The following is a 70,221-nucleotide window of genomic DNA, read 5'->3' as shown; positions in this document are numbered from 1 at the left end:
CTCAGCTTCTGTGCCTGAACTGCAACCCTCAGCTTCTGTGCCTGAACTGCAACCCTCAGCTTCTGTGCCTGAACTGCAACCCTCAGCTTCTGTGCCTGAACTGCAACCCTCAGCTTCTGTGCCTGAACTGCAACCCTCAGCTTCTGTGCCTGAACTGCAACCCTCCGCTTCTGTGCCTGAACTGCAACCCTCCGCTTCTGTGCCTGAACTGCAACCCTCCGCTCCTATGCCGGCTCCCCGAAAGCTGTCTGCTCCTGTGCCGGCTCCCCGAAAGCTGCTGCTGCCTGCTCTAGCACCTGCTATTAGCCTACCGGTTCCTGTACCCGCAGTCCAGTCTCCGGTTCCTGTACCCGCAGTCCAGTCTCCGGTTCCTGTACCCGCAGTCCAGTCTCCGGTTCCTGTACCCGCAGTCCAGTCTCCGGTTCCTGTACCCGCAGTCCAGTCTCCGGTTCCTGTACCCGCTCCGGTGTCTGCTACCCAGCCAGTGCCTGCTCCGGTGCCAGTTCTCCAGCCATCAGTTCCTGCCTCGGTGCCAGTTCTCCAGCCATCAGTTCCTGCCTCGGTGCCAGCGGTTGTGCCTGCTCCTGCCTCGGAGCCAGCGGTTGTGCCTGCTCCTGCCTCGGTGCCAGCGGTTGTGCCTGCTCCTGCCTCGGTGCCAGCGGTTGTGCCTGCTCCTGCCTCGGTGCCAGCGGTTGTGCCTGCTCCTGCCTCGGTGCCAGCGGTCGTGCCTGCTCCTGCCTCGGTGCCAGCGGTCGTGCCTGCTCCTGCCTCGGTGCCAATACTTCTGCCACCAGCCTCTGAGGACAAAAATGCTTCCGGACCTGCCATCCCTGCTACTGGATCTGGTAGTTCTGGTGTCCCAGACTCTGCCAGTTCTGTTGTAGTGTTTGGTGGTCTTGTTGCTTCCCTGGGCGTCTCTCTTACACCTGTAGTGGGTGTCTATAATGGTCCTCCACCTGTAGTGGGTGTTTTGTGTGGCGATGACTCCGCTGTGGCCCCTGACCCTGGCGACGACTCCGCTGTGGCCCCTGACCCTGGCGACGACTCCGCTGTGGCCCCTGACCCTGGCGACGACTCCGCTGTGGCTCCTGACCCTGGCGACGACTCCGCTGTGGCTCCTGACCCTGGTGACGACTCCGCTGTGGCTCCTGACCCTGGTGACGACTCCGCTGTGGCTCCTGACCCTGGCGACGACTCCGCTGTGGCTCCTGACCCTGGCGACGACTCCACTCTGGCTCCTGACCCTGGTGACACTTCTATTCTGGCTTCCCGCTCTGGCAACTTGTTGCTCTGGCTCCCAACCCTAGGCACTCCTATGTTCTGGCTCCAGTCCCTGGCGTCTCCTTTGCTGTGGTTCCTGGACTTGGTTACTCTCCTGTTCTGGCCGCTGTTTCCAATGAACCACCTATTCTGGCATCCACCTTGTTTGGGACTTTTTCTAAGTTTTTTCCTTTGGTTTAATTTATGTTTTTCTCTGTGTTTTTATGTAATTTTCCAAAGTAGTTTTGGGCCAGTATTTTCTATTTTTGCAGGTTTTCTGTTTTTGGTTTCTGTGGACTTGAAAGTTTTGGACATTTTTTGGACTGAAAACCTTAAGAACATTTTTGTAAAGAAGATGTTTGAAAGATGTCCACCCGATCCTGGGATCGCCCGGAGGTCGATCCTCAAGGGGGGGGTAATGTCAGGACCTGCCTGTACCAGAACTCAGGACTCTATGTTAGGCAGGTTCAGCATTACCGCACTGAGCCACTGGAGACCTTGGGCATCCAGCCCTGTACATTCTGTTAACCCCTCTTCTTTGCTTCTGTGTTTATATTCTCCTTCTCCTCCCTTAATTAGCCCAGGTGGTTCCAATCGGTCAATTAACGGACTTTATAAGCCTGTCACAAGCAACCCCTGGTTGCTTGATCATTGAGCCTTTTATGTTCCAGTGACCTTACCTGCTTGTTCCAGTCCCTGTTCCTGCCTGACTCCTGCCCGCATACCTGCCTGACTCCGTTACCTTTCCCTGTTCTACGACTCCTGTTCCCGACCTCTGTTTATCTCCCGGTTTTGACCTCGGCCTGATTATTGGACTCTCCCTGCCTTCAGCCTGCCTTTGACCACTGCCCGTTATTCCGGACCCTCCTTGTTTGCTGCCAGTCCTGACCCTCTGCCTGTTTTACGGATTTGTTTCGTCTTCTGCCTGCCTCTGACCACTGGCCTGTTGTAAGGACTTCCATATTGTTATTACTCTATTTTCATTAATAAATCATGTTTCAGCAACATAACTTGTTTCCTTTCTATCCACAAGTGAAGTACCCCCTGTACCCATATTACACGGCATATAAGCTCCTACCTGCCAGCCACCCACCTGTGGCTGCGCCTGACACTTATGCTCTAACTCTGCCCAAGTTCTAGCTGCTACTTCCATACGAGAGTTACCTTCCCCTTACTCTCCATTTGCAGATGTCTTCTCTAAAAAGGCAGCTGAAACCCTTCCTCCGCACAGACCTTATGATTGTGCCATAAATTTAATTCCTGGCTCCTCTCCCCCTAGGGGTAGAACTTACCCATTATCTCTCCCTGAATCTCTTGCTATGGAGGAGTATATTAAGGAAAACTTGGAAAGAGGGTTTATTAGGCCCTCCTCTTCTCCTGCAGGAGCTGGCTTCTTCTTTGTAGAGAAGAAGGATGGGGGTCTTAGGCCTTGTATTGACTATCGAGGTCTGAACAAAATCACAGTCAAGAATCGATATCCCCTTCCCTTGACTTCTGAACTCTTTGATAGAGTGAAGGGTGCCACTATTTTTTCTAAACTTGATCTAAGAGGCGCGTATAATCTTATACGAATTCGGGAAGGGGATGAGTGGAAAACAGCGTTTAATACCCGAGATGGTCATCATGAATATTTAGTAATGCCCTTTGGGTTATGTAATGCCCCTGCTGTTTTCCAGGAGTTGGTAAACGACATTTTCCGCGATCTCCTGGGTCGTTGTGTGGTAGTATACCTAGATGACATTTTGATCTATTCTAACAATCTGTCTGACCATCGTGTCCATGTTCAGGAAGTCCTACTAAGGTTAAGGCAAAATCAGTTGTATGCTAAGATTGAAAAATGCATATTTGAAGTCCCATCGGTTCACTTCCTCGGCTATATTATTTCTCATAAGGGCCTGGAAATGGACCCAGCCAAGGTTCAGGCCATCTTAGATTGGGTACAACCTTTATCCTTACGAGCCATACAAAGGTTTTTGGGTTTTGCTAATTATTATAGACAATTTATCAAGAACTTTTCAACACTTATGGCTCCAATCACTGCTCTCACTAAGAAGGGTGCTGACCCAAGCATGTGGTCAGAAGAGGCCTTAACTGCCTTCAAGCTTCTAAAAGAAACCTTTATTTCTGCTCCCGTACTCCTACACCCTGACTCTGCTCTTTACATTTACAGACCATAAGAATCTCTTGTATATTGAATCTGCTAAGCGCTTAAATCCCAGACAGGCCAGGTGGGCATTATTCTTTTCTTGTTTTAATTTCACCATAACCTATAGACCTGGTGAAAAAAATGTCAAAGCAGATGCCCTATCCAGAAGTTTTGACTCCAAACCTCTATAGAGAAGTCAACCTGACCCTATTATCCCTAAAGATATGATTGTAGCAGCCCTTAGTCCGGATTTGCTTTCCTCTTTAACTGAAGCCCAGGTAAATGCTCCTCCCAGTGTACCCCCAGGGAAATTATTTGTTCCAGAGAACCTTCGAATTGCAGTTTTATCGGAATCCCATGACTCAAAGGTAGCTGGGCATCCAGGTCATAATAAGACTTGTTCCCTCCTGTCTCGCACTCTCTGGTGGCCAACTTTAAAGCAGGATACAGGGAACTATATTAATTCTTGTTCTGTTTGCCAATGCTCTAAACCCTCTAGATCCTTACCTCAGGGGCTGCTACACCCACTGCCCATCCCAGCGAGACCATGGACTCATATTTCTATGGATTTTATTGTGGATTTACCTCCTTCCAAGGGGAATACGGTTATCTGGGTGGTGGTAGTCCGCTTTAGCAAGATGTCTCATTTTATTCCCCTTCCCGCCCTCCCATCTGCAAAGTTCCTTGCCGAACTTTTTGTAACTAATATCTTTAAGCTCCATGGCGCCCCTCTAAACATTGTCTCTGATAGGGGGGTTCAGTTTGTCAGTTTTGGCGGGCGTTTTGTGCATTGATGGGTACAGCCTTGTCCTTTTCCTCTGCTTACCATCCTCAGACGAATGGCCAGACAGAAAGAACAAATCAGTCTTTAGAACAGTACCTCAGGTGTTATGTTTCTAATAATCAATCCCTGTGGGTGGATTTTCTTCCTTGGGCCGAATTTGCTTTCAAAAATTCTTCTCATTCGTCTACTGGGGTATCTCCATTTTTTACTGTTTTTGGTTATAATCCTAGAGCTTTTTCCTTCTCCACTACATCCTCTGCAGTTAATTCATTGGTGGATCATTTCGCTAAGATTTGGCAAGATGTTCAGAGCTCTCTATCTTCTGCAGTAGCTGTCCAAAAGAAAGCCTTTGACAAACATCATAAAGTGTCACCAGAGTATCAGGTCGGTGATAGAGTTTGGCTTTCTTCTAAAAATATCCCTTTGAAGGTTCCGTCTGCTAAATTGGGGCCTAAATTTATCGGGCCTTTTTCTGTATCTAAGATCATCAATTCTAATATGGTTCAGTTAGAACTTCCTCCTGAACTCAAGATTTCTAACTCGTTTCATGTTTCCCTATTAAAGCCTGCTAGAATTGTTCGACAGAGATCTCCTCCTCCTCTAATTTCTGTTGAAGGGCAACCTGAGTATGTGGTACACAGGTTGGTGGACTCTCGTCTCTCTAGGGAGTAAGCTACAATACCTTATACATTGGAAAGGTTATGGCCCCGAAGAGAGGTCTTGGGTCCCAGCTTCGGATGTTCGGGCCGATCGTCTTGTACGACAGTTCCATGCCAGGTTTCCTGATAGACCTGGGGGTCCGGTGGGGCGGCGGGGACGCCCGCCGCCTCTTCCGGTGCGGGGACGCCCGCCCTCTTCCTTAGGCGCGCGCGCGCTGACTGCAGGGCCCATTAATGCGCATGCGCCAAATTCGAATATTTAAAGCGATTTCTGGTTTGTCTCCTTTGCCCAACGTAGGTTTTCTTCCTGAAAGTTCCTGGGTGTTTTCTACTTAGTATTTCCTGGTTTTTGATCTGTGCCTGTACTGACTATTCTCCTGAGCTGCCTGAACCGACCTTTTGCCTGATTCTGACCATTCTCGTTTTCTGCCTGGACTGACCTTTGCCTGCTTGACCACTCTTTCGGATTCCGTTTTGGTTACCACGCTGTCCGACTGTTGCTGACCCCGGCCTGATCTCTGACTACGCTGATTTGTTCCCCACTCCCTGCAACTCGGTCCTGGGTCCCTTGCTCGCTCAGAACTCTCTCCTTGGGTCTCTCACTTTTAAGACCTGGCGGCATCTGAGTAGCGAAGGGCTCCTCCCGACGTGAAAGGCGGCTGTTAGAGGCAGAAGCGTGAGCCGTGACCAGACCCTTGGAGTCAGTTCTGAGTTTTGGGATACCGACCAATAATAAATTGGGCTGTAGCAAGCAATGCCAGGCAGCAGCTGCAAGGGCAAACAAGGTTTTGAGCTGTATTAAAAGGGGTATAGATTCACAGGAGGAGGGGGTTATTCTTCCCCTTTACAGAGCGCTGGTAAGGCCCCATCTAGAATATGCTGTTCAGTTCTGGTCTCCAGTGTTCAAACGGGACATTATTGAGTTAGAGAGGGTCCAGAGAAGGGCAACTAAGCTGGTAAAGGGTATGGAAAGTCTCAGTTATGAAGAAAGACTGGCCAAGTTGGGTCTGTTTACACTGGAGAAGAGGCGCTTAAGAGGTGACATCATAACTATGTATAAATATATAAGGGGATCATATAATAACCTTTCTAATGTTTTATTTACCAGAAGGTCCTTCCAACGGACACGAGGGCACCCACTCCGTTTAGAAGAAGGGAGGTTCCATTTAAATATTCGGAAAGGATTTTTTACAGTGAGAGCTGTGAAGTTGTGGAATTCCCTCCCCGAATCAGTTGTACTGGCTGATACATTATATAGCTTTAAGAAGGGGCTGGATGGATTCTTAGCAAGTGAGGGAATACAGGGTTATGGGAGATAGCTCTCAGTACAAGTGAGGGAATACAGGGTTATGGGAGATAGCTCTTAGTACAAGTTGATCCAGGGACTGGTCTGATTGCCATCTTGGAGTCAGGAAGGAATTTTTTCCCCTCTGCGGCAAATTAGAGAGGCTTCAGATGGGGTTTTTTGCCTTCCTCTGGATCAACTAGTAGTTAGGCAGGTTATATATAGGCATTATGGTGAACGTGATGGACGTATGTCTTTTTTCAACCCAACTTACTATTTTACTATGTTACTATGTCTTTGCCCATTTTGTAGGAAGAAATGGTTAAATGGCAACATTTTTGTACTTGAATTTGTTCCCCTAACATCCTCATGAGCTTTCAGGACGTATGAGCTATTATTTAATACTCTGTATTAATGTATACCTCTAATAAAGCTGTATGGTTAATATCCTTTGTGAATTTGAATGGTTCAAGTCAGGCCCAGGGGGAACTTCGGGGCCAGGCTCGATTTGAGTAAGTATTTATTTAAATCCAAGAGTGACTTACTCACTGAGGGCGAGAATTATATATCCCTAGTGGAGGATCATAGGAGTATAGCAATTATAGCCATTATAGAATTATGACATGCACAACTGTCATGCTGCCCCTACCCCACATACCTTTTTATATCCATAAATGTAATTTTGCCCCTACTCCACATACCAACCTTAACTCCACAAATGCCATGTTGCCCCTATCCCACATACTCCCCAACCCCACAAATGGGATTCTGCCCCCACTCCACATACCACCCATAACTCCACAAATGCCGTGCTGCCCCGTTCCCACATACTCCCCAACCCCACAAATGGCATTCTGCCCCCACCTCACAAATCCCATTCTACCCCTATCTGCATACTCTCAAACCCAACAAATTCCATTCTTCCCCCAAGCCCACATATATTCCCCAGTTATATCTCAAAGTCGACAGCTCTGCATTTCATTAAAAAACAATGTTGTGGCCCAAGCATTTCATTAAAGACTCATTTGTGGCACCCAAGTATATAATGACAGACACAGTAGGCTGCTGAGCATTTCATGCCAGACACAGTGGTGTGGTGCGTCCCTCCCTGTATTTTATGACACAAACAGTGGTGGCTTTCCAAACATTTCACCCTGCAGATAGTTGTGACCACCAAGCATTTTATGAAAGACACAGTGGGGACCCCAAAGTATGGCATGAATGACATAGTGGTGGCCCCCAAATATTTAATGACATACTAGTGGGGTCCCCCAAGTGCCAAAAATGCCAGAATCTTGGCCAAATCCTGGATTTAGTGCATCCCTAGTTTACCCCATGTATTTCATAACAGACAGTCATAGCCCCCAAACATTAAAGTAGAAGGAAAGTCATTTTGGCAAATAGATTTGCCACATTAGTTCCACCTAGAACACTTATTCTGCAGAAAGCAGAAAGAGGGAGTTCTTAGCATTCTTATGGGAGAGGGGAGCAGGAGAGGGGAGAGAGGAGAGAACTGCACAGACTCTGGCCCCCGGAATTAAGGATTTTTCTGAGAGAGGAAGTCAGACACCCAAACAACATGTTTACATAAAAGGAGACAAGAAATCCTGTGTTTCTTTTAATAGAGGACTCAGTGCAGCATTTCTGTGAGTGCTTATGGTTGTATTTACATAGACCTTTCTAATAAAGCTTACTTCGTTTTTACCTTTCCTTCTCCTTTAAATGACAGACATTTGTGCCCCAAGCACAATGAGAGTCACAGTGTTTTGACCCACATAAATTACATAACAGACACAGTGGTGTCCACCCTAGTGAAAGACCCAGTGGCCCCCAAGCATTACATGAATTTTGTGGCCTCCGAGCATTTTTCCAAGAATGTGGTTTCCTACACATTCGACCCTGCAGATAATTGTAGCTCCAAGCATTTTATAACAGACAGTTGTGAATCCCCCTCCCCAACCATTTCATGATGGACACAGTGGAGGCCCCCAAGTATTCAATGACAAACTTAGCGATAGCCTTGTACCCCCCAAGCATTTACTTACCGAAAAAGTGTTGACCCCAAGTAATTACTTACAGACAGCTGTGGCCCCCAAGCATTGAATGACAGACGCTTGTGCCCCCCAAGCATTTTTTATGACAGACATTTGTTTCCATGTATCTTTGCAAAGGGGAAGAAGCACTCCAGTGTGTCGGCAATGCCTTTAAATAATTTATTTGCTGAAATGTACAAACAGCACAAGCTTTTGGGGGTGACCCCTTTTTCAGGTGAAATACACACAAGTGAACAATTTACTCACTAAATACCTTAACAGACCATGGGCCTGATTCACTGCGATAAAATTTACCGCACGCTTTTTTGCATTAAATAAGTCGCGATAATTAGCGCGCGATTCACCATAGTATTATCGCGTGCGATAAGTCGCCATTTTCGCATGCGGTATTTCCGCACTGAAAAGAATACGATTGCATGATTCACTATAACTTAGGCGCGCTAAATATCGCATTCGGCTATGCGAAAATTAACTCCTACTACAGGCAGGCGAAAAATTATAGAAAAGTACAGTAAATGAGTTTTTGGCAATAAAATATGGACTTACAGTGTTATTTATTCAAGTATGTGTCTTTTTACTCAAAGTCTTGGCATGTATGGAATTTCGCTACTAATATACGGTACTATAGCGGTGAATATGTTGTGGCCAAAATATACAGTACTATAGCGGTGAATATTTTGTCACGATAATATACTGTACTGTAGCGGTGAATATTTTGTCGCGCAAAATACAAAGTACATTACTATGTATATTTTGGCGATTTTTTTGTCGCGATTTTGTAATCTCGTGACTTGCGGACATTTTGTGGCGATTTTGTAATCTCGTGACATGTGCGACTTGGGGCCATTTTGTGTCATTGAGCCTGCAGCCACACTACAGAGAGGACCATGCCTGGGGTTTCTGATCTGCTACCAGGGGAGAGGCGCTATATTATCAGCGTGCTCCTGCATTCAGGATATGATGACCCGCCGCTGGGGGACTTAGGGGTCCACGAGAGGAAGAGGGCAATCCTGGGCGAGCTAAGAGAGGGTTTGCTCGCCGGGTTTGCCCTTGACGTGGACCCCCACCAGCTCCAGCGTCTGTGGTCTGACCTGAAGCGCAGGAGTCCAGAACTGGTTGCTGAAATTGCGGAAGGTAATTATTGTACTTTATTATGCTTTTACAGTATACGTTCAGTAAAAGATTTAGCAAGTAATTTGAACTAAAGGTACAAATGTAAGAAATGTCAGTTATGATGAAAGTAACATAGTAACATAGTAAGTTGGGTTGAAAAAAGACATACGTCCATCACATTCAACCATAATGCCAGTGAGGAACTGAAACGTTGGTCACAATAAACCTCTGAATATTATTTCACATCTTTGTGACTCCTTGTGAAAATCCTGTGTGTGCTGTCACCCCATGCCTGTCTAGATTTTGTTTTGCCACAGGCACCCAGGTATTATTGTTCGTTATGGTGTGCAGCTTCCCAGCACTTTGTATTGCTCTTCCTCAAGGCATGTGGGCAGTAATTGCATATACAGATTCCCAAAGGAAGCTACTTATAGTCTACAGAGAGGAAATGACCACATAACATATTATACAAACATAGTACAGGGTTCCATCCTCATTTCAGTGATAACACCATTTATGAAATATACAGAGTACAGAGTTTCATCCCTGTTCGCATACATAACTCATTAGCAAAGTTATAGCATCCCATTATATTATACAGCAGCACTATGCGATCTCAATTATAACAAATCCTTAAACTTAAACAAACAAATACAGATTATAGTCCTTATTCAATCCATTTGGATGCAGGGAATTTAATCTCTTAATCCACCATACCTCCCTCTGTTTAAGTCTCAATTCCCGGTCTCCCCCCTTCTTCTGTGGGGGAACTCCCTCCAAAACGGTATACCTCAACTGTTCGGGGGTATGGCCATGTTCTTTAAAAGGTTTTGAAAGTGGTAAAATATTGTTCCCTACATTAATTGTGGATTTTTGTTGTGAAATCCGAGACTTCACCTTTTGAACTGTTTCTCCCACATATATCTTTTTACATGGACAGATAATGGCATAAACCACATATTGTGATAGACATGTAAAGTGTCTCCTCAATGCAAATTTTTCACCTGTCGTGGGATGTTGAAATACCCTCCCCCGCATCACATATTTACATTGTTTACAATCTAGACAAGGGTACATTCCACTCCGGGAGTATCCAAATACTCCCTTGGTTTCCATGCAGCCTCCCCTAGCAACAGAGGAGGTAACCAATTTAGAACCAATAGTCCTACCCTTTCTATAAGAAACAAGAGGGGGTAACCTAAACTCTCCTATTTGTGGATAGGCACCTCGTAGGATATGCCAATGTTTACGCAGACTCATTGCTATCTGTTTACTATGGGCACCATACTGGTTCACAAAGGTTACCCTGGGGGATCTATCCCTTGCCCCCCGTGGTTGAGAAATACAAGTCTCAGCTCTCTCAAGAACTCTAGCTGGATATCCTCTTTTGACAAATTTATGTTTCATCTGTTCAGTCTGTGCTTTCCTGACTTTTGGATCACTTACTAATCTCTGTACCCTCTTTAGCTGACTGATTGGTATAGAATCCCTTGTATGGATTGGATGATAACTAGAATAGTGTAAAATCTGGTTTCGGTCAGTAGGTTTAGAGTACAATTTAGTTTGCAATCTCCCCTGTCTGTAAACCTCCACATCTAAAAAGTGTATATTGTTATAATCCTTCACACAAGAAAATTTAATCACAGGATGAAAATTATTTAGCTGGGCGTGGAACCAAGATAGGGAATCAAGGTCACCCCGCCATAATACAAATATATCATCGATATACCTCCACCAGGCCCCACAGTGGGCCCGGTAGAGGTCATCACGATATACATGGTGATGTTCAAACCATGCCATGAAAATATTTGCATATGACGGCGTGACATTTGATCCCATCGCGGTTCCACACAATTGCAGATAAAAGACATCCTGAAATATAAAGTAATTCATCCTCAGGATGATGCCAAGCAATTCCAGAAAAAAACAAATTTGAATCTCACTATACAGTCCAGTATTCCGCAGCATCCACTCACAAGCTTTGATGCCATCATCATGTGGTATCGAAGTATATAAACTTGATACGTCAAATGTGGCTAGGAGGAACTCCTCCTCCTCTGTTACCATAAGGCCATCCAGCCTTTCCAAATAGTGACCACTGTCCCTTACATAAGAGGGAATCTCCTTAACCAACGGTCCAAGGGCCTTGTCCAACATGGTCGCCAGTGGGCAGAAGACTGAGTCAATGCCCGACACAATAGGGCGACCAGGTGGATGGACAGGGTCCTTATGGATTTTTGGCAGCGTGTATATAGTAGGGGTACGTGGAAAAGGAACTGTCAAAAAAGATTTCAATTCAGGAGAAATATATTCATTTTCAACTTTCTGTACCAATATTTCACCTATTCTTTGTTGTATCATGGGCAATGGGTCTCTATCAAGAACCTGGTATACCTCCCCATCTGATAGTTGTATCATCAGTTCTTGCACATAATATGATGTGTCCATAACCACAATCGCACCACCCTTGTCTGAGGGTTTGATTGTGATTCTGGAGTCATCCGCCAGCTGTCGCATTTTGTGTACAGTATGAATTTGATCTTTTAATATACCTTTTGCACTTTAAAGTGTGTGCTGTCCATTCTTGAATTTATTGTATATGCAAGGATATCGGAACCTGTTGGGGACGTGCACCACGTTTTGTTCTATTGCAGGGTGCTGTACTATTGCATAAAACAAGTATATATATATATATATATATATATACACATCTATTTTCAAATACATATGCATAAATAAGTTTAAAGCAGGGGGGAAGCAGCAGGGAGCGGCCCATAGTGTGAGTCATTTGGGGAAGGGCCACGAATGTTTTAGGGGGCCCTGGCTAACAATGTCTGTGTGTCCTTTGTATTGATGTGAGGGTTCACAGGGGGAGGGGCCATTGGGGGCGTGGGAGGAGGGGGGCCCAAAAAATGTTGTTGTGAGGGGCCCCGTTATTTATGATGGTGTATGAATGTATATATATACAGTGGAGGAAATAATTATTTGACCCCTCACTGATTTTGTAAGTTTGTCCAATGACAAAGAAATGAAAAGTCTCAGAACAGTATCATTTCAATGGTAGGTTTATTTTAACAGTGGCAGATAGCACATCAAAAGGAAAATCGAAAAAATAACTTTAAATAAAAGATAGCAACTGATTTGCATTTCATTGAGTGAAATAAGTTTTTGAACCCCTACCAACCATTAAGAGTTCTGGCTCCCACAGAGTGGTTAGACACTTCTACTCAATTAGTCAACCTCATTAAGGACACCTGTCTTAACTAGTCACCTGTATAAAAGACACCTGTCCACAGAATCAATCAATCAAGCAGACTCCAAACTCTCCAACATAGGAAAGACCAAAGAGCTGTCCAAGGATGTCAGAGACAAAATTGTAGACCTGCACAAGGCTGGAATGGGCTACAAAACCATTAGCAAGAAGCTGGGAGAGAAGGTGACAACTGTTGGTGCGATTGTTCGAAAATCGAAGGAGCACAAAATGACCATCAATCGACCTCGCTCTGGGGCTCCACGCAAGATCTCACCTCGTGGGGTGTCAATGATTCTGAGAAAGGTGAAAAAGCATCCTAGAACTACACGGGAGGAGTTAGTTAATGACCTCAAATTAGCAGGGACCACAGTCACCAAGAAAACCATTGGAAACACATTACACCGCAATGGACTCGCAAGGTCCCCCTGCTCAAGAAGGCACATGTGCAGGCCCGTCTGAAGTTTGCCAATGAACACCTGAATGATTCTGTGAGTGACTGGGAGAAGGTGCTGTGGTCTGATGAGACCAAAATAGAGCTCTTTGGCATTAACTCAACTCGCTGTGTTTGGAGGAAGAAAAATGCTGCCTATGACCCCCAAAACACCGTCCCCACCGTCAAGCATGGGGGTGGAAACATTTTGCTTTGGGGGTGTTTTTCTGCTAAGGGCACAGGACAACTTATTCGCATTAACGGGAAAATGGACGGAGCCATGTATCGTGAAATCCTGAACGACAACCTTCTTCCCTCTGCCAGGAAACTGAAAATGGGTCGTGGATGGGTGTTCCAGCACGACAATGACCCAAAACATACAGCAAAGGCAACAAAGGAGTGGCTCAAGAAGAAGCACATTAAGGTCATGGAGTGGCCTAGTCAGTCTCCGGACCTTAATCCAATAGAAAACCTATGGAGGGAGCTCAAGCTCAGAGTTGCACAGAGACAGCCTCGAAACCTTAGGGATTTAGAGATGATCTGCAAAGAGGAGTGGACCAACATTCCTCCTAAAATGTGCGCAAACTTGGTCATCAATTACAAGAAACGTTTGACCTCTGTGCTTGCAAACAAGGGTTTTTCCACTAAGTATTAAGTCTTTTTTTGTTAGAGGGTTCAAAAACTTATTTCACTCAATGAAATGCAAATCAGTTGCTATCTTTTATTTAAAGTTATTTTTTCGATTTTCCTTTTGATGTGCTATCTGCCACTGTTAAAATAAACCTACCATTGAAATGATACTGTTCTGAGACTTTTCATTTCTTTGTCATTGGACAAACTTACAAAATCAGTGAGGGGTCAAATAATTATTTCCTCCACTGTATATATATATATATATATATATATATATAAAATATATTACACAAAATAACATCTTGCAATACTTTCTCACAGAACTTCAGCTGGTGCCTCCTTCCCAGGCCCTCCAGGCTCATGTGGCACAGCAGGCTCTAACGGCCCCCGAGGCCCGACCTCTTCTGGCCCCAGAGGCCCGACTACCGGCCCCCGAGGCCCGACTACCGGCCCCAGAGGCCCAGGAATTGGCCCCAGAAGCCCTACAACTGGCCCCAGAGGCCCGACTACCGGCCCCAGAGGCCCAGGAATTGGCCCCAGAAGCCCTACAACTGGCCCCAGAGGCCCAGGAACTGGCCCCAGAGGCCCTACAACTGGCCCCAGAGGCCCAGGAACTGGCCCCAGAGGCACCAGGACCATCGGCCCAAGAGGCTGAAGAGGCCCCCGAGGCCCCAGGGTCCCCCGAGGCCCCAGACACCCCCCCCCTTCTTTCCTCCCCCAGTTTCCCCCCAGGCCAAGCGCTGACATGAAGGCCGAGCTGGCCCAGCTCCGGGGGGAAGTGGAACAACTCAAGAGGGACATTAGAGAACTCAAGGGCAGCAAGCCCTAAGTTTTTTTTCCCCCCCTTTTTTATTTTGTTTTATTAAGTAAAAGTTTTTAGTTTTCTACATTTGAACTGAGTAATGTCTCATTATTTTTCCTTCCTTGATATGGTATTCTATACTTTCATGTAGTTTCCCCTACACTCTTACATTTATCAGTAACAGCATCAATATGCTATATGGGTTCAATGTTTGCAAATATTCTGGCAACAATTTTGTTGAATAGTAAAACTTGCGTTAATTAGTACGTAGCATATGTTCTGGCGAGTGTGATAACTGCCAATCCAATGTTTTGTTGCCAGAATAATTGCAATATTATATTTGTCCCCGTTTAATAAAGTGCCCATAAAATATTTGCCATTTATTCTGTCTAAAATCTCCCACTTAATTTAAGCCACTTTAGCAAATGGACCCCTAAGTATTTGGCTAAATATTGTTAAATGCCCCCCCCCCCCATTTTATTATCTCTAGCACTTCTTTTTTTTCTTACTTATATTTTTATTGTTTTTTGGGGTTTTTTTTTTGCAAATAAACATTTATACAGCAACTCTCTAGCACTCTGTGCTCTCCCAGGGAAAAATTTTGCCAGTTTTATGCTGCCGATTGTTGCGTGCGTAATGTTGGGACAATTAGTGCATGCGTTAAATAGCGTGCATGCGGAAAATACCACGCACGCTATTAATCGCGACAAAAATATTGCATGAAATACCGTGCGTAAAAAATCGCGAGTATGCTTATAGTGAATTGTGCGAAAAGTCGCGAAAAATAAGACGCAATAAAATTTTTAGCGCACGTTAAATCGCACTTTAGTGAATCGGTCCCCATGTGACACTACCATGTGACCCATTAACCCCATCTCGGCTGCAATGCCAAACAGTCCCAAGCAGCCATTCAATTATGTCAGTGATCCCCAACCAGTGGCTCAGGGGCAACATGTTGCTCCCCAACTCCTTGGATGTTGCCCCCAAACCAGGGAGTTATTTTTGAATTCCTGGCTTGGGGGCAAGTTTTGGTTGAATAAAAACAAGATTTACTACCAAATAAAGCCCCTGTAAGCTGATAGTGTGCATAGAGGCTGCCTAATAGCCAATCACAGCCCTTATTTGGCACCTCCATGAACTTTTATGGTGCTTATGTTGCTCTCCAAGTCTTTTTACATTTGACTGTGGCTCACGAGTAAGAAAGGTTGGGGATCCCTGAATTATGTGAATCAACAATCCCCTTCATAGGAGTCCTTTACACTTCATAATCTGTAAAACATATAACCATAAATACAAAATATCACATTTAAAAACTATTTATACAAAGTATCCTACAATAAACAGTTACAAAGTCTATAAAAAACATTTCAAGCTGAAGCTTTCGTTTAAACCTTGAGGGGAAAGAGAATCCAGTTTTTTAATCCACACTGCCTCTCTTTTTAATAATTGTTTAGTCAAATTTCCACCTCTAAGTAAATGGACTTGTTCTAATACTGCCCATCTGACTTGTGCCACTGAATGCTTAGCTGCATAAAAATGTTTGGCCACAGATAATTCAGATACATATTTCTTTCCACTTTCTTGTTCAGATTTTTCTTTTTCTCTCTCTGGTGTATAGTTCCTTATATTGCTTTTATGTTCATTTAAACGGGTTCTTATTGCTCTAGCTGTCTGCCCCACATAAGGGACCCCACATGGGCATTTTATCATATAAATTACCCGAGAGCTGTTACACATAAAATGTCCTTGAATTGGAATTGGTGTGCCTTTAGTGGGATGAGCGATCGTATCCCCTCTAATAATACCTGTACAATGCGCACACTTGCCACAATTTGAGGGGTGCTAATAACCCACTTTTCTTTTCTTTTTGCAAAACTTTTTTTGGACAAAACCTGTCCTATTGATTGTGAAGTAGGCAAAATTGTTTAAAGAGACCCCACTATTTTCATATAGGAGGGGGACTCCTATATGAAAATAGTGGGGTCTCTTTAAACAATTTGCCTACTTCACGATCGTCTTGTAACATGCTCCAATGCTTTAAAATTATTTTGTTTATATTATGGGTGTGGCTACCAAAAGTTGACACAAAGGCCACTCTCTCAGATTTATTTTTCTTTGGTTGTATTTTCTTGATTATTAACTCCTCACGTTTAACTCCTTTTAAATCCTGCTTAATTTCATTAAGTTGTTTCTCATTTTTAACCATACCCTGTGCTTCTGCCTCATATAACTCCTCACTAGATGTAATCCGCTCTACTCAACTGGCTATATGGAAGGCCTTTAAATACACCCGGAGGGTGACAACTGTTAGGCAATAAAATGGTATTACAGTCAGTAGGTTTATAGTGCAAGGTAGTCATTATTTCATTATTTACAATTTTAACTTTAACGTCTAAAAACGCTAATTCCTGCTCGGATTGTTCCGATGTGAATTTAATTTTACCATGCACCTGATTTAGCTCTTGTACCATTAATACAAACTGTTCTGCTGTTCCATTTCAAAACAAGAACATGTCATCCATATAGCGCCAATAATACAGAATGCGCTCATTCCAATTTTTATTACTTAAAATGAACTTATTCTCAAACATATGCATGAACGCATTCGCATATATAGGTGCCATGTTCGCACCCATTGTACAGCCAATCAGCTGTACATAGTACTGTTCATAATATACAAAATAATTTTTAGTTAATATTAATTCCAACACATCACATGCAAAATTAATTTCATGCGTTGTAAGATTTAACGTAGTTAGATAATATCGAATGCATTCAATGCCTTCAGCATGTGGAATGGTGGAATACAGATCACAAACGTCAAGGGAACATATCAAAACTTTTGTTTCTGGTAATTTTACCTCAGTGAGTTTATTCAAAAAATCTGTGGTGTCAGACAGACACGTATGAAGTAATTTAAAGATTGGCTGACATATAACATCCAATGGCTAATGGTTGAAATATAGATCCGCACCCTGAGACTATCGGTCTCCCTGGTGGATTCTACAAAGTTTTGTGAATCTTAGGCAAAAAATATATGTATGGTATTTGTGGCCAATCAACCGTCAGAACTGTAAATAATTCTTGACTAATAAACCCATCACCATAATGCTCCTTCTAAAAAGTAGTCTACTTCCTTTTTAAACAATTCTGTGGAGTTAAAAGTACGTTTTTTGTACCGAGTTGTATTGTTCAGCTGCCGGTGGGCTTCATTTATATAAGCTTCACGATCCAAAATTACTACAGCACCACCTTTGTCTGCTGTTTGCACTATAACATCCTTGTATGATTTTAAATCCATCAATGCTCTCCGTTCCTTTTCAGACATGTTACCATTATGAACCTTTTTAGTTGAATTATTCATTAGTTTTGTTAAATCCTGTTAAACCATAAATTCAAACATCTCAATGCATTTGGGGGTATAGTTAGGGACAAAAGAGGATTTTAAACCTAATTTTCTTTTTATCACCTCCACATCCTTATTAGATTGTATTTCAATTCGTCTCAAACCACCTTTAGCCCCAAATGCATTGAAATGTACACGTAACTTGAGAGTCTAATGAACTTAAACAAATCAACTTCGACATTAAATAAATTATCCACATTAGAAGGTAAATATCCCAATCCTTTCCGCAAAATGTCTTTCTCAGTCTCTGTTAAAGTTCTATGTGACAGGTTAACTATAGATTTTACCTCCGATTGGATGTCCGCTGTGAGCTCCGCATTTTTGGCCGCACAACCCTTTCTTTGCCTTTTCCCCCTCTGGGTCTTCCGACGCTTTCATTTGGGGTAGGTGTGCTGGATAAAAAACATCCTTCCGCCCTTGATGCACCTTCACTAGAAGAACCTCCTGTGGATGAAACATCCGAAGCCGATCGCCCTGAAGTTACTGTACTCCTCTTTCCTCTCCAATCTCGTCGCTGCAGCCGCCATGTATAGACTTGCTCATTTGCTCCTGTGTGTCGCGTTTGAACTTCCGTATCTTTACCTGCATGAGCTCTCCTTCAAACTGTGCGACCTCTGTTCGAATCCCAGAGGTGGCTTCAGCATCAGCGCTTGTCCTTCGCAGCTCCTTTTCTATGGATGCAATCTACTGCTGTACCTGTTGGACGGCAGACTGCAAATGGCGAACGGTTAAAGTCATAAGATCCATTGAGTATCTATTAAGGATCATATACCAGTCTCTCTTATATACAGCATCATCCTTACACAATATAGGAACCATAGGGACATGTAACCCACGTGGAATTCTCTTCACTTTTAAATATTCCACCAGAGTAGCAGCATGGCATTTCAAATTAGTGTCTTTACGCATCAAGCCATTCAGCTGTCGGCTCAAATCACCTGAAAGTCAGGTAATGTAAGACTTTGCATATTATTAACAATACGACTTCGTTCCTGTTCACTAAAACTCAGACATTTGTTTCCCACATGCATTTCATAACATGCATTTTCATAACCAGGAGATTAAGTGACTTGGCTAGTGTCACAAGAAATTAAAGCAAGGTCCCTAGCATGAGATCCCACATCAAAGGATGATCATTTAACCTCTAGGCCAGTGATCCCCAACCAGTGGTTCGTGAGCAATATGTTGCTCCCCAACCCCTTGGATGTTGCTCCTAGTGGCCTCAAAGCAAGTGCTTATTTTTGAATTCCTAGATTGGCCCCATTTGGCCAATCAGATCATCGCTCCATTCTGCCCTGCCTGCCTATAGGCAGAAGCTGAAACAGGAAGCTCCAACCCTGAGGGCGGTGCACTGTTGGTCGGACCAATCAGAATCCATGTTACGGGACTGTTTTGATCACGCAGACTGGGAAATGTTTTGCATGGCTGCTGACGACATCAATGAATACACAGATTCAGTCTGTGGATTCATCAGGAAAGGCGTAAATGAAAAGTGAAAGTCTACCCGAATCAAAAACCATGGATAAACAGTAATGTTCGCATGGCACTGGCGGCACGAGACTCTGCCTTTGCCTCCGCGAACACATCGGACTACAAACATGCCAACTACCAACTCAGGAAGACAATTAAATCAACCAAACATGAGTACAGAGACAGAGTGGAGGAACAATTTGACAATCCTCGGAGAATGTGGCAAGGACTGAACACAATCACAGACTTCCGAGGGAAAATCGGCACACCACAGACAACAGCCTCTCTGTGTGAGGATCTAAACGTATTTTACGTTAAATTCGACACCACGTGAACACCACGAGACCGGATAGCCCATGCGCAATGATGTCAGTGCGCATACCATATCTGAAGAGGATGTGCTGAGGTGCTTTAGACAGGTGAACGCACGCAAAGCTGCTGGTCATGTCCCCGGCCGTGTTCTTAAATCATGCACGGCTCAGCTGGCTGGAGTGTTTACAAACATCTTCAACCTCTCCCTCTCTCTGTCTGTAGTCCCAGCCTGCTTCAAAATGGCTACCATCGTCCCGGTACCCAAAACATCCACAGTCTCATCACTGAATGACTGGCGACCGGTAGCCCTGACCCCCATCATAAGCAAATGCTTTGAGAGGCTGGTTAAGGACTTCATCTGGACTCATTGGACCCTCTACAATTCGCATATCGCCACAACTGATGACATTACATTACACACCGCTCTCTCCCACCTGGAGAAGAGAGACACATATGTGAGAATGCTGTTTGTAGATTTACAGCTCAGCTTTCAACACCATCATTCCCTCGAAGCTGGACAGGACACTACAGGATCTAGGATTGAGCAGCTCTCTCTGCAGCTGGATCCTTAACTTCCTGTCAGACAGACGCCAGATGGTCAGACTGGGCAGCACCACCTCATCTTCCATCATTATGAACACTGGTGCTCCACAGGGGTGTGTACTGAGCACTCTCCTGTACTCACTCTACACCTACGACTGCACGGCCACTAACAACTCCAACATCATTGTGAAGTTTGTGGACGACACAACAGTGGTGGGTCTTATCACCAATGATGATGAGACGGCATATAGGGAGGAGGTCAGTGCCCTGTCACATTGGTGCCAGGAGAACCATCTCACCCTCAATGTTACAAAGACCAAAGAGATGATAGTGGACTTTCGGAGATGTGGAGGAGTACATACCCCCATCACCATCAGTGGAGCTGCTGTGGAGAGAGTGACTAGCTTCCTTTTCCTGGGTGTGCATTTAGTGGAGGATCTCACATGGTCAGTTCACATGGACAAAACAGCAGCACCTCTTCTTTCTCAGGAGGTTGAAGAGATTCGTCATGAACCCCTGCATCCTCAGGACCTTCTACCACTGTGCCATTGAGAGCGTCCTCACTGGATGCATCACCACCTGGTACGGCAACAGCACTGCCTACAACCGCAAAGCTCTGAAGAGAACCAGCAGGCTGAGAGACAGCTTTTTCCATCAGGCCATCAGACTGCTGAACACTGACCACTAACACTTTATAGACACTTGAGCAACACTCCAACACTATTCATGTGCACTCATTCTTATATTTTGTACATACATTATACATGCCTACTCATGTGCATATTTATATTGTACTCCACTGCTGTTTGTGAAGCTTGCACACAAGAATTTCACTCACATGTACTGTACCAGTGTACCAATAATATTTTGGTTGCATAAAAACCAGGTGTACTGCCAAACAGAACCTCTTGTAGCCTGTCAGTCCACAGTCCACTCAAGGGTAAAAAAGGTTGGGGATCCCTGCTCTAGGCCAACCGCACTTTCTTCTTTAAACAGGAGAGCCTTTTTCCTGTTTCTTCACATGGCAGTTGGCCCCAATGAGTCACGTGACTTAACGGGAAATGACAAAGCAATCAATAAATTTGGCTTCCCACCCCATCACTCCATTCCCCTTTTTCTCACCCCAACATCATACCTCCTATAATAGAAAATTTGACTAGTCAACTATAAGAGGTTCCCAAGAGGGTCCTTCAACTGATCTAACTGATCTGAACTAAGCCTCATAAAGAGAAATTAAGTAAAGAGACAGGGACAGGGACCCATCGATGTAACCAAAGGCTCAGTAATGGTAACAATGTAAATAAACCGGTCTCACCATTGCTGAGAGGTGGTCCGGGTGTGTAGAGGCCCAAACCCGTAGCACCAAAGGCAAAACAGCAATATGACAAAGAAGTTCCACGCACCATACGACCAAAAGGATGTTCATAAAAACAAAAAGTTCATTTCTCCATTGAAAACATGAGGCCTGATGCAGTTTGTGCATCATCGCACTTAATCATAGGTTCATATACTAAATCAGGAAACACCTTAATATACAGTAGTATAGGGGGGAAATATGTCACTAGACCACTCCTCCTATACTATAGTAAGGTAACATAGTAACATAGTAAGTTGGGTTGAAAAAAGAGATACGTCCATCACGTTCAACCGTAATGCCTATATATAACCTGCCTAACTACTAGTTGATCCAGAGGAAGGCAAAAAAACCCCATCTGAAGCCTCTCTAATTTGCCGCAGAGGGGAAAAAATTCCTTCCTGACTCCAAGATGGCAATCGGACCAGTCCCTGGGGAAGAATAACCCCCTCCTCCCGTGAATCTATACCCCTTTTAATACAGCTCAAAACCTTGTTTGCCCTTGCAGCTGCTGCCTGGCATTGCTTGCTACAGCCAAGTTTATTATCTACAAGGACTCCAAGGTCCTTCTCCATTATGGATTTGCCTAGTGCAGTCCCATTAAGGGTATACGGGGCTTGCATATTTTTACATCCCAGGTGCATGACCTTACATTTATCCACATTAAATCTCATCTGCCACTTAGCTGCCCAGATTGCCAGTTGGTCAAGATCCTGCTGCAGGGATGTCACATCCTCTAAAGAAGTGACTGGTCTGCAGAGTTTTGTGTCATCTGCAAACACTGATACATTACTCATAATACCCTCCCCTAAGTCATTTATGAACAAATTAAACAAAAGTGGACCCAGTACAGAACCCTGAGGGACCCCACTGAGAACCTTATTCCAAGTAGAGAATGTGCCATTAACAACCACCCTCTGTACCCGATCCTGTAGCCAGTTTTCATAGAATGTGCAAACGACTTCACTAAGACCAATAGACCTTAGTTTAGAAAGCAGTCGTTTGTGGGGAACGGTATCAAATGCTTTGGCAAAATCCAAATAGATTATATCTACTGCATCCCCACTGTCCAGCTTCTTACTTACCTCATCATAAAAAGCAATTAAATTGGTCTGACATGACCTGTCCTTCATAAAGCCATGCTGATTACTGCTCATAATGGCATTCTCCAGTATTGTTGTATGTGATCCCTTAACAAGCTTTCAAATAACTTGCCCACCAGGGATGTCAAACTTACAGGCCTATAATTGCCAGGCTGAGATCTTACTCCCTTTTTAAATATAGGAATGACATTTGCCTTCTTCCAATCCCTAGGTACCATACCTGATGAAAGAGAGTCTGAGAATATCAGAAACAAGGGCCTCTGTAATTCTGCCCCTAGCTCTCTCAGTACCCGAGGGTGTATTCCATCTGGCCCAGGTGCCTTGTTTACATTTATCGTGTGTAACCCTTTAAGCACCATATCCTGTGCCAACCACTGTGTAGTTGGAGCTGAGGCAACAGTGCAGCTCTTAGGTGGGACTTGGCCCACTGGCTCCTCTACTGTATACACAGAAGAAAAGAACTGGTTAAGCACATCTGCCTTTTCTGTATCCGCTGTAACCATATTGTTACTATAACTCAATGGGGCCACACCCTCAACCTGTATCTTTTTACTATTAATATACTTAAAAAACTTTTTGGGGTTAGTCTTGGCCTCGGCCGCGATGCGCTCCTCATTTTCTATCTTTGCCTTCCGGATTGCTGTTTTACAACACTTGTTACAGTGTTTATATTCATTAAATGCAGCTACTGTCCCCTCTGACTTATATTTCTTAAAAGCTTTCCTTTTTCTCCCTATTAACTTCTTTACCTCAGGTGTTTCCTGATTTAGTATATGTGCCTATGATTAAGTGCAGTGAAGGTCCCGGGTGTGCTTGGGTGAGTCCCTGTCTCTTTGCTTACCTACTCTTTATGAGGCTTGGTTCTATAAGTTGAAGGATCCTCTTTGGAACCTCTTATAGTTGACTAGTCAAATTTTTTATTATAGTTTTTAGTAGCCCGTTTATTTAGGTCTCGATTCCTTGCGGGAGGATTTTTTCTGGTGTTTCTTTTATATTAAATATGGGTGACTTTTCTGCTCATAATGAGGAACAAATGAAGCGTCGTATCCGAGTATAAGCCGAAATACCTAATTTTACCTAAGAAAACTGGAAAAACTTATTGACTTGAGTACAGGTATAGGACCCATTATCCAGAATGCTCGGGACCAAGGGTATTCCGGATAAGGGGTCTTTCCATAATTTGGATCTTAATACCTTAAATCTACTAAAAAATCAATAAAACATTAATTAAACCCAATAGGATTGTTTTGCATCCAATAAGGATTAATTATATCTTATTTGGAATCAATTACTGTATATACTCGAGTATAAGCCTAGTTTTTCAGCACCCAAAATGTGCTGAAAAAGTCACCCTCGGCTTATACTCGAGTCGGGTGCCATGGGTCCCTCTAGACTAGCACCCTCTCTCCTTTGTGTGCAAATTAGGCCACCTGCAACCAGACCCTCCAGTGCCCTGGCCTAGGCTCCCACTAGCAATACTTATTTCCCCTTACATCTCCTCCGGGAGCGGGTCTGCTGCCAGTTTGCCAATGTGCAATGAGCGTGGGGTAGTACTCATATTGTTTTTGTTGACCCTCTTCTCCATTTACAGAGCTCGTTTACTGTTTTTCTTTGAAATAAATATTGAAAAACATATACACTGATGCCTCAATTAATGTAATTTTATTGGTATTTATTTTGATTATTAAAACTTAGCAGTAGCGGCTGCATTTCCCACCCTAGGCTTGTACTCGAGTCAATAAGTTTTTCCAGATTTCTTAGGTAAAATTAGGCACCTCGGCTTATATTCGGATCGGCTTATACTCGAGTATATACGGTACAAGGTTCTGTTTTATTTCTACATAGAAAAAGGAAATCGGTTTTAAAATTCTGAATTATTTGATTAAAATGGAGTCTATGGGAGACAGGCATTCCGTAATTCGGAGCTTTCTGGATAAGGGGTTTCCGGATAAGGGGTCCGATACCTGTATAAGCCATGGGTGGGAAATGCAGCAGCTACTCTTAAGTTTCAATAATCAAAATAAATACCAATAAAATAACATTAAATAAGGTATCAGTGGGGTATATGGTTTATTTCAAAGAAAAACAGTAAACTAGCTCTGTAAGTGGAGGAGAGGGTCAACAAAAATAATATGGTATCAACAATAATACCTTAAGAGTACTACCCCCTTAGCTCAATCAGCAACCAAGCTAAAACACAAAAGGGTTGATTCACTAAAGTGCGTTAATTATTATCGCATGCTTTTTTGCGTTAAAATAGACGCGAAAATTAGTGCGCGATTCACTACAGTATTACCATGTGCGTGGCACATCGCATGCGTTAATTCGTGCGCAATTGCATGCGTTAATTTTAACGCAATGCGGCAATTAGCGAATGAAAAGAATGTGAACACATGATTCACAAAAGCACCTAAAGCGTTAAATGCGTTAATTAGCGCGCGAATGTGTGCGTATTTTAGCGCCTGATTGGGGGAGGCGTTGGGCAGAGAACATTTTTCACTTTTGAGTGTTAAAATCAAAATGGAGTATGCAATGGGCTTTTTGCTGGATTTGGAGGAGGAGCAGCAAGACCCCCAGCCTTCCCGAGTTATGCGACCTCGGCTTTTTCGACAAAGGACCACATTAGAGGGCTTAAGCGAGGATGAAGTGGTCAGGCGATACAGGCTCAATAGGGCCACTGGCAGTTTCCAGAGGGTCGAGGGGGGGTGTCACAGGCCACCTTTTGCGCGCTAATGCCAGCCATGCAGGACCTGTACAGACAGCGCTGTAGGAGGAAGATGCAGCGGATCCTCTCTGACCCCGGCCACCCCAACCACAGTCTTTTCACTCTCCTACCATCAGGCAGGCAGTACAGGAGCATCCAGACCCGCACCAGCAGATACAGAGACAGTTTCTACCCACAAGCCATCAGGCTTCTGAACTGCTGACATTCTGCACAAACCAACACACACTCCCCATAACTACTGGACTCTTCGCAGTGTCACTTTAAGCAAAGCCACTTTAAATCCTCACTGCACAATTTCAAATATTTCATTGCATTTTTTTATTGTAAATACTTGTACCTTTATTGCACACTTTTATTATATTTAATATTTGTATTTTTTTTTTTTTTGTCTATGTAAAGTTGGGAGGAACATGGGTCAAAAAAATGTAATTACAGTAATGATGCTTCATTGTTATTTGTATATGACAATAAACTTGAAACTTTTCACGGTGCCTTGGCCAGGTCCTGGACACCATCCGCTCGCTGTCCAGGAATTTCATCTCGGAACGAGTGAACACTGTGAAAAGGCATTTTTTATGTGGTTAGTGGCATCCCCAGTGTGTTGGGTGCAATTGATTGCACCCATGTGGCGTTAAACCCCCCCCAAGACAGGGAGCACATTTTCCGCAACAGGAAGGGCTACCACTCCCTCAATGTGCAAGTGGTGTGCGATGGCAAGATGAATATCCTGAGCATCATGTCTGGGTTCCCCGGCTCCTCTCACGATGCTTACATCCTAAGGCAGTCCGCACTTTACGATGCTTTTGAGACAGGACAAATGCCTCACGGGTTGCTGTTAGGTAAGTATTTGTGTCACGTCTAGCACAACTTGCACACATTTGCTTTCTGTGTCCCACTGTAAAACCAGTCCCTGCCTGCCATAAGCTTGGTTTGCAATTTGGAAAGTGCCCCCTTTTTCCACTGGAAGAGCCAAAGCAGCTACTTGTAGTGTCACCTATCTAGCACAACTTGCCCACATTTACTTTCTGTGTCCCACTGTAAAACCAGTCCCTGCCTGCCATAAGCTTGTTTTGCAATTTGTAAAGTGCCCTCTTTTGCCACTGGGAGAGCCAAATCAGCTACTTGTAGTGTCACTTATCACTCTTACACTGTCACATCTGTTGCAAAAGGGCCGTGTTTTGACACAGGGAGACTGGAAGCAGCTTATTTGTTTGCAGCATCTTATTCCATCTTATTTTATTTCAGGAGACTACTGGCTACCCGTGCTCTAGGTGGCTCATCACACCCATTCACAGGCCGCGTTCACGGGCCGAGTGTGCTTTTAACGAAGCACATGTGAAAGCGCAGTCTGTGATTGAGCGGACGTTTGGGGTTCCTTAAAAGCCGGTTCCACTGCCTGGATAAATCAGGAGGCAGCCTTATGTACAGCCCCTCCAAAGTTTCCAACATTGTGGCTGCGTGTGCTGCACTGCACAATCTGGCCAACTGGCACGGCTTACCAGCCGATGTGGCCGATGACCTGGAGGACCCCATACATCCCCAAGATCCTGTCCGAGGTGTGGATGCCAGAGGGAGTGAAGTCCGGGGACAAATTGTTACAAATTACTTCTCCTGTAAGTACCTACAATCTTTAATCCCATACACAAGAAATACCAAACAACTTTGACCCAAAAAAAAGGTTTATTCTCACTTCCAAAATAATTTTTTTAAAGCAGGTTCACCAACACCTGCAACCAAATTAAAAACAAAAAAAAGAAAAAATAAAACAAAACCTAGCTAAGGAAAGCTAGGTTCCACAAATCCCTAATCTGCACAATTTATTTTCTTTTCCGAAGTTGCCTTGTTGAACCTGCAGGAGCGGGAGCTGCGCTCTCACCAGCAGCTCCACTGGTAGAGCTTGTTGGCTCTGTTGGCTTTTGGCCCTGTTGTTGGAGGGCAGCAATTTGTTGTTTCAGGAGTGAATTTTGTTCAGCCAACAGAGCCACTTTTTGTCTTTTAAGCTCTACCTGCTCCTCTTGCAGGCTCAACATGGCAGCCTCATGTTAGGCCTTACGTGCCTCGCTGGCCTGAATGAGGCTTAGCATTGCCGACTCATGTGTGGCTTGGCATGCCTGACCCTCATTGTAGGCGTTAGTGGCCACACACAAGTCGACATGCATTTGGTCCATTTTGCGCATCAGCGCTTTGTGGTGCCTGATTAGGGATTTGTGGAACCTATCTTTTTGAGGTTCCTTGGGGGCCACTCTCTCTCCTCTGGCCTGGGTTTGGAGCTGCTGCTGCTGGGGAATGTTGGCCGGCTCCTCATCCAAGAAGAAGGCCACGTCTCTGCCACCGACATGTGACCCTCTCTCACTTTCCTCCCCACTAAAGGTTTCTCCTTGAATTTCAGGATGGCGCTGTGGGGAGTGGAGCCCAAACGAGGAGCGTCCACCTTTTGAAAAAAAGAAGAAAAAACTTTATTTAATTTTTTGTTAGCTTCATGATGCAAAACAAACTTCATGGACAATGATTGTCAGTTTTGTTAAAACATGACCAAGTTTATTTTGACCAAAATATTTGTGGACATTGATTCATTCCAAATGAGGCAAAAAGGTAAAATCAAGTTGAAAAGATTGACTGTCCAAAAGTCCAAGATGAACTGACTGCACCTAACCCAGCAAGACACACTTGTCAAATAACACACCTATCTTATTAGCAATACACTGCACTTCTGGAATTGAAACAGCTGCAATATACACAGACACAATTCATTATTATGCCACTGCACAAGCCTAACACGAAACACAGGTCTAACCAAATTTGTTGAGAAAAATATCTGGAATGGGAGCAGATGACGTTTGTCTGTGTCTGCTCGGGCCAGGTGGAGTTAAAGATGAATCTGTTGGAGAAAAGATTGTTTAACATTAATCTTAAGCTTCTCTGCAAGAGTAAATACACTTGTATTACTGTCATTACACTTACCTTGGCCAACATTCCTGTCCGAATCAAAGGTGCCGGACACACCTCGTACACTCTCCCTGTGGAGAAAAGGCAGCAGCAGCTCCTCAAATCTTGTAAAATGGACCCTCTTAGCAGGCCCACCTCCAGTTCCGGATCTAAAGAAAATATACGAATGGTTTTATTGTGTTGTCTCCAATAAGCAAGCTATAACAACACAGTCACTTTTTATTACTCATTGTTGCCCCAATCAATTCACTTTACTTTCAAGTGTAACAATACTAAGGCATGCTCTGACACAAAAACTAAAAACTATACTAAAATGCTGCAAGTTGCTGCTAAGTGGCCTTGCTAACTCCCAGGGCTCTCCCATATACTCTCTCTGTATTAACCAGTGCTTAAAGGAGAATGCAAGTCAAAATTTAAAAAGCATACTGCCCAATAGTCCTCCTATTGTTTAGTAAAAATGCCACACTTTTGGCTCACCTAATCAAATATTTACTCAGTCACACTTACTTCACATTTTCTAGAACAGGCAGCCATCTCTACCATCTCTAAAAAGGTATTCTCCCTTCCTTTCCCTCCTTGCTTCATACTGCACATGTGTTTCATTCCCTCCCCCCCTTCCCCTCTGCCAGCCTACAGGAAGGACAGAGAGATTTCAGTGATGTCACTGGAGTCTTTACACTGCTGTAGGCTGCCAGCACCATATCTCAGAGAAGCAAGCAGTGATCTGGGAATTTAGATATGCAGTAAGTACTTAAAAAGAATTCCTTTAGAATTACTTTTAATTTATATTAACCTTTCATTGTCCTTTAAGCAATAATCCTCCTTGATAAAGGAGAGTACAGGGCATTAAAGGAACAGTAACACCAAAAAATTAAAGAGATTTAAAGTAAAGAAATATAATGCACTGTTGCCCTGCACTGGTAAAAGTTGTGTGTTTGCTACAGTAACTCTACTATAGTTTATATAAATAAGCTGCTGTGTAGCCCTGGGGGCAGCCATTCAAGCTGGAATAAAGGAGAAAAGGCACAGGTTACATAGCAGATAACGGATAAGTTCTGTAGAATACAATAGTGTTTTATCTGTTATCTGCTAAGTGCCTGTGCCTTTTCTCCTTTGAATGGCTGCCCCCATGGCTACACAGTGGCATTCTTTATATAAACCATAGTAGTGTTTCTGAGGCAAACACCCCAGTTGTACCAGTGCAGAGCAGCAGTACATAATATTGGAATTTCTTTTATACACTTGAATTTTTTGGTGTTACTGTTCCTTTAAGGGGTCCGTTTACTAAAGTACGTTTCAATTGTCTAAGAGTATAGTCTATGAATAGTGGCTAACTTTAACGCCATCAAAGTAGACTATTTGATAGCAAGAATAGTGGCAAAGTTAATTTTGGCAACAGAATATTCGCAGCTATAACCTGCTTCTTTCGCCAAAATATTCGCCGCTATCACCGTTATATCGCTAAATATTTTGGCGACAGAATATTCGCTGCTATAACCTGCTTCTTTCGCCAAGATATTTGCCGCTATAGCAGCAAATATTTTGGCGACAGAATATTCAGCGCTTCAAAGTTGGTTAAGCAGCAATGTGCGTGTAAATGCCAGCGATTATAGCGGTGAATATTTTGCCAACAAAATTTACTTTGCGACTATTCTTGCTCTAAAAAGTCTACTTTTATGGCGTTAAAGTCCCTAGTGCTATGCTTTCTGCTAATCCCTATGTCAATGTCTATTCTAGCTTCTCTGTGAAATCAAATCTTCATAATGGTTTACTCGCAACTTTTTCTCATTTTCCTCTAAAAGAAAGAAAATTTGGGATTTACATCAGAGAGAATAAAGTTATCATATAGGGCAATGAGAAATTATTAGGGTGGTGCATTTTCAACTCCTATAGTGCAAATATGCGACTAATTTGAGCATATAATTTTACGCACCCTTATAATAAACGCAAGTATATTTGGCGACTATACGCACAAATACATTACAAGGTATATTTTGGCGACTGTTCGGTCACAACGTGACGTCGTTGTATTCTCGTGACACACGTGACTTGCGGCCATTTTGTCTCATAGAGCCTGCAGTGACAAGGGACCAACATGCCTGGGGTATCAGAGCTCCGACCGGAGGAGAGGCGCTACATCTGCCGCTTCCTCCTGCGCTCATCCTATGACACGCAGCTGCTGGGGACCATAGGGGTCCATGAAAAGAAGAGGGCAATCCTCCGCAAGCTGATGCGGAGGTTATGGAATAAGTTTGCCCTCGACATGGACCTTACGACTTCTCCTTCGGATATGGTCGGACATGAAGCGCAGGAGTCATGATTTAATAGCTGAAATAGTGGAAGGTAATTATTGTACTTTATTAGTGTTTTAAAGAATACGTTAATTAAAAGATTTTGAAATTAATTTTACCTAAAAATGTAAGAAATGTATATTCTATATACACTCACCAAAAGGATTATTAGGAACACCTGTTCAATTTCTCATTAATGCAATAATCTAATCAACCAATCACATGGCAGTTGCTTCAATGCATTGGTGTGCGATGGCAAGATGAATATCCTGAGCATCATGTCTGGGTTCCCCGGCTCCTCTCACGATGCTTACATCCTAAGGCAGTCCGCACTTTACGATGCTTTTGAGACAGGACAAATGCCTCACGGGTTGCTGTTAGGTAAGTATTTGTGTCACGTCTAGCACAACTTGCACACATTTGCTTTCTGTGTCCCACTGTAAAACCAGTCCCTGCCTGCCATAAGCTTGGTTTGCAATTTGGAAAGTGCCCCCTTTTTCCACTGGAAGAGCCAAAGCAGCTACTTGTAGTGTCACCTATCTAGCACAACTTGCCCACATTTACTTTCTGTGTCCCACTGTAAAACCAGTCCCTGCCTGCCATAAGCTTGTTTTGCAATTTGTAAAGTGCCCTCTTTTGCCACTGGGAGAGCCAAATCAGCTACTTGTAGTGTCACTTATCACTCTTACACTGTCACATCTGTTGCAAAAGGGCCGTGTTTTGACACAGGGAGACTGGAAGCAGCTTATTTGTTTGCAGCATCTTATTCCATCTTATTTTATTTCAGGAGACTACTGGCTACCCGTGCTCTAGGTGGCTCATCACACCCATTCACAGGCCGCGTTCACGGGCCGAGTGTGCTTTTAACGAAGCACATGTGAAAGCGCAGTCTGTGATTGAGCGGACGTTTGGGGTTCCTTAAAAGCCGGTTCCACTGCCTGGATAAATCAGGAGGCAGCCTTATGTACAGCCCCTCCAAAGTTTCCAACATTGTGGCTGCGTGTGCTGCACTGCACAATCTGGCCAACTGGCACGGCTTACCAGCCGATGTGGCCGATGACCTGGAGGACCCCATACATCCCCAAGATCCTGTCCGAGGTGTGGATGCCAGAGGGAGTGAAGTCCGGGGACAAATTGTTACAAATTACTTCTCCTGTAAGTACCTACAATCTTTAATCCCATACACAAGAAATACCAAACAACTTTGACCCAAAAAAAAGGTTTATTCTCACTTCCAAAATAATTTTTTTAAAGCAGGTTCACCAACACCTGCAACCAAATTAAAAACAAAAAAAAGAAAAAATAAAACAAAACCTAGCTAAGGAAAGCTAGGTTCCACAAATCCCTAATCTGCACAATTTATTTTCTTTTCCGAAGTTGCCTTGTTGAACCTGCAGGAGCGGGAGCTGCGCTCTCACCAGCAGCTCCACTGGTAGAGCTTGTTGGCTCTGTTGGCTTTTGGCCCTGTTGTTGGAGGGCAGCAATTTGTTGTTTCAGGAGTGAATTTTGTTCAGCCAACAGAGCCACTTTTTGTCTTTTAAGCTCTACCTGCTCCTCTTGCAGGCTCAACATGGCAGCCTCATGTTAGGCCTTACGTGCCTCGCTGGCCTGAATGAGGCTTAGCATTGCCGACTCATGTGTGGCTTGGCATGCCTGACCCTCATTGTAGGCGTTAGTGGCCACACACAAGTCGACATGCATTTGGTCCATTTTGCGCATCAGCGCTTTGTGGTGCCTGATTAGGGATTTGTGGAACCTATCTTTTTGAGGTTCCTTGGGGGCCACTCTCTCTCCTCTGGCCTGGGTTTGGAGCTGCTGCTGCTGGGGAATGTTGGCCGGCTCCTCATCCAAGAAGAAGGCCACGTCTCTGCCACCGACATGTGACCCTCTCTCACTTTCCTCCCCACTAAAGGTTTCTCCTTGAATTTCAGGATGGCGCTGTGGGGAGTGGAGCCCAAACGAGGAGCGTCCACCTTTTGAAAAAAAGAAGAAAAAACTTTATTTAATTTTTTGTTAGCTTCATGATGCAAAACAAACTTCATGGACAATGATTGTCAGTTTTGTTAAAACATGACCAAGTTTATTTTGACCAAAATATTTGTGGACATTGATTCATTCCAAATGAGGCAAAAAGGTAAAATCAAGTTGAAAAGATTGACTGTCCAAAAGTCCAAGATGAACTGACTGCACCTAACCCAGCAAGACACACTTGTCAAATAACACACCTATCTTATTAGCAATACACTGCACTTCTGGAATTGAAACAGCTGCAATATACACAGACACAATTCATTATTATGCCACTGCACAAGCCTAACACGAAACACAGGTCTAACCAAATTTGTTAAGAAAAATATCTGGAATGGGAGCAGATGACGTTTGTCTGTGTCTGCTCGGGCCAGGTGGAGTTAAAGATGAATCTGTTGGAGAAAAGATTGTTTAACATTAATCTTAAGCTTCTCTGCAAGAGTAAATACACTTGTATTACTGTCATTACACTTACCTTGGCCAACATTCCTGTCCGAATCAAAGGTGCCGGACACACCTCGTACACTCTCCCTGTGGAGAAAAGGCAGCAGCAGCTCCTCAAATCTTGTAAAATGGACCCTCTTAGCAGGCCCACCTCCAGTTCCGGATCTAAAGAAAATATACGAATGGTTTTATTGTGTTGTCTCCAATAAGCAAGCTATAACAACACAGTCACTTTTTATTACTCATTGTTGCCCCAATCAATTCACTTTACTTTCAAGTGTAACAATACTAAGGCATGCTCTGACACAAAAACTAAAAAACTATACTAAAATGCTGCAAGTTGCTGCTAAGTGGCCTTGCTAACTCCCAGGGCTCTCCCATATACTCTCTCTGTATTAACCAGTGCTTAAAGGAGAATGCAAGTCAAAATTTAAAAAGCATACTGCCCAATAGTCCTCCTATTGTTTAGTAAAAATGCCACACTTTTGGCTCACCTAATCAAATATTTACTCAGTCACACTTACTTCACATTTTCTAGAACAGGCAGCCATCTCTACCATCTCTAAAAAGGTATTCTCCCTTCCTTTCCCTCCTTGCTTCATACTGCACATGTGTTTCATTCCCTCCCCCCCTTCCCCTCTGCCAGCCTACAGGAAGGACAGAGAGATTTCAGTGATGTCACTGGAGTCTTTACACTGCTGTAGGCTGCCAGCACCATATCTCAGAGAAGCAAGCAGTGATCTGGGAATTTAGATATGCAGTAAGTACTTAAAAAGAATTCCTTTAGAATTACTTTTAATTTATATTAACCTTTCATTGTCCTTTAAGCAATAATCCTCCTTGATAAAGGAGAGTACAGGGCATTAAAGGAACAGTAACACCAAAAAATTAAAGAGATTTAAAGTAAAGAAATATAATGCACTGTTGCCCTGCACTGGTAAAAGTTGTGTGTTTGCTACAGTAACTCTACTATAGTTTATATAAATAAGCTGCTGTGTAGCCCTGGGGGCAGCCATTCAAGCTGGAATAAAGGAGAAAAGGCACAGGTTACATAGCAGATAACGGATAAGTTCTGTAGAATACAATAGTGTTTTATCTGTTATCTGCTAAGTGCCTGTGCCTTTTCTCCTTTGAATGGCTGCCCCCATGGCTACACAGTGGCATTCTTTATATAAACCATAGTAGTGTTTCTGAGGCAAACACCCCAGTTGTACCAGTGCAGAGCAGCAGTACATAATATTGGAATTTCTTTTATACACTTGAATTTTTTGGTGTTACTGTTCCTTTAAGGGGTCCGTTTACTAAAGTACGTTTCAATTGTCTAAGAGTATAGTCTATGAATAGTGGCTAACTTTAACGCCATCAAAGTAGACTATTTGATAGCAAGAATAGTGGCAAAGTTAATTTTGGCAACAGAATATTCGCAGCTATAACCTGCTTCTTTCGCCAAAATATTCGCCGCTATCACCGTTATATCGCTAAATATTTTGGCGACAGAATATTCGCTGCTATAACCTGCTTCTTTCGCCAAGATATTTGCCGCTATAGCAGCAAATATTTTGGCGACAGAATATTCAGCGCTTCAAAGTTGGTTAAGCAGCAATGTGCGTGTAAATGCCAGCGATTATAGCGGTGAATATTTTGCCAACAAAATTTACTTTGCGACTATTCTTGCTCTAAAAAGTCTACTTTTATGGCGTTAAAGTCCCTAGTGCTATGCTTTCTGCTAATCCCTATGTCAATGTCTATTCTAGCTTCTCTGTGAAATCAAATCTTCATAATGGTTTACTCGCAACTTTTTCTCATTTTCCTCTAAAAGAAAGAAAATTTGGGATTTACATCAGAGAGAATAAAGTTATCATATAGGGCAATGAGAAATTATTAGGGTGGTGCATTTTCAACTCCTATAGTGCAAATATGCGACTAATTTGAGCATATAATTTTACGCACCCTTATAATAAACGCAAGTATATTTGGCGACTATACGCACAAATACATTACAAGGTATATTTTGGCGACTGTTCGGTCACAACGTGACGTCGTTGTATTCTCGTGACACACGTGACTTGCGGCCATTTTGTCTCATAGAGCCTGCAGTGACAAGGGACCAACATGCCTGGGGTATCAGAGCTCCGACCGGAGGAGAGGCGCTACATCTGCCGCTTCCTCCTGCGCTCATCCTATGACACGCAGCTGCTGGGGACCATAGGGGTCCATGAAAAGAAGAGGGCAATCCTCCGCAAGCTGATGCGGAGGTTATGGAATAAGTTTGCCCTCGACATGGACCTTACGACTTCTCCTTCGGATATGGTCGGACATGAAGCGCAGGAGTCATGATTTAATAGCTGAAATAGTGGAAGGTAATTATTGTACTTTATTAGTGTTTTAAAGAATACGTTAATTAAAAGATTTTGAAATTAATTTTACCTAAAAATGTAAGAAATGTATATTCTATATACACTCACCAAAAGGATTATTAGGAACACCTGTTCAATTTCTCATTAATGCAATAATCTAATCAACCAATCACATGGCAGTTGCTTCAATGCATTTTGGGGTGTGGTCCTGGTCAAGACAATCTCCTGAACTCCAAACTTAATGTCAGAATGGAAAAGAAAGGTGATTTAAGCAATTTTGAGCGTGGCATGGTTGTTGGTGCCAGACGGGCCAGTCTGAGTATTTCACAATCTGCTCAGTTACTGGGATTTTCACGCACAACCATTTCTAGGGTTTACAAAGAATGGTGTGAAAAAGGAAAAACATCCAGTATGCGGCAGTCCTGTGGGCAAAAATGCCTTGTTGATGCTAGAGGTCAGAGGAGAATGGGCCGACTGATTCAAGCTAATAGAAGAGCAACTTTGACTGAAATAACCACTCGTTACAACGAGTGTGCAGTGTGAGTATGCAGCAAAGCATTTGTGAAGCCACAACACGCACAACCTTGAGGCGGATGGGCTACAACAGCAGAAGACCCCACCAGGTACCACTCATCTCCACTACAAATAGGAAAAAGAGGCTACAATTTGCACGAGCTCACCAAAATTGGACAGTTGAAGAAAAATGTTGCCTGGTCTGATGAGTCTCGATTTCTGTTGAGACATTCAAATGGTAGAGTCAGAATTTGGCGTAAACAGAATGAGAACATGGATCCATCATGCCTTGTTACCACTGTGCAGGCTGGTGGTGGTGGTGTAATGGTGTGGGGGATGTTTTCTTGGCACATTTTAGGCCCGTTAGTGCCAATTGGGCATTGTTTAAATGCCACGGCCTACCTGAGCATTGTTTCTGACCATGTCCATCCCTTTATGACCACCATGTACCCATCCTCTGATGGCTACTTCTAGCAGGATAATGCACCATGTCACAAAGCTGGAATCATTTCAAATTGGTTTCTTGAACATGACAATGAGTTCACTGTACTAAAATGGCCCCCACAGTCACCAGATCTCAACCCAATAGATCATCTTTGGGATGTGGTGGAACTGGGAGCTTCGTGCTCTGGATGTGCATCCCACAAATCTCCATCAACTGCAAGATGCTATCCTATCAATATGGGCCAACATTTCTAAAGAATGCTTTCAGCACCTTGTTGAATCAATGCCACGTAGAATTAAGGCAGTTCGGAAGGCGAAAGGGGGTCAAACACCGTATTAGTATGGTGTTCCTAATAATCCTTTTGGTGAGTATATATCAATCTGTATACTATATACTAATTGTTCAGTAGACCCATGAAGTTCATATTTAGAATGTTTTGCTATCCCACCGGCGATTTACATTCTAGCCCTTAGGGGGCCTTATGCCACATAATACACATAGCGGGTGCTTACTGTATATGCTCGAGTATAAGCCTAGTTTTTCAGCACCCAAAATGTGCTGCAAAAGTCCCCTCCAGACTAGCACTCTCTGTCCTTTGTGTGCAAATTAGGCCACCCGCAACCAGACCCTCAAGTGCCATGGCCCGCTCCCAAATTCATCTACCATCCTCACTTGTCCCATTTGGCACTAGACATTGCACTTTATATTCTATATAAACTACAGTGGATATAAAATGTCAGGTTCCTGTGCTGTACAAAAATGAGACAAAGATAAATCATTTCAGAACTTTCAGACCTATAAACTGTACCACTCAATTGAAAAACAAACTGTAATCTTTTAGGTGGAGGGAAGAAAACCAAAAAAAAAATGTGGTTGGATAAGTGTGCACACCCTCTTCTAACTGGGGATGTAGCTGTATTCAGAATTAAGCAATCACATTCAAAATCATGTGAAATAGGAGTCAGCATACACCTGCCATCATTTAAAGTGCCTCTGATTAACCCCAAATAAAGTTCAGCTGCTCTAGGTCTTTCCTGACATTTTTTTAGTCGCATCCCACAGCAAAAGCCATGGTTCACAGAGAGCTTCCAAAGCATCAGAGGGATCTCATTGTTAAAAGATATCAGTCAGAAAAGGGTACAAAAGAATTTCCAAGGCATTAAATATACCATGGAACACAGTGAAGACAGTCATCATTGTCACGGCCAGGAAGACAGGTCGATGCAAGCAAGCCCACAAACGTCCCACACTAACGGAGGCTTGCCTGAGGATGGGGCCAGGAAGCATGGAAGTGGAGAGATGCCGGAGAGCCAAACGAAGTACAACGGGATCAGGCAAGAGAATAGTCAGACAGGTCCAGGTCGAGGCGGGCAGAACAGGTTCAGAAGCAAAGGTCAGGCAAGGTTCAAAACGAAGAAACAGGATCAGGATAAATGCCAGGCACAAGAGTTAACTTGATAACCAAGCAAAGATGGTGAGTTCTAGGTGAGTATTTAAACTAACAGGATGACGCTAATACACGAGGACGCACACTGAACTGTGTCACTTGCGTGCGGACGCACGTCGCCGAACTGTCGCACCACGAACGTTCTTTTGTGCGCAAGCGTGCTAATCGAGCCCATGTGGACGGCGGACACCCTTACATTGCCCCCTCCCGAGGAGCGGTCTGCGAACGCAAACCATAGTCTTAGTAGAATGCTTCCGGTGGAACTTTGAGCAAAGCAGAGTGAAAGACTGGATGAATATGCCAGGAGTGAGGAAGCTGAAAGATGAAAGGGAGATCTTGATTTGTAGAGCATCGCATAACGACTTTCATAAACGAGAAGTAAATTGTGTTCCTCTATCCAACACTACTTTGTCGGGAACTCCATGAAGTCTGACAACCTCTTTGATAAATGCCTCTGCAGTGAGAGCCGCTGACGGAAGTTTGGAAAGAGGAACAAAGTGAGCCATCTTGGTTAATCTGTCAACGATGACAAAGATAGTCGTATTGCCATTGGAAGGTGGCAGCTCAGAGATAAAGTCCATAGAGACTGAACCCCACGGTCTTGTGGGAACAGGTAATGGGATTAGTAGACCCATCGGCTTAGTATGTGAACTCTTTGTTCTTGAACAGATGTCACAAGATTTTACGTAAGTAGCACAGTCAGAATGTAAAGTTGGCCACCAGAAAAACCTAAATGCTAAAACGATGGTTTTCTTAATTCAAAAACAAAACTTCTTTGGCACAAAAATTTTGTCCTTGAAGAAAAATAACCCATTTCTGGCCACAAGATCAGGCTCGGAGGGTACATTCATGCCATAGGCGGAGGGTGACTTTTTTGTTTGGGGAGGCTAAAGATGGGCCATACAGAGTCTGACCTATAGCTAATGTGAGACTTAGTGGATTCGCTACTGGTGTAAAAAATTAACTTCCCAACTACCTCTTGCTGTTCCCACTGACTCCCAGGGATACTGTCAAAAGTGTGGGTGCGGGTGCTTTTTTTAACCCTAAAATGCTTAGGATGTAAAAGCATTCATACCTGCACTTCTGTTAGGGGTTCTCCATCCATTTGTGTTTGTGATCAGTTAGCTTCAAGGGGTAGTTCACATTTAAATTAACTTTTAATATAAGGTAGACATTGATATTCTGAGACAATTTGCAATTGGTCCTCTTTTATTTTTAATGGTTTTCCGGTTATTTAGCTTATTGTTCAGCAGCTCTCTATTTGGTATTTCAGCAGCTATCTGGTTGCTAGGGTCTTATTTACCAGGTAGTGGTTTAAACAAAAGATGGGAATATGATTAGTTTAAGGGGCCTCCATGGAAAAATAAAACTGTAGCTTCACAGAGCAATACTTTTTGGTCAGTGACCCTCATTTGAAAGCTGGAAAGAGGCAGAAGCGAAAGGCAAATTATTCAAAAACTATAAAACATTAACTAGGAAGACCAATTGCAAAGTTGCTAGGAATAGGCCATTCTATACCATACTACAAGTTAACTTAAAAGTGAACCTCCCCTTTAAATGTGTTTTATAGAGAGAGAGGCAGGTACTGACATCCCAGGCACGTTATATACAGTGAGACGCAGTCTTTATATACAAAACCAGCATATTATATGCCATGAGGAGCAGTGGGTACTGATGGCAGATATTCAAGCCCTGGCACTATAACACTGGCACGGATACACTGTAACTAACTAGAGATGAAAAAAACAATGACAAAAGTAAAACAAAAATAGAAAGTGTAAAAAAACATAACAAATATATAAAAGCACAATGAGCTTTGTCAGGGGGAAAAGTTAACTTACCCTCCATCTGTTAGGGTAGGGGATAGGGATATTATAGATGTCAGGTGACAAAAAACCATTTAATTTCAGCTAGAGGGTCAGTCTTTAGAACATATACAGTATAGTACTTGTGTATAGTACCTGTGGGATGAAAACTGCAGCAAAAGTTCAAAGTTTGTTCTTGGGTAAAGTTTACAGCCTGCAGATTCTTCTTTTTTTAGTCTCCCCAAGCCTCCCCAAGCCTTATTGAAAATCCGCCTATGATTCATGCTACACTCTTGCTTAATCTCGTCAATAAGGGAATACTGTACACACAAAAAGTGGTGTGGCTGAAGACTTTGTGAAAAGTCTATTATAAATTTTCTGTAGAAATTTGCAAATCCTATGAAGCCTTGCACCTCTTTTCTTGAAGTAGAAGCGGGCCAGTTCAGGAGAGCAGCAATCTTTTTTTGATCCATTTGAATCTCTCCAGGGGAAATTACAAACCCCAAAAATTCAATAGAGGATTTATGGAACTCGCATTTTTCAAATTTGACATATACAGTAATTGATGAGCACGAAGACGAGAAAACACTTTCTTCATATGGACCAGGTGTTCAGGGAGAGAATTAGAGAAAATAAGAATGTCATTGAGATAAATAATAATGAAAATGTCCAGGAAATCCCGAAAGACATCATTGAGAAAATGTTGAAACGTAGCTGGGGCATTACCAAACACTCGAAATGCCCATATCTGGTGCGGAAGGCTGTTTTCCACTCGTCCCCTTTGCGGATCCTTACCAAATTATATGCCCCTCTTAAATCCAGCTTAGAGAAAACCGTAGCCATTCCAAGACGTTGAAAAAGTTCTGGTATAAGAGGCAAAGAATAACGGTTTTTAATGGTGATTTTGTTGAGTTCCCAATTGCCAATACAGGGCCTTTATGAATAGTCTTTCTTTTCCACAAAGAATATCCCTGCTCCAGCAAGCGAAGTGGAAGGACGAATGAATTTCTTAGCTAGGTTCTCATCAATGTATCCACCTTTAGTTCTGGCTCAGCCAACGGGTAAATGATGATGCAACCCGTGTCCCAATTTATTACTGGGTTGTGCTTACGTAACCAGGGCAGACCAATAATTATGGGAGACAGTGGCGAAGTCACAATATCAAAACTTAAATATTCATGATGAGCTTTATTTTGGGTGAGTGACAAAGAAATGGATTCATGCAAAATGGGACCAGAGCTTATAGGAGAACCATCAGCAACTCGTAAGAAAACCAGGAATTGTTTCTTCTTGAAAGGAATTTGATTAATCTCTGCAACTCAAGAGTCAAAAAAAACACCCACTAGCTCCAGAATCAAGTATGGCTGGAAGGACTAGAGTCTTGTTTCCCAGCTGTAAAGAAATGGACAGAGTTAATAACGGAGCAAACATGTATTGGGGAGAATCACTCTTTAAGATAGGATCCTTACATGGACAAGTAGGACAGTCACGGAGCAGGTGACCAGCAAGTCCACAAAGTCCCAAATGATATTGGGACTGGTACTGTGGCAGTACGATTGGGGGGTCATCATATAAAACTGCCAATGTTTGGAAAAAGAAATCCACCGAAAGTAGGGAAGTAGGGAAAGTAGGGAAGTCCACAAAGTCCCAAACGATATTGATGTTTTATAGCCGCTTGATTCCAATCCATGTCTGAGGCGTATTTTCGGAATTCCACGGTGTAGTCCTCAACTGGTCTGGTCCCTTGGTGTAAGTTTCTTAAAGCTGCTTTGGCTGTGGCAGTACGATTGGGGGTCATCATATAAAACTGCCAATGCTTGGAAAAAGAAATCCACCGAAAGTAGGGAAGGGCTACGTTGTTCCATAAGATGAAAAGCCCAGGACTGGGGCTCCCCCTGAAGCAGAGAAACAACAACTCCCACTTTGATTTGTTCACTGGAGTACATTCTAGGTTTGAGAGAAAACAAGAGCTTGCAATCGTTAGTAAAGGTTCGGAATATCTTTCGGTCACCAGAAAACTTTTCAGGCATGGCCACCTTAGGCTCAGGGGCTGACGGAGCCGGAACAGCAGCAGCGGGAGGAGAAGGAGGAGCCGGACCAGGTACCGGTGGTCGCAAGGTGCGTAGTTGCTCCTGGACTTGGCTATATCCACCCTGAAGCTCTCTCACTACCTGTGTCAGGGAAGCGATTTGCTGGGCAAGGGTAGAGAGAGGAGAAGGTTCTTCCTCCCTGTCCATGGCTTGGTTATACTGTCAAGGCCAGGAAGACAAGTCGATGCAAGCAAGCCCACAAACGTCCCACACTACCGGAGGCTTGCCTGAGGATGGGAACAGGAAGCACAGAAGTGGAGGGAGACCGGAGAGCCAAACGAAGTACAATGGGATCAGGCAAGAGAATAGTCAGACATGTTCAGGTCGAGGCGGGCAGAACAGGTTCAGAAGCAAAGGTCAGGCAAGGTTGAAAACGAAGAAACAGGATCAGGATAAACGCCAGGCACAAGAGTAAACTTGATAACCAAGCAAAGATGGTGAGTTCTAGGCAACTATTTAAACTAACAGGATGGCGCCAATACAGGAGCACTTGTGTCAAGACGCACACTGAACTGCGTCCAACATTAAAGGAGCTGCAGGAATATCTGGAAAATGCTGGCTGTGTGGTACATTTGACAACAATCTCCCGTATTCTTCATATGTCTGAGTTATGGGGTAGAGTGGCAAGATGAAAGCCTTTTCTTACAAAGAAAAATATCCAAGCCAGGCTACATTTTGCAAAAACACATCTGAAGTCTCCCAAAAGCATGTGGGAAAAGGTGTTATGGTCTGATGAAACCAAGGTTGAACTTTTTGGCCATAATTCCAAAAAATATGTTTGGCACAAAAACAATACTGCACATCACCAAAAGAACACCATAACCATAGTAAAGCATGGTGGTGGCAGCATCATGCTTTGGGGCTGTTTTTCTTCAGCTGGAACTGGGGCCTTAGGTAAGGTAGAGGGAATTATGAACAGTTCCAAATACCAGTCAATATTGGCACAAAACCTTCAGGCTTCTGCTAGATAGCTGAACATGAGGAGGAACTTCATCTTTCAGCATGACAACGACCCAAAGCATACATCCAAATCAACAAAGGAATGGCTTCACCGGAAGAAGATTAAAGTTTTGGAATGACCCAACCAGAGCCCAGACCTGAATCCGATTGAAAATCTGTGGAGTGATCTGAAGAGGGCTGTGCACAGGAGATGCCCTCGCAATCTGACAGATTTGGTGTGTTTCTGCAAAGAAGAGTGGGCAAATCTTGCAAAGTCAAAGTGTGCCATGCTGATAGACTCATACCCAAAAAGAGTGCTGTAATAAAATCAAAAGGTACTTCAACAAATTATTAGTTTAAGGGTGTGCACACTTATGCAACCACATTATTTTAATTTTTTTGGTTTTCCTCCCTCCACCTATCAGTTTGTTTTTCAATTGAGTGGTACAGTTTATAGGTCACATTAAAGGTGGAAAAAGTTCTGAAATTATTTATCTTTGTCTCATTTTTGTACTGCACAGGAACCTGACATTTTATCAGGGGTGTGTAGACTTTTTATATCCACTGTATATATAGTTATGAAGGATTTTGTGTTTTAGCTTGGTTGCTGATTGAGCTAAGGGGGTAGTACTCTTAAGGTATCATTGTTGATACCATATTGTTTTTGTTGACCCTCTTCTCTACTTACAGAGCTAGTTTACTGTTTTTCTTTGAAATAAACCATATACCCCACAGATGCCTCATTTAATGTTATTTTATATTTTTTATTTTGAAACTTAGCAGTAGCTGCTGCATTTCCCACCCTAGGCTTATACTCAAGTCAATAAGTTTTTCCAGTTTTCTTAGGTAAAATAAGGTATTTTGGCTTATACTCGGATCGTCTTATACTCGAGTATATATGGTATATTGCTGTAGCCAGAGCTGTCAGACCCAGGCCCGGATTTGTGGAGAGGCCACAAAGGCCCGGACCTAGGGCGGCACAAACCTGGGGGCGGCATGCCGCCCCGCCGCACCAAAATCTTAAAATTTTTGTTCCCATACGGAGCAATGGGGACTTCTCCTCACTGCACCGTATGCAAGTGCGACCTTCCGCGCATGCGCACTCCCTATGTTCACACATGCGCACTCCGGGGAGGGTTTGTCCGGGGGCGGCCTCGGGGCAGCCAGATTGGAAATCCGGCCCTGGTCAGACCTGAAAATTCAAATGCACTATTTTCATTTGGGTGCCTCTGTACACCAAATAGTTTGGTAAATCTATGCATATTGGGCATCAAACTGTTCAGTAGACCACTGACATTTATATTTAGGATGTTTTATGTTGATATGTTACGAAATGTGGGATATATATAATGGGGCAAAATGCAAGCTTTGTGATGATTTTCAGAAATTTCATAAAAACCGTCATGTTTAGCATAGCTTTGGAGTTTGGTATTTTGCAGTAGAAAGATGTATTTAGCCATTTTTGTTTTGTCAGAATGTGTACTTTTGGAAAATATAAGGTTCTAGGATCTCTGTACTGTTAAGGGTCTTATGGCACATAATACACACACCGGGAGCTGAAATTGCACCTGCTAGTGCGTCAGATGTGAAAATTCATATGCACTATTTTCACCTGGGTGCCTCTGTACATCACATAGTTATGGTAAATCTATGCATATTGGGCATCAAACTATTCAGTAGACATCTTGACATTCATATATAGAATGTTTTATTTTGATATGTTATGAAATATGGGGTACATAATGGGACCAAATGCAAGCTTTGTGAAGATTTTCAGAAATTTCATTAAAATTTCCAGATTTGGAAAGCACTTTTTGAATGCAACCTAATATCAGAGCCAGCCCAAAATCCAATACTAAACCTTGTTATTCAAAATTAGCTTGTCTTTACTTTGTTCTTTTGGCTAAAGTGAGTAGTATAAGTGTAGGGATCCCAAGATTTGGGCCCCTTAGGTTGGGTTCCCCTTTAGACAGGCCTTTATGGGTTATGGACACCTAAAGGTGGTCCTAGCTTTTTATGTGTGAAAAGGGAGTTTCCTTGTTATTCAGCAGCAACCACTAGGTGGCAGTGTGCTGCAATATAAAAAGGGATGACACCTATTTTGTGTAAGGTTTTAGTCCTGGAACCTCCCTCTGTGAAGAGGTTAGCTACAGGCTGGAGTTCTAGATTAGGAAGTTTATATTATAGTTCGCTCTAGGAGTGACAGACAGGAATATCTAGAAAGGGCAGACGGATGCCCCACCAGGAGGTAGCGAGGTTAAGACCTCCCAGCATTCATCAGCAGAGTTCAGGGTAACTAAGTGGCCAGCTGAGGTGGAAGCAAGGGACCACATAGAGAGATTTCCTAAGCAAGGGGTATCCTGGCGTGAGTACCGGGGAGAGGCCTCAGGGAGTGTCGCTCTGGCGGGAGTACCGGGTAGAGTCCTAAGAGAGGGTCTTCTGGCATGAGTACTGGGGGGAGCTCCCAAAGAGGGTCTTCTGGCAGGAGTACCGGGGGTAAGCCCAAGTGAGAGGGTCTCCAGAGAGAAGTAAAGGAGAATACCTGAACTGCATGATACATTCTTGCAACAAATAAACAAGTTATCTGGTTCATCAGCATATCCTGCCTCTTGGTCTATTCATCATAGAGTGGATCCTCAACTGCCTGGTAGGCAGCTACCCCAAGGAGGGCAAGGTACTGGGAGTTGCAGGGAGTCCCTGTCTAAGGAGGACAGTACAGAGTTTCCCAGGGAGGGAGTTACAGTTCAACCTGTCCCTACCCTGGGTGGAGGCACGCCAAGTAACAGCAATATTATAACTGCCCCCCATAGTAAGCGGGGACACAGGGCTTCTGTTAGCCCCACACGCATACAATTGCGTGGCAAAAGAAGCAGCACCATATCAAGTAGGCTACATAAGTAAGACATTTAATAAGACTGGATGCTAGTACAGGTATGGGATACGTTATCTGGAAACCAGGTATCTAAAAAGGTCATCTCCCATAGACTCCAAATAATTTTTCTGTAATAATAAAATTTGTAAGATAGAATGAATCCTTATTGCAAGCAAACCAATCTTATTGGCTTTATTTAATATTTAAATGTTTTTTTAGTAGACTTAAAGTATGGAGATCCAAAATACACCAGGTCCCAAGCATTCTGGATAACAGGTCCCATACCTGTAGACAGGGCTGTCATCAGAAATCACAGGGCCCCGTACAACAAAATTATCAGGGCCCCCAGGGGCACCTTGAAACCAACAAGAGCGAGACTAGGGGAACTCTTTGCTATGTGGGGGCAACAAATCTCACGAAAATACCTCTCCCTTCTTACACATTTTTCAGCAATTATGCTGAATTGCCCCATGTAAGGTGTTTTATATGCTGTGATGTGTATATGTTGGTGAAGGGAGTGGTATTTTCAGAAGATCTGTCGCTCGTGCGTAGCACATGCTACCATGGGCAACAAATCTCATCAGCCAATGTCCCTAGGACAAGAATCTCAAACTGCAGATGATAAAAAAAGTATACTTATACTGTTGCGCCACTGCTGCCTTGCTATGTACACAAGCAGCCTAGTGCTCAGTTATAGAAAAAATGTGCAAGTTCAAAATTCTGCTCACTTTCTCTTGTTGTTTTTGCTGTTCTCTGATTTCTGCTTTATGATGTTTTTCTGTCCTGCTTTATCCCACTATCCTATGTATTTTCGTCTTCCAGCATTTCAGCTCTTATATACGTATCCTACTTTTCTTCTCTCTTAATCTTTCTTTGTCTATATTTCACCCACACTCTCACCTCTGCTACCCACTTCTTTAGTTTTCTCTACATTAGTTTCTCTCTCCCTTTCTGTTTCTTCCAATCTCTTCACTTTGCCATTCACCATATTATTCTGGCTAACACTTTTTCTTACCTCTGCCTTGTTTTTTTCATCCTTATCTCTATGGGGGCGGGCTGGACCAATCCGGGCTAGGGCTGGCTTGGCCAATTGGGTTGGGGGTGGGCTGGGTCACTCAGAAATGGGTCAGGCAGTGCTGCAAGCTGGGGTAAAGTAAAAGATCCTAGTTTTAGGTGCTGACAGCAGGGAGACCCAGCTAATACAAGTGCAGCACAGCTGGGCCCAAACTCACCGGGCCTGGAACGATTTTCCCCCCTGTACCCTAAGAGAGGATGAGTAAGACAGGATGTTCCGCAGCGTGTGCCATCCCACCGGCGACTTACATTTTCGCCGGTGAGATGGTAGTTCAGGGAGATTAGTCGCCCGTGACAAGGGAGATTTGTCGCGGTCGACTAATCTCCCCGTGTGCCAGAGCCCTAAATGTACATTAATTATTACCTATAGGTCATTGTCATGCCAGCATAGTATTTCCCTGGCATGTCCAGAGTTAAACTTGGCAGCATTTGGCTGTGTGTCCACAAGAGACTGTTAATTAATTAAATATGCAACAAGGGACTGTGGAAAGGTGACAAATTTATCTGGGCTACAAGACTATTCGGAGCCAGGCCAGTTTGGGGGAAAGCTGGGGCAATTGGTTTCTTTGATCTGTTGATCAAAGAAAGGCAATTGTGGACCTAAAACAGCAGGAGGGAACAGATATGAGAAAATATGGATTATAGAAAGGGATCCATATCTCCTTTACTTTAGGGTTCATATAAGTTATGTCCTTTGGCTCTATAAAGATCCCACGTAACTTGTATAAATGCTTGAGCCTAGTTGACTGCTAGCAGGAGAGTGTGTTTGACTGTAATTTAACCCTTTGACTGCTAGAGTGCTTGTTGAATTAATAGAAGCTAACCCTAACTACAGTGAAAGAGAGTGTGTGATACATTTGTGTATTAGGAAATAGTACATGTTTTAAAGAGCAGGGAGATAGTCAGATTAGGTTTCTGTCACCTGTTAATGATAGATGGTGGCAGCGAATAGTTATTTGGGGTGGTGGTGTGTTTGGGGGTGTCTGACGTTAGTCTAACCTGTGTGAAAGGTGAGTGTAACCCATTGTTTCCCTGTCCCGGTGTCTCCTGCGTCTGAGTGTGGCGTGTTCCTGACAGTCATGTTGATTGTTTTTTGCTTTTGTAAGTAATGGTTACTTGATTGTCTCTCCTTAACCAACCTGTCAGTTATAGCTTCTAATGCTAACGGATGACTGGTGCAAACATATGGCAGCCCCCTCACAGAGGAAAATGGGGGATCATATAGGTAATGTAAAATAATCAGGCAAATACTTTTGAGGCAAAAGTATAAATATCATGCAAAGACAATATCATGATAGATGTAAAAAAAAAGATTTAATTTCTGGTGTCAGTATCCCTTTAAGCTTACAAAATTAGTTGTACAGGTATCGGACTAAGATTGGGATCAAGTGCAAGGTATTTTTTTATTATTACAGAGAAAAAGGGAATCATTTTTAAAAATGTGAATTGTTTGATTAAAATGGAGTCTATAGGAGATGGTCTTTCCGTAATTCAGAACTTTCTGGATAATGGGTTTCCGGATAAGGGGTCCGATACCTCTGCAATTAATTTTGTAAGCTTAAGAGAGATACTGACACCAGGTATACAGGTATCCTTAGTGGAGCCAAAACAATCCTATTGGGTTTAATTACTGTTTAAATATTTTTTTTAGCAGACATAAGGTAGGAGATCCAAATTACGGAAAGACCCCTTATCTGGAATACTCCAGGTCCCTAGCATTCTGGATAAAGTGTCCCATACCTGTAATAGCATTACAGTGCATCTAAGTTTCCATGGTCCCGCGGCAGATGGGGTCCCCATCTTGGATTTGGCTTCCTCCATTGTTGACTCAGCTATGATGTACAGGGCTTCTAATTGATCCATGCGTCATCATTACAGGAAATCTATATTTACTCTTTGCATGGTAAACCATGTGCGTTCCACATGCCAAGTGTGCAATCAGAGGGGATATTGGTTTGAGCCCAACACACCCTTTACTCAGGTTGTCAAGGAATTTTTCTGCTGCTAAAGGTGGCCATACACATAGCAATTATGATCTTTTGTGCGACCATTGGTCTCATGAAAGATCGTTCCCCCCCTTCTCTGACATTCAGGGCTGAATCGTCAGATATGGAGGTGGAAACAATAGAAATCTCCACCTGGCGATTCAGCCCTGAATGCAGATTTTGTTTGTGTGGCATGAAAATCTTTTAACCCGGCTGATTGACAAGACGCGCAATATCTACAGCCTTTGCGATATTGGTCGTCTCCTCGATCCGCCATACACGCACCGAATATCGTAAAAAATACGTTTTCGTAAGATATCATTGGTGCGTGGATGGCCAGCTTAACAAAGGTCACATGAAGATTCTCTCAAAAGGATATGTAAGCAGTATTAATGTCCCTTTACAAGGTCATTATTTCAATTTCCATTCTTTTATATACATATATACATATGCAATATGACATGCAAATGAGAACAAAAAAATGACCTTTGAACAAACCTGCAGTTCCCAGGAGTATATATTTAAATAATCTATAGCTTGGCTATTTCCCTATGGGACCAAGCTGGAAATCATATCCTTTTAAATGTCACGCATACAAGCAGACTATTTATAACACTGTGTTGCATGTTTCACCTGGCATCCACTGCCACTACTCTGTTGTCCAAATATTCATTTCATATATCTACTAGCTTTTCCCTTCCTCAACCTGCGTTTTTCTCACATTGTGTGATCCATTGCCATTTCCTCTGCCTCTTTCTTACTTCAGTGCTTACTTCACCCACACCTCCTGTTTGCATGCCCAGCCCCCTTTTTTCCAGGTGAGAGCTCATGCCAGGCCCCCACTCCCTCCACTGAATACTAGAGGTGATGGCAGTCCAGCGGGTAGAAGGTAGTGTGCAATAAGCTGCTTATTCCCCACACTTCCCGGTCCCTGCCCAAGAGGAGGATAATGGCGATAGCTGAAGTGCAGAGACTGGGAGTAGCAGAAGTGATTGGATGATACCAGTCAGGATTCTGCTCCTGCTTGCCAGTTCTGTTTCAATTTAAAGAGGATGTAGTCATTTTTAAAATGCATATATAGGTTCTTAGCACTCAATTATAAAACTTTGTAATATGTCTTGTACCTGTTTTGAGATACAAGCAATCTTTGTATAGCTTTCTTTTCTCTTCCTTGATTGGAATCCTTGGCTGTTGGCTGTCCTGTTTGCATGATGCTTGTATCTCAGAACAGATACAACATTTTAAAGGAGAAGGAAAGGCTAATAAAGAGTTAATCTCAAGCTGCAGGCATACCTTTAGTTATCTCAGTAGTGCCCTTAAGTCTCCCCATATTTCAGGAAGAAAAAACGCTGAGCTGTGTAAAGAAGATTCCCAGAATGCATCGCTCCTGCACTAAGACCAGCTCCTGAGTAAGCGTATGCGCATTTACCTTATGCTGTGAGCGCACCTTCAGTCTCACAAGCAGGAGCGCTCGCGTCTAGGGGAGGGAGAGGATTTGCAAATGCGCATTAACTTAACAGCACCATGCTGGACTAATTTAAATATCCAACATGGCAGCCGCAATACATGATAAAGAGCGCTTACAAACATCGGCGAGTGCTCTCAAAATACTTACAGAAAAGGTAAAAAAATGTAGCGATCAGCTACAGGGACATGAGGCCTATGTATGTATGGGGGGGGGGGGTCACACATTTAACCCTTTCTTTCTCCTTTAAAGAGACATGTAGGGACCCATAGGGTTTCGTTCCCCTATGGCTTTAAACCCTACCTCTTCACATATTCTACTGTTACTAGGCAGAGTCCTATATATCTAGTTTGCACTATACTTATACCCTATTGGTTAGTTTGGTTGTTCACACCCCTTGCAGACTGATATAGTGTCTGGCAAGGAGGTGTGACTTCTTCTTTGGCTGCCTCTGCTTCTCAGGTGAAGGACCACTGAGCAGAACATAGGCCCCAGAAAAGCAATTTACCCCAGAGGACACCATACCCTCTGGAGAAGTCGGGGACAGGGCCCCGTGAATGAGGTTAAGCAAGCATAGCAGATTTGTCATAGCACTTTCTAGGAAAGTGATATACTGTAGTTAGCTCTAGTAAGCAAGGCCAGTCTAATAGCCCCACCAAAGGAGAGTTAGTTCTGGCAGTATCCTACCATCCGGCAATGTTGTCCGTGTAGGGCCACGGAGTAGAGATAGGTGACAGGTTAGAATAAACCCTGATCCCTGCTTACCTGGAGGACTCATACACTAGAGGTTATCAACCTGAGGGACAAGATATCTTCCCAGGCTACCTCCACAGGGGTATCAAGCTGAAAGGTGTATTTACCCTGCCCAGACCAAGAGGTGGGATAAAACGGTGTACCCCCTCTATTTCTTCCTCAGAGTGTACTATCAAGTAACATCTACCTCCACTTGCTTGTGAGTATGTGATAACCCTGCAATCCAATTGTTGTGAACAATAAACTGTACTATAGTTAAACTACAAGAACCTTTCTGGCATACATCTTTACTAAATTGCACTACACAGCTATAGTTAGTTGTAGTTTAACTACACCCTTGTTCCGTCAGGTATCTTCCACCTAGCGAAGGCCCATCCTGTTTAAGAGAGTCGCAATGTATCCCATGCTCTAACCTTAACACTAGCCTGGGTTTTGTCCTAATATAGCCAAACAAGTGTTACAGATGTATATTACAAAGTTTTATAATTTAGTGCTAAAAACTCATATCTGTATTTTTTCAAAAACAAAATCTTTATATCCCCTTTAATGTATTTCTGTTCTGTAAGTGTAGTCTCTGTCTGTCCTAGCTTTCTAACTTCTGCAAAGTGATAATAAAGAATTTGGACAGGTGCAGGGAGTTGTGTTCCATAGACAATGACCTTGCTGGCTAGACTGTTAGTTCAAACTAACATGTGGTGAAACTGGTTCTGCTATATTGGTCAAATATTATAAGTTCTGTAAAATGCGGGAAAGGGGTGTATACAACTTTTATGGAAGGAAAAGAGCTAAGTGAAGTGCTACATTAAAATACAAAGGCCTTCAGATTATAATGGAGCTGCAAACTGTCCATCCTTCAAAGAAATTATTAGTAAACATTGAGGCCAAAATAACTTTAGTATATTTTTACTGGAAATTCCATACTTGAGGTCACCATAGCATAACATGGCATAACAATGTCCCAAGCAAAAGAGTACAGAAAGGACACTGACATTTTGGCAACTTCAGACTGAAACAATTTATGGGGTTCCCATCAACAAATAGAATGTTAGTGCAACTATGAGAAGAAGACAAAAAGGAGAAGAGAAGGTCTGATAAGCTGCTGAAGGCATAAAAATATCTTCATATCGGTAAATGCTCACTACATTCTCTGACACTGGAGGTGAGTCAATGTCGTGCCGTGTTATAGATCCTGATAGAAGCAAAAGAGAAAAAAAAAATAATCCTGTAAACACTTTCTATGATACACAGCAACAGGCTATTCTGTACCAGTGGCGTAACTATGGAGGATGCAGCCCCCACAATTGAGGGGGGTTCCAGACTGCAAAGGTCTGCTTCTCTATTGTTGCATATAAATTCCTGCTCCCTGTTGGCTCTCAGGTGGGAGAGTGGTTGGGGAGCAGGAACTTATATTCAAGTTGGCAGAGGGATGAGTTTACTATTCTCCCTCCCCTTACGCCACTATTGTGTACTGTCAGAATATACAGCTGGAAATAACTATCCATAGGCAGAACTCCTGGTTTAGTTTTTAAATTCTTGCAAGAACCGAGAAACAAAGAGCAACTTCTCTTGCACGGCTGATACCCAGCTCTGATTCTGTTCTGATACTCTAGAATTGTCCTTGAAAAAATTACATATTGCATACTTGCATACATATCCTGGGACATCTTTTAGTTCCTGAACAAAACTAAGTTGTGCTAAACAGGGCCTGAGGCTTGAAGTGACATAGTACAAAGAAGTGACATAGTACTTGCTATTCCCCCATATAGATGGCCTGGATAGTTATACTAGTAACTTTCCCTGAAAGCATTGATTAAGGTATTTTATTTCAGCCACTGTTAAAGTCAAGGGCCGGTGAAAAAAACGTCCCCTGTGCTATTAGCTTTTTAAGACACAGTCCACCCAGAACATGCATTCAATTCCTCTTCAGAGTCATGTGCAATGTGTGAGGCCGTGAAAAATGTGTCTCATTTCTTTATGCCTGTGTAACCAAAAATTATATTTTGTGCATGCTATTAAAAAATTTTCACCCCACAATTTGTTCTGTATACATGTGTGCATATACAGTGTACGTGTAAACCTTTTTTGCTTGTGTGGGACCGAGAAAAAACTACATACGTTTTGGAGAATAGTAAAATCAGGGTTCTACTGTATATAATTTGTAATATTTCTTTTAAGTCATTACATTTAGAAAAATAATTTTTATGTTTAGATGACATCAAAAGGGTTGCAACAATTCACACAGATGGCTACAGCTTTAATCAGTAACTTCTGTTCCATCACACACCAGTTTTTACTTACCTTGTATTGCTGGGCCCCATGCAAATAAGTAGTACCAGCTCAAGTGCAAATCCACTATAGTCTCATCTCTTGGTACATAAACAGGACGCTTGAACCTGCAAGTTACACGGTTGTTTTCGAACACCCCTTCCTCGTCCCTGGCAGGATTCCTCTTAATCTCCTTGGCCCACTGACCAACGTTATAGAAGTGCTGGATGCGAACCCTTCCATTGTCATCATGAACACAGGCCATGACATCATCCCCTCCCTCAAAGAACAAAAAACAACTGTATAGCCACAAATTTCTATTCCAAATGTAAATGAACAATAACAGTCAATCCATTTATTCTACAGTCCCATCTTGCCATAGCATTATTTGAAAGCAGTAAATAATATGTAGTTGCTATTCAGTGGCTGACATATCTTGCTTAAGTATGGATATATTTACTTGTAACTATTAAATGTACACAAGCAGGCCCCTGAAAAAATATATACATACATAAAGCAATTTGCATCAGCCTCTAACTACTCCTAAAGTAACAGAAGCCAGTGGTTCCAGTGTGTGATATTGTACTTATATCTACAGTATATTCTGCTGCAACAAAATTCACAAAAGAACAACCTACATATTTTCTAATTGAAATAAAAACACTGCAGAGACAGTGATACTGGTACTGGGAAGGATGAGGTAATCTTTGGAAATTATTTTGCCTACTATTTTTCTCTATACCATGCTGTGCCCAGCCATATCTTGCTGTACGCAAATCATAGAATGTCAAGAAACAGCACGAAATGAGAAATGTCAGAGCACAGTCAAGCATAAATATTAATAGACAAGCTAGGATATTTCAGAAACAAAATTCTATAATATACTACTAAATAAGCAAGGGAGAGAGAAGGCTAAATACCATTTTTTTGTCAGAGGAAAACCCAACAGCTACCCAGCCTTCAGTGTCTGCACTTAGCTCAAATTCTACATCTGCTCCAATGCGGCGATAGCTCAGAAAATAGTCACAGGTCTCTGCATTACATCCAGGTTTGCCATATCTGAAATGCCAACAAACACAATTCTGAGCCATTTTGTCCAATCATTCAATGGTTATGTGTATAAATAAGCATATTACATGTATTTATGCAAAATTGTCAACATATTCTTGCTGCAGTGAAAGGTCTTGTGGCGATTGTGTCAAGTATTTTGCTTTGCCCCAGCATGAGTCAAGCTGCCACAGCTTGCCATTTTACTATAAGAACTGGGTTGCAAGGGAGGTAATCACCCTTTTAAAGGCACAGAGGAGAGCATCCCAACCAATCAGTATTTAAACTAAAAAGATGTGGAGATCACACCATCCACCAATCCTAAATTATATGGCTGGGGGTCTGGGCGGGGGGGGCAAAACAATCCTGTTGGTTTTATTTAATGTTTAAATAATTTTTTACTACACTTAGGGGCACATTTACTAACCCACGAACGGGCCGAACGTGTCCGATTGCGTTTTTTTCGTAATGATCGGTATTTTGCGATTTTTCGGAAAATTGTCGCGACTTTCTCGCTACCAATACGATTTGCGAGAAAAAACACGAGTTTTTCGTAGCCATTCCGAAAGTTGCGCAAAATCGTGATTTTTTCGTAGCGTTAAAACTTTTAAGTTAACGCTATGAAAAAAGGCGCGAGTTTTCGCACAAGTTTTAAAGCTACGAAAATATCGCCAGATTTTGCGCAACTTTCGGAATGGCGTTTTTTCGCGCAAATCGTATTGGTTACAAAAAAGTGGTGATAATTTCCGAAAAGTCGTAAAGTCGCCGAAAAAATCGCAAAAATACGAAAAAGTCGCAAAATGTTCGTTTTCCAATCGGAATTTTTCCAATTCGGATTCGAATTCGTGTCTTAGTAAATCAGCCCCTTAAAATATACAAATTAAAGAAAGACCTCATATCTGGAAAACCCCATGTCCCGAGCATTCCTCATAACTGGTCCCATAACTGTATAAAAAGGGTTGAGAGAAAATATACTCCTTTAGCACAGTCATCAAAACATCCCCATATAATGATTATATTGGCCGGGCACAAATGAGAAATGAGCCCCAGGGTGTCCCTGGGATTGATTTATGAATATGGGTGCCAAATGACACTAAGGGGCACATTCAGTGCATATTTTCTGCAAATTTTCCATTAATTTGCGTGACTTTTTCTTACTTTGCGACAAATTGTGCAACAAAATTGTATTTGTCGCAACGAGTACGAAAGTTTCAGAATTCATTCAAGCTTCGGTATCGTGACTTTCCTTGGGACAGGTTGGAGCTGCAGAGTGCCATGGGAGTCCTATGGAAGGCTCCCAAAAACATGCACAGAAGTCAGAAAAATTTTTGCACCTTTTACGATCGTTCGGATACGAAAATTTCAGAACTTTCGGATCGTACACCTACCATCTGAAATTTTTGTACTTTAAGTGCACATCAGAAAATATCGGATTTAATCTGAATTTTTTTGTATTGTGCTTTTTAATGTCCGAAATTCGGACTTTGATAAATGTGCTCCTAAGTGCACTTACTGTACCAATAATGACAAAACAACACTCGGTTTCGAACCGAGTACTACATGTTTAAAAAAGACCTGACTGGCCAACTACAACTGCACTTGTCAGTTTAACATCTATGTTTCTAAATAAATCATCCTTGTCTAGGTGCTGTAACATGCTCTTACTAAAAGCTAACCTACCCATAAACTATACTATACTGACCTAAAGCAGCCCTTTGTTTTTCCACAATCATCTACACGAATTCTTGCAAACGGATCTACTGGAGGAGCTGTAGGAAAAGGATAACCTGCAGGGAAAAAAACAAAAATCCCTAGTCAATACCTGTAGCATCTCCCATAGGCTCCATTTTAATCAATTAATTCAAAACTTTAAAACCCTTTTCACTGAAATTATAGAATAGTACCCTTTAATTGATCCCAACTACAATATTATTGATCCATACTAGCAAAAAATCCTATGAGGTTTTTTTACTGTTGAAAGAATTTTTTAGTAGACTAAGAAGCAGATTTATCAAAATGTGAGTTTAGAGCTTATTACATAAAAACTCACCCACGTTCTATTCATTCCTAGAAGCGTATTTATTAATGGGTGAAAGTTAGAACTTACCATTTGATAACTACTGGAAATAGGAAGTAGAATTTGACTTTACTTTGCCCTGTTTAGTGTAAGAACCAAGTAACAAAAACCATACATCATTTTTTAAACTAAGTATACAGTGACTTAACTGTATTACCTCAGGCATGGGTGCAAAATTTGAACCTGGGTGTAGCATGCACACTTAAGGGGTCATTTACTAAACCGCAATTATTTTGGGTCAGGCTATTTGTCTCAGAAAACCCAAAATTGTAACAAAAACCCACAACTTTTCCAAGATGTATTTTGCAACAAAACTGCAACAGTTCCGAAAATACACCAACTAAAACCTGTCAAGATCACACAGATGCCCATTTTACAACTGGAAGATTTTTCTTTGATTAATGATTTTAGGGGTTTTTTTTGTGTTTTTTGATGCAGGATTTTTTTATGCGGCAATACAAAAAAAGTTGAAAAAAAACAAACTTTTTTGACTTGTCATACGCTATGGGGCTGATTTACTAATCCACGAATCCGAATGGGAAAAAATCAGATTGAAAACGAACATTTTGCGACTTTTTCGTATTTTTTGCGATTTTTTTCGTCACCGTCGCAACTTTTTCGTAGCCGTTATGACTTGCGCGAATTGTCGCGACTTTTTCATAGCCATTATGACTTTCGTGAATTGTCGCGATTTTTTCATAGCCATTATGACTTTTGTGAATTGTCGCGACTTTTGCATAGCCATTAAGACTTTCGTGGAATTGTCGCAACTTTTTCGTATAGAGTGCTCGAAAAATTTGCGACAATTCACGAAAAAGTCGCAAAATACTGATCATTACGAAAAAAACACATTCGGACGCTTTTCGGACGTTCGTGGATTAGTAAAGGTGCCCCTATATATGACAAGTCAAAAAAGTTTGTTTTTTTTGTTTCAATTCAGATCTTTTGATCTGGTTTAACACAAAAGAGTTTTCTTGGGGGGGGGGGTGAATGCGGGCAGTTGCCACACCAGTGAAAGTATATTTAGCACAAGCCCTGTTCTTTGAACTAATGTTGAACAAAGGGAGTATACTGCCCCTTTAAGGTACAAAGTAGAGACATGTAAAATAGTGGAATGCATGTTTTCTAAACAAATAGCAAAACAGGTAGATGTGACCAGCATTAACTATCACCCTTTAGTTCCATCAGTGCAAACTCCAATGTTTTTTTTCCCCAAAATGCAGTGTATATCCCAATAATTACAGCATAAGTGTACCTGTGAATGCATCACTGCAAGTATGGGCTAACATTTTCAGAGTAGGGATTGCAAATCTAACATACAGTGCCCTCCATAATGTTTGGGACAAAGACACATTTTTCTTTGATTTTTTTTTGATTTATCCTCCCCTCAGTGTAAAATTTTAAAACAAATAATTCAGATGTGATTAGAGTGTACATTCCAGTTTTGAACCCTTTAAATGCCAGCAGAATTTAACATTTTGGTTCCCCCCAGTGCCAGACATTTTGTAAACATTCTGTACTCTCTCATTTTATGGGCATTTACTGGGGGGGGATTTTGTATTTCCATTTCTGGAACAAGATTTAGAGCTCTAAATAAAAAAAAAAAAGAAAAATTTATATTTTTCATGATATAGGGATTTATACCAGAAACAAATTTTATTTTATGGACACAAATCCAACTGATTCAGAAAGCCTTGTGTCTCCTGAACATGTCAATGCATGATATGTATAGTTTTATGGAGATTTCTGACTTTAGATCTATAGATCTTTAGACTATAGATCAAAAACAACAGCAGTAAATTATCAAATTTTAAAGGCATTACAGCAGAATACGGCATACTTTAGATTCCAAAGCCAAAAATCCTGGAACATTACCACATTCTGCCAAATCCAAAATGGGTAAGCATGTTTTTCAACTTCTAAATACCAAACAGCAATGCTTTGCTGAAATTAGCAGTTTCCATAAAAAAATTGTGAAAATTCAAAAAAATCGCCTCAAAGCTTCCAATTTCAACCATCATATCTCCCATATAACATTAGGTACCAAGAAAAAATATGAAAGCCAAGGGTCCACTGAACAGTTTGATGCCCATTGTTCATAGGATCAAAGTACCTGGCATTTAGAGACTCCAAAATGAAGTTAGTGCATACAAATTGCCCTGGAGATCTCTTTAGCTACTGAAAATTCAACACTGCATTTTTGTGGGGTAAAAACACAAATTTGACCCCCCCCAAAATCATATATTTCTGGAAAGTATACATTCGAGTGAGTTCAATATGGGCACCCATGTCTTTCTACTCCAAACTACAGAGTCGCACTGCTTTCCCAAAATTGGCGGTTTTGATGAAATACCTGAAAACTGCATCAAACCTTCCACTTTCTAGCATCTTATCTCCCACATAGCATTACGTAGCAAGAAACATTCTAAATATGAAAGCCAAGTGTCCACTGAACAGTTTGATGGTCATTGTGCATAGGATTACCACAGTAGGAAGTTAGTGCACTCATATTTCATTGCATATAAATCAGGTGGTGTAATTTGTGGTGGTAGAAATATATGTGGTAAAAGTGGGAAATAAGTAAACCTCATATTTTCAGAAAATACATATTCTATATGTAAAATAAGTAAATATGTCTTTGTATGGCAAAGCACCAAACAGCAAAGCTAAGCTAAATGTAGAAATGTTGTAATTGTATGTAATTTCTTAAAATTGTCTCAAAGCTTGCATTTTACCCTATACCTATATATATTTTACCTCTATAGCCTACATTTCATAAAGTACCAACATAAAACATTCTAAATATGAACACCATGTGCCTACTGAAGAGTTTGATGCCCAATATGCATAGATTTACCAAACTATGTGGTGTATATAGGCACCTAAATTAAAATAGTGCATATGAATTTTCATGTCTGACTCTGGACACTGCAATATAAGCTCCTGGTATGTGTATTATGTTTAGTGATGAGCAAATCTGTCCCATCTTGCTTTGCCAAAAAGTTTGCGAAATTGCAAAGATTTTTTTTGACATGGGCGACAAATTTGTCATGGAGCAAATTTTGTCGCCCGTTTCGCAAAACAATTCACCAATGGCGAAATGCAGAAATTACCCCATTATGTACCCCAAATTTTGTAATGTATCAACATAAAACATTTTAAATTTGAACATCATGGGTCTACTAAACAGTTTGATGCCCAATATGCATGGATTTACCAAATTATGCGGTGTATAGAAGCACCCAAATCGATATATATAGCAGAAAAAATTTCCCTGGGCAAAGACAAGTAACAAAGAACAATGCAATATACAATAAAATCACTAAAATCCAAAAAAAACACTAAAATCAATGGGGTTTTTTTCCGCTTAGTGAAATCTGCAGCCAGAATCACAGTTTTGGCTTGGTCAAATTAGTTTTATGGACAAAATCAAGCGAACAACACCTACGCAGAACTGAAAGTGCAATAAAATGGCTTAAATTGCAATAAAACTACTAAAAATGCAGCAAAATCACTGAAAATTTAATATAAGCACCAAAATAACATACAAAGGGTATTGCACAGTGCAGTTAGTGAATACGCTATCCGCAATGGCAATCAAACATTTATTTTCAGCCAAAAAAAAAATTTCACAAAATTGTGTGTGTGTATACACTTGGCAAAATGCGTGTTGTGTGTGCTGTGAATGTTTGAAACCCCCTGAAAGTGTATGTGTGTGTAAGTGTGACACTAACCTGGGGACAAGCAGGCTGGAAATCTGGAGGAGGAGGCAGAAGGGACCCAAGAACGAAAGGAGCTGTCTTCTGTCTTTGTCCGGTGAGTGGGCAAGAGACTAGAAAATGACAGGCACGTAGTAACCATGTAATTTCCTATGGGGCCCCTGGCCGATCGCGTCCCAGGGGCCACTCATTCCCCACCTTTGCTCATTGCCTAGGGGCTGGGGAACGAGCAGGGAGTAGTGCAGCAAAAGAAAGTAGAATCTACATCCTGTGGCACTTGGGTACTTTTATCCAAAGAAAGTAGATTCTATGTTCTGCTGCACTTAAAGGGTTAATTTGTATACATTTCAGTTTCACCATATAGAAATTACAACCTTTTTTACATAGTAACCCTCATTTCAGGGCACTATGATGTTTGGGACAAAGTAATTGTAGGTATATTAAAGTAGTCATGTTTAATACTGTTGCATATCCCTTGCATGCAATGACTGCTTGAAGTCTGCTATTCATAGGCATCACCAGGTGCTGACTATATTCTCTGGTGATGCTCTGCCAAGCCTCTACTGCAGCCACCTTCATCACCTTCTTGTTCCATGGGCTTGTCCCTTTAAGTATCCTCTTCAGCATATGGAAGGCATGCTCAAATTGGATTTAAATCAGGTGACTAGCCAGGCTATTCATGAATTTACATCATCATCAATGAAGAAAAGTGTTGCAGTACCTGTGGCAGCCATACATGCCCAAGCAATAAAACCTCTACCACGTTTAACAGACAAGCTGGTTTACTTTGGATCTTGGCCAGTTCTTTTTTGTCTCAACACTTTCCTTTTTCCATCACTTTGAATGAGGCTTGGTCTCATTGGTCACTTGGTCTCGTCTGTCCATAACACCTTTGCCAGAATTCTGCAGGCTCTTTTTAGTACTTTCACAAATTGTAATGTGGTCATTTTTGTGGCTAAGAAGTGGTTTGCATCTTGCAGTGTAGCCTCTGTATTTCTGTTCATGAAGTCTTCTACAGATAGTAGTCTCTGACAAAGACACACCTGACTTCTGAATAGTGTTTCAGATCTGTTGGACAGGGGTTTGTGGATTTTTCCTTGCCATAGTGAAGATTCTTCTGTCATCAGGAAGTCTTCCTTGGTTTACCAGTCCCTTTGCGATTGCAGAGCTCACCAGTACATTCTTTCTTCCTAATAATGTTCCAGACAGGCATTAGGCTGATGCCACAAGGCATATTCTCAGCAAGTCAAAAAACGCTTGCACAGAATAACGTCCCGCTACTGTAAATTTAGCCTACCTTTTGCCTGGACCCAAATAAATGGAATACGCTTGGGTGCAGGCACATGTAGCTGATATCTGCCAAAAAACGCAAGACTTCATATTTTTGCCGGATACCGGCTACATGTGCCTGCACCCAAGTGTATTTCATTCATTCGGATGCAGGCACAGGTAGGTTTTTTCGGCTTGCCGAAAATATATGTCATACACTAAGGGGCACATTTACTTATCCCCGAACACTCCGACTGTTCGCTGGATCGGTCCAATCGTATTTTCCGCGACTTTTTCGTACCTTGCACGACATTTTGACATTTGTGCGACTTTTTTGTATATTTAGCTCAAAAAAATCGGAACGGTTTTGCCGCTGTTTAAAATTGTTCAGTACGAAAATTTTGTGACTTTCGGAACGCCAATACGATATTATCGTAACTAATACGATTTTTCCGGAAGCAATTTTGTGATATTTGCGATTTGCAAAATTTTCGTTTCCAATCCAAATTTTTCCCATTCGGGATTCAAACTCGTATTTTGATAAATTTGCCCCTAAGTGTGGCATTAGCCTTAGCCTAAGTATCTTATCCCTGCATTAATAAAGCAATGCAAACACACCTGAGTAATCACAAACACCTTTAAAGCCAATTGTCACAAACATTATGGTGCCATGTAATGAGGATGGCTATGTATAAAAAGTGTTGTAATTATTACATGGTGAACTGTAATGTATGCAAATAACTTTAATTTAAAGAATGTCCACTTTAATCATGTCTGAATTGTTTGATCTAAAATTTTACACTGAGTAAATCAAAGAAAAATGTGTCTTTGTCCCAAACATAATGGAGGGCACTGTATATCATATTAAACAGCCCTGAACACTGTCAGCAAAACAGTTGTAAAAGTATATATTCCAAAGGTATTGATTTCCTTTAAAGGGGTCCTCGTTCCAACAACTTTTTAGTACAACAAAAGAAAATATGTTTTTAAGCAACTTTCTAATATACATGGATTAAAAAAATGTCAGTGGTTTTGACATTTTTGAAAATGTAAATGTTATTAAAACGAGTATATGGTTTTATTTATCTGTATGGGACAGCTGCTTTAGAATCACACATCCTTAATTTTCTGCATAAATAAGCAAATTACAAGACATATACCAACTGTGCATGACATGACTGTTCAAGTTCTTAAAAATATTAAATATGCACATTTTATCCTAGCGCTAGTTTTTTCAGAAACCAGACCTTCTTCTGAAAGATATCTTAAGTCGTAAAACTCAGAAGCAAATGTGCCATAAGTATCCTGGTGCTTCTCATCCAGAGCTTGATCCCCCTGGTCTGTCCGGCTGCCACGTACAGCACTCTCATCAGCAGGGCTGGCACTAACTGCATATGCAAAGAGTAACCAAGCTCCCACACTCTGGCACTGCAGAACCATGGCACTAAAAGAGTAAGAGATACAAAGAAATATCTTTGATTCACAGATGTGTCCATATAATACATTTGTTAATTTATATTTATAATGGTTATTCTGAAAATGCTGTACATCTAAATACAGCACTACAGTGCCTAGATTTGACACTAACCTGGTTACAGGATAAATTTCACTGTTTCTCTATGTTTGTATCTACAGAGTTGGGTGGAAATTTCCATACCGTTGGCTCCTGAGCAGAGCAGTGTAATTCATTTGTAACCCCAGTTGTTGTTGTTGCATTGCTATTTATGCCAAGGCAACAAACATTTTGAATATCAGTTATACTGAATGTATAAAAACAAATAATGCAGATCAGATCTAGATGCCCTGTTTAAACATATAACAACAGTATTTGCCTTGCCATGCTTTTTTTTTTTTATAAATCACTGGTTCACCATAAAAAATGTAAAGCATGAAAACCAGACCTCTTGCAGTGCATTCTATGGAACAAATGGTTGCCAATAGTAACAAGCAGCGATGGTGCCGAAATAGCTCTTTTCTGTTTATCAAGCCTTCGATGCACTGCCTGACATCACATTGCAGCTCAGTTAGAAAAAGCAAATATACAAAAAAGTACCTTTATCTAAGGGTAAAGTGATGCCCTGGCTTGACATGAACCCAATCGACGATCACATAAAGAATCCAGTTCCTTTCCTGAGGCCTCTGTTGTGATCTGCCCTCCCCCAAGTGCTCAAGCTGAGCCAGAAGGAAGGGAGAGAGGCAGCAGTTCTCACTCCCTTAAAGGAGCAATGCTTTCACTATTGATTTCCAGCTGGGGTCTGTGAAAGCATAACAATGATAAAACAAAGCAGTTGGAAAATCTTTCCTTGTGAAAAGGGATTATGTACAGCTAGGCTTTATTTCCCCTCCTCCTGGGGGATTGATGAAAATGCTTTAAGGGACAGCACTCAGGGCAACAGCAGGCATAACAATATATTTATGCCAACGACTTCCACATCACAGAAATCAAGAGCTTATGTGAGTTGCAGTTAAGCTTGATTATATTATTCTTTTGAAGTCTGCCTTCTGCTAACTGTTCTTTTACCTACTGTTCAGTGTTTGGCACTGTTACAGCCCCAGGCATTAGTAATTTACAGTGTATTCACTTCTTTCAGCATCCTCTGTATTATAGTAAATTGCTAGATAACTTGCTGTCACTATCCAAAATATGATTATGAATCCTGATCTTTCTATTATATTTTTTGTCTATTTATGTTACACATTCCTCCTAAGTGGGAACTTTATATTGTAATGTAGGGACCCATAGGATTTAGCCCTACACACTATTCTCTGATGTTACTGAGCAGAATGTAATGTTTCAACTTTTGCTATTTGCATCTATGCACCTATTGGCCCTTAGTTAGGATGACCACTTCCTGCACACTGTAATATAAGTGTTATGCAGGGTGTGGGCACTTCCTCTTTGGCATTCCTATCATCCATAGAAGGCTGCACATTGAGCTTGGGACCTCAACTAGGCCGAGAAGCCTGTGCCCTAGAGGAAGCCAAATCCATCTAGAGATTATAAATCGGGGATAAGGGACCCCGTGAATGAGGTGAAGATATTTGCAGGATTAGCACGCTCTAGAAGTGTGACTTAGTTCAGCGCTATTTAGCAAGAGCAGCTGTTTGCTCCAACAAAGGAGAATTTAGTGGGTTTAGTATACCCAAGGCTCTGCTGCCTCACTGTAGGGACCACAGTTCAGACACAGGTAGGTATCAGGCTAGTTTTAACCCCTGAACCACCGTTGGCTGTAGGGATCCGGCCCAGTAAAGGTATACACCCTTGGGACTCCTGGCTATTATCCCACATCTATCTCCACTGTGGTGCTACACTGTTCTGTTACCTTGCAACTGCATTTACCAACTGTGCCATTCTACCTCAATGCTGTGAGTATTAACCCTGCATATGGTGTGTACCATCAATAAACCGAATTCTAGTTCAATACAAAAGAACCTCTGGCATCCCTAATTACTTAAAATACAATCTGTGGCAGTGGCGTGTTGCAGTTCCGCAACATCTCATAAGTGCAAACCTTCCACTTTGCGGAGGCCCCGCCTGCGTGTTGGAGTCTCATGTACCCGTGCTCATACCTACTAGCCGGATTTGGCAAATACTGGCCAAGATAGGGTTACAGTACCTTTCTATGGTTTGCATACCTCCCAGCACACACATCTGGGACAGGAAATACCAATAAGGACTGGAAATACCAATAAAAATCTTACTTCCACCCCCTGGCCGCCATCGTTTTCTCTCCTGTTACATCCCCTTCCAAAATGGTGTGAGTTATGCCAGTTGTGTCTGAGCATGCGCTAAAAGGCAGGATCCAGACTGAGGCAAATGGAAGCTGCCGCTTTGCAGAGCGATTTGAAAAAATTGGAAAACTGGGCAGCAAACTGGAAAATGAGGTTCATGTTGATAAGTGTGCAAAGTTATGCACTTTGGTAGACATAATATAAACGCAAACTATCTACTGAATGGTAGTTTGTTGGGGGTATCCTTAATGGAGAAGGATCAAGGGGGTTTTGTAGATAACAAGTTGTCTAATTACAGGCAGTGTCTGTGGCTACTAAAGCAAATAAAGTGCTGTCTTGTCTAAAAAAGGACATTGACTCAAAGGATGAGAACATAATTTTGCCCCTTTATAGGTCCTTGGTAAGGCCTCACCTTGAGTATGCAGTGCAGTTTTGGGCTCCAGTCCTTAAGAAGGATATTAATGAGCTGGAGAGAGTGCAGAGACGTGCAACTAAACTGGTTAAGGGGATGGAAGATTTAAACTATGAGGTTAGACTGTCAAGGTTGGGGTTGTTTTCTCTGGAAAAGAGGCGCTTGCGAGGGGACATGATTACTCTGTACAAGTACATTAGAGGGGATTATAGGCAGATGGGGGGGTGTTCTTTTTTCCTATAAAAACAATCAACGCACCAGAGGTCACCCCTTTAGATTAGAGTAACGGAGCTTCCATTTGAAGCAGCGTAGGTGGTTTTTCACGATGAGGGCAGTGAGGTTGTGGAATGCCCTCCCTAGAGATGTGGTAATGGCAGATTCTGTTAATACCTTTAAGAGGAGCCTGGATGAGTTCTTGAACAATCAGAATATCCAAGGCTATTGTAATACTAATATCTACGGTTAGTATTAGTGGTTGTATATATAGTTTATGTATGTGAGTGTATAGATTGGTAGGTGTGGGTTGTGTGTGCTGGGTTTACTTGGATGGGTTAAACTTGATGGACTCTGGTCTTTTTTTAACCCTATGTAACTATGTAACACCCTTTTTCATGGACGTGGCATAAAAAATGGGACAGTTGAAAGGTATAATAATATAATACAAGGCATTTATTGTCCATTTCTCGTTATTTATAGGCAGGTTTATAAGTACAAGTAACATAGTAACATAGCAAGTTGGGTTGAAAAAAGACATACATCCATCACGTTCAACCATAATGACTATATATAACCTGCCTAACTTCTAGTTGATCCAGAGGAAGGCAAAAAACCCCATCTGAAGCCTGTCTAATTTGCCGCAGAGGGGAAAAAATTCCTTCCTGACTCCAAGATGGCAATCGGACCAGTCCCTGGATCAACTTGTACTAAGACCTATCTCTCATAACCCTGTATTCCCTCACTTGCTAAGAATCCATCCAGCCCCTTCTTAAAGTTATATACTGTATCAGCCAGCACGATTGATTCGGGGAGGGAATTCCACAACTTCACAGCTCTCACAGTAAAAAATCCTTTCCGAATATCTAAATGGAACCTCCCTTCTTCTAAACGGAGTGGGTGCCCTTGTGTCCCTTGGAAGGACCTACTGGTAAATAAAACATTAGAAAGGTTATTATATGATCCCCTTATATATTTATACATAATTATCATGTCACTTTTTAAACGACTCTTCTCCAGTGAAACAGACCAAACTTGGCCAGTTTTTCTTCATAACTGAGACTTTCTATACCCTTTACCAGCCCTTCTCTGGACCCTCTCTAATTCAATAATGTCCCGTTTGAGCACTGGAGACCAAAACTGAACAGCATATTTTAGATGCGGCCTTACCAGCGCTCTGTCAAAACCTTGTTTGCCCTTGCAGTTGCTGTCTGGCATTGCTTGCTACAGCCAAGTTTATTATCTACAAGGACTCCAAGGTCCTTCTCCATTATGGATTTTCCTAGTGCAGTCCCATTAAGGGTATAAGTGGCTTGCATATTTTTACATCCCAGGTGCATGACCTTACATTTATCCACATTAAATCTCATCTGCCACTTAGCCGCCCAGATTGCCAGTTGGTCAAGATCCTGCTGCAAGGATGCCACATCCTGGATAGAATTGACTGGTCTGCAGAGTTTTGTGTCATCTGCAAACACTGATACATTACTTATAATACCCTCCCCTAAGTCATTTATGAACAAGCTAAACAAAAGTAGACCCAGTACAGAACCCTGAGGGACCCCACTGAGAACCTTATTCCAAGTAGAGTAACCTTATTCCAAGTAGAGGTATGAGGACATACTGTAGTTTATTGTGTGAATCAATCATTTCAACACAGTGGTTATAGAAATAATTACTAAACTGTACATTAAAGGGTACTTGGAAGTGTTTGCTACATGGTGCCTTTCAGTGTGCTAGAGTGTGCCTGGGAGTTTTTATGTAAGCGCATGCCAAGGGTGCCTTGGAGTGTGTGTGCTACAGGGTGCTTTGGTGTGCTAGAATAGACTTTTTCTCTTAGTTGGTAACGAGATCCTGGTAGAGATAGTGAGAGAAGGCCCCACCCAGGCTGTGAATATCCCCTGTGAGTACAATAGGATGATAAAGGCTACTGAGGCCAACACGGAAGTTATAGAGGTTGAACCTCTATAAGTGGGTTTGAACCTCTAGAAGTTTCTGACTGCACAGCGAGTGTTGCGTGTGATCTAAGTGTTGCATATGAATTAAGTGTTTAGCAGGCGTTAAAAACAAAAAGGCGTTTAAATCTAAAAAGGCACTATACAAGGGATTGCACTCAGGAGACTGTAAGTACCCAGTGGCAATATGAGTTGCAGTATGATTGCTGGTGTTACTCAGTGTGAATCTAGTCGCATGTATGTGGTCCTGGAGCAGCAGTTCCATGCAGCATTTACTTGTAAGAGATGCAGGTGGGTTTTCCTCTTGGAATCTGAGGTGCAGAATCTAAGGGGGGAACTGGCACCACTGAGGGCAGCTGCAAACATGGGGAAGAACAGGAGGCTCACTGAGCAACCACTGGCAGGGGCCATTGTAGTGGGGGGTGGAGAAGGGACAGTGGAGGTTAATGAGGGAGACAGGTTTGTAACAGTTAAGAGGGGAAGTAGGTAACGCAAGGGTAGGGGGTCTGGTTCACAGCTTGTACAAACCAGCAGATTTGCTGCTTTAGGTGAAGATGCTGGGGAAGACAGCTCTGAGCTAGCATGTATGGAGCAGGCTGACTCTCAGAGCACCCTGGGAGCCAGCACCTCTAATACAGGTGGGGGGAATAGTGCTAGGAAGGGAAGGCAGGCTATAGTTGTAGGGGATTCAATGTCACAGAGACCCTACATGCCGAACTGTGTGTTGCTTGCCTGGTGCTAGGGTTCGGCATGTGGTGGAATGAGTGGACAAATTGTTGGGAGGGGGTAGGGAAGACCCGGCGGTCTTGGTACACATAGGTACCAATGACAAAGTTAGAGGAGGGGGGGAAGTCCTCAAGAACGATTTTAAAAAGCTAGGCGAGAAGTTGAGGGCGAGGACTTCCAAGGTAATTTTCTCAGAGATAGTACCTGTGCCACGAGCAACATTAAGAAGGCAGCGGGAGCTCAGGGAGATTAATGCGTGGCTGAGAGATTGGTGCAGGGACGAGGGCTTTGGGTTTCTCGAGAACTGGGCTGATTTCTCAATTGGCTACAGGCTCTTTGCCAGGGATGGGCTGCATCTCAATGATGATGGGGCAGCTGCTTTGGGGGAAAAGATGGCTAGAGGGTTTGAGGAGATTTTAAACAGGATAGATGAGGTAGTGGGCATAGTAAGGGAAAATGGGGGAGGAGACTTGCTTCGGGATACTGATAATGGCAGGGAGGCCGATAAGTTGTTTACACGTCATTCTCACACCGGTACCAGTATTAAAATGTATGTTTATCAATGCAAGGAGTCTGACTGGTAAAATGGGAGAGCTGGAGGTACTGGCATTGGAGCGGAAATATGATGTGATTGGTGTTGCTGAAACTTGGTTGAATGAGTTTCATGACTGGGCAGTTAATATTGGGGGTTATACATTGTTTCGGTGGGACAGGGGCAATAGAAAAGGAGGAGTTTGTCTGTTCGTTAAGCAAGAATTAAAAGCAAATATTAAAGAGGAAGTGATGGGGGTAACAGAGGGAGCTGAATCCTTATGGGTTGAGCTTCTCACAGATAGTAAAGAGTCTACCAAACTAATTGTAGGGGTATGCTATAGACCCCCTAATGTAAGTGAGGAGGAGGAGGCTCAGCTCCTGTTGCAAATAGAAAAGGCTGCTAGTTTGGGGCAAGTGATAATAATGGGGGATTTTAATTGACTGGAGCCATAGTACTGCCAGGACAGTAAATGGGAACAAGTTTATAAACTTGCTGCATGACAACTTTGTCACAGGTTGTTGAGGAGCCAACCAGGAACCATGCTATATTGGATCTAGTGTTCTCTAATGACTCAGAATGAATAGCAAATGTGCAAGTGGTTGAACCCCTGGGTAATAGTGATCATAATGTTATATCATTTGATGTTTGGTGCAGGAAACAAATTTACACGGGGGCAACAAAGACAATAGGGCTGATTCACTAAAGTGCGATAAATTTTATCGATTTTTTGCGTTTAAATAGATGGGATAATTAGCGCGCGATTCACTATAGTATTATCGCGTGCGTTAAGTCGCCATATCGCATGCGTTAATTTTTCGCGCGACCACATGTGTTAGTTTTAACGCATACGTTAATTTTTGTGCTGAAAACAATACGATCGCATGATTCACAAACACTTAGGCGCGCTAAATATTGTATTAGTCTATGCGAAAATTAACACCTACTTCAGGCAGACGATAAATTATAGAAAAGTACAGCAAATTCGCAACTATAGCGGTGAATATCTAGTCGCCACAATATTCGCGTTTTGTCGCGACAAATACACTACACGTTATATTTTGGCGATTATTTGCTGTTTTTAATCTCGTGATAGGCGCGACTTGCGACCATTTTGTGTCAGAGCCTGCAGTGATTCAGAGAGTCAACATGCCTGGGGTATCGGAGCTACGACTGGTGGAGAGGCGCTACATCTGCCGCTATCTCCTGCACTCATCCTATGATAGACAGCCACTGGGGATGGTAGGGGTCCACGAAAGAAAGAGGGCAATCCTCCGCAGGCTGATGCGGAGGTTAGAACACCGGTTTGCCCTCCGAATGGACCTCAGGACTCTCCAGCGGATATGGTCGGATATGAAGCGCAGGATTCCAGAATTAATAGCTGAAATAGCGGAAGGTAATTATTGTACTTTTAAAAAATGTAAGAAATGTATATTCTATATAAATATATGTGTACAAAACTAGAAATAATATGCCGCACACTCAGGT

General features: G+C 42.4%; 1 protein-coding gene and 1 long non-coding RNA gene across 4 annotated transcripts; both read right to left on the bottom strand.

Moving 5' to 3' along the window:
* Positions 1-26,993: 26,993 nt before the first annotated feature.
* On the bottom strand, positions 26,994-28,840 carry LOC116411518. The gene is made up of 3 exons (XR_004223163.1): positions 28,786-28,840; positions 28,294-28,427; positions 26,994-27,763 (listed from the first exon to the last, which is right to left on the bottom strand). It is a non-coding gene; the product is annotated as an uncharacterized LOC116411518 (long non-coding RNA).
* A 2,932-nt stretch (positions 28,841-31,772) lies between these two features.
* Positions 31,773-63,456, bottom strand: frrs1l (ferric-chelate reductase 1-like). 3 transcript variants are annotated; one of them, XM_004915069.4, is made up of 7 exons: positions 63,217-63,456; positions 62,411-62,607; positions 55,801-55,885; positions 53,972-54,110; positions 53,085-53,331; positions 33,073-33,206; positions 31,773-32,542 (listed from the first exon to the last, which is right to left on the bottom strand). In XM_004915069.4, the coding sequence occupies exons 2-7, from the start codon at positions 62,601-62,603 to the stop codon at positions 32,309-32,311; spliced, it is 1,032 nt and encodes a 343-aa protein (XP_004915126.1). In that variant the 5' UTR covers positions 62,604-62,607; positions 63,217-63,456; the 3' UTR covers positions 31,773-32,308. The 3 variants fall into 3 exon arrangements, with proteins under 3 accessions (XP_004915126.1, XP_004915127.1, XP_002943293.1); XM_004915070.4 differs by lacking the exon at positions 31,773-32,542 and adding an exon at positions 32,906-32,989 and having other exon boundaries at positions 63,217-63,445; XM_002943247.5 differs by lacking the exons at positions 31,773-32,542; positions 33,073-33,206 and adding an exon at positions 51,674-51,975 and having other exon boundaries at positions 63,217-63,435.
* Positions 63,457-70,221: the final 6,765 nt, after the last annotated feature.

This window comes from Xenopus tropicalis, chromosome 6, assembly GCF_000004195.4.
Source record: "Xenopus tropicalis strain Nigerian chromosome 6, UCB_Xtro_10.0, whole genome shotgun sequence".
NCBI classification, from domain to species: Eukaryota; Metazoa; Chordata; class Amphibia; order Anura; family Pipidae; genus Xenopus; species Xenopus tropicalis.
The sequence above is the reverse complement of the archived record's forward strand: the minus strand, read 5'-3'. Positions and strand labels throughout refer to the sequence as shown.

Excerpts from the sequence above, each read along its gene's own strand:
- frrs1l (XM_004915069.4), bottom strand. The coding sequence starts at position 62,603 with ATGGTTCTGCAGTGCCAGAGTGTGGGAGCTTGGTTACTCTTTGCATAT. Across the intron at positions 53,332-53,971 it reads TTTCCTCTGACAAAAAAATG|GGAGGGGATGATGTCATGGC; the intron begins GTATTTAGCCTT and ends TTGTTCTTTGAG. Across the intron at positions 33,207-53,084 it reads ATGGGGCCCAGCAATACAAG|ATCCGGAACTGGAGGTGGGC; the intron begins GTAAGTAAAAAC and ends TATTTTCTTTAG.